Here is a 72089-nt window from a genome sequence, read left to right as displayed (position 1 = left end):
AATACAGGGAATGTATTTGACATTCAAATATAATATATACGCTTTCATTCAATTTAAAAGAGAGGCTAGGCTAATCTTTTTAAAAACCCTTTTTGTGGTCTATTGTGTTCCTCATCATGCATATTTGGAATAACATGAGGGTGAATAAACAGAATATTCACTCTTGGGTGTACTGTTCCTTTAATTACGTGCTGTCCTTTTTCTTTGAATTTCTTATGTTGTGGATATTACAGTATAATTGAGTATTTATAATATGACATTTCAGCCTTACCTGTGGGGCCTCTGGGGTATCCAGGATGAGGTCTGGTAGCTCTTTAAGCATTTTGTCAAATGCACGTGACATGTCCTTCTCAAAGAGCACTTTTCCAGACAAGTCGGAGAGGAGACGTGATGTGAGCTCCCTGTGGCTGGCCTTGCCTTCCAGAGAAAGAGACACTGCCAGAGAGGAGAACTCATATTTGTGATGGCCCAAGTTCAGCTCTTTGAGCAGCATCTACCAGACAAAGGAGAAAATGGAGATACATTTAGATCAATAGTTCCCATAAACAATAGAAAACGGTGGAAAACTGTAGCTGGGATGTGAATTCAATGCTTCCATTCTGATAATTATTTAAAACACTGTATAGAACACCAATTGTGAGGTAAGAGTGCAGTAATATAGTGGTTCACAACCTCTTTTAAAAGATTTTATTAGTTTACATGACTTTTACCTCTCTAGAAATCACACCTTAAATTAGGCTTCCTCGTATATCTTAGTTGTCCAAGATAGTATGAACCCTGGATCTTCAAAGAAGAAGAAAATAGACTGGGTGAATTAAAAATGGGAATTAACTGAGCCTGGTTTCTCCCAAGGTTTTTTTCTCCATTCTGTTACAGAGGGAGTTTTGGTACCTTGCCACTGTCGCCTCTGGCTTGCTCAGTTGGGGACACTTGATTTCTAGAGATTATCGTCAATTTGATTTCACAGATACTATTTAAACTAAACTGAGCTAGACAATGACATCACTGAATTCAATAATGAAATGCCTTTAACTGAAAATTGAGCGTTTAATATTATTATACATTACTGACACGCTATCCTCCAGTTTGATACTGTTAAGTGCTTTGACACAATCTGTATTGTTAAAAGCGCTGTATAAATAAAGGTGACGTGACTTGACTTGATTTAAAAATCACTTGTTTAAGCTTATTTTAATGCCCCCTTGTAGGCTCCAGCTTTCTGGTTGAGAACCAATACGCCAACAGTACACAATTATTAGGTATGGAATGTTTAGCACACATTGTATCCAACATTTTCTCCTCCATTACATACATTAAAACAAAGGTTCTGTTATTTGGCATCTGACTTTGTGATAAGCTACAGCTCACCTCAACCTCTTTGGTGTCTCCATGCTCAAAGTATTCCAGCACAATGGGGTTGATGGTCTTCTCGAGTTCTCTCTCGTCCAGCTCTGGTACTACTGTGGCATATACCGTGTCTCCCTGATATACAAATAAGAGTCTCACACTAGAAAAAACACCTTTACTGTACATAAGGAAAAATGAGGAAAAAACAAGTATATACTAAACAATAAAAAGAACACATTGATTTCATCATGCACCTGGCCTCACAGAGCATTCAAGGAAACAAGACGATGCTAAAGGCATTTGCTTTTTAATTTGTGCACCGATTAACATCACTGCAATATTCAAACAGCATGAATTTCAGCAAACTTGCCAAAACTACTTTTAGCTCACATCCCACTCAGCTGAAGAGAAGAAATGCTGATTATTTCAAAAAGGCCAATAGGTTTTCTAATGGACAACTCTTAAAGGAATAATTCACTCTACCTTATTTACTTACCCTCGTGTCATTCCAAACATCACACTTCAATAGTGGTTGTGTCACAATGTCATGATGCAAGAATCAGTGATGTTTAATGTTACTGACATGTCACTATATTTGATTTGGGACCTATACACATCCACGTGCATTAATCTATATCTATATCCATATACACACACACAGAATATATATATATATATATATGGTATATTATTTATTTATTTTCTATTAATGAACAAATTGTCATGTTTAAAAGTGCTAAACTGGGTGATAATGTCTGTTGCAATGTTTTTTTTTTTTTATACGTAATTTATATTATAGGTGTATTTTATCTTACACCATAATCATGACAGTTGCACTAACCACACCTGAGACTAATTAAACTCTCTAAAAACACTGGTGCCTCAAATCATTTTTACTGCATTTTAGTCAAAGTTCTTGCATGTTCACTCCCTTCGGACTCGCATCTCACTTAAAGGGGTCTTATTGTGCTTTCTCACTTATTGTGTAATGTTGCTGTTTGAGCATAAAAAAGATGTGCAATGTTACAATCCTCTCATTTATAAACATTCTCAAGAGTCTGAATCAGGCTTGAAATTCATGAAGAATGACATGAGGGTGAGTAAATTTTGACAACTTTCATTTTTAGATGAACTATCCCACTGAACTATGACCCCCAGTTCTAAATGTGTTAACTGGCATTGTTGATTTAAACAATGCATGATGTGATGTCCAGAGAAATCAGAGAACTAATGCAAATATTGTGACACTTTTCATTTGTAACCCATACACCCTATATCTACCAAGTGAGGTGTACTAGTATTCTTCATGTAATCTGTAAGACTGATATGTAGGTATACACTTACTTGTGAAGATTCATCATAGTTGGGGTCTTTAGCATCAGGTTCCTCCACCTCATATACCATACCCGCTGCTCCCCACACACCTTTACCACCCGCTCCACCTAATCATAAGAGCAATCAGTGTAAATCACAAGAGGAAAAACAAGTGCAAAAAGTAGAGACCTTGAAAAATAAAAATGTATCCAATAGACACCACAATATGAGTGGTGCCTGGTATATCAGTTATCTTATTTTTTGATTTGCATCAATTAAAATATAAAATACAATCAAATTAGAAAAGGTAACTTTCATTGGTAAATCAAACTAAAAAAAAATTAAAACAGAAGAAAAAAACATTTTTGGAATTAATTTGCAGCTAAAATAACTACATCTTGATAATAAATACCGTAGTTTTAAGATTCATATCACACAAATAACTCGAGTTACTATTAAAATTGGGCACTTGAAAAATAATTCATATTTCACAAATCTCACCTTTTTTGGGCAGTCCCCGACCTTTTCCAGCCCGTGACTTTCTGTCATTTACAGCGTTTTTGCCCTTGGGGCTGTGTGGATCGGTAGAAAGCTCTCCTGAAACTGAATCAGAGAATGATTCCCGGTTGGAATCTCGGGATGATGACTTGCGCAGGCGCCGCTTAGCCTTAGCTTTCAGTCTGGCCTCATGCAGGGCCTTCTCCTGAGGGGTCCAGTTCCCATTCACCTCCAACTCATTCAGATCTTCACTGCCATCCTCCTCACCCTGCCCTTGCTCAAGTGAGAACACACCTGTACCAGACAGAACAAACAGACAACTATTTAGATAAATGTGACCCTGGACCACAAAACCAGTCTTAAATTGCTGGGGAATATTTGTAGCAATAGCCAAAAATACACTGTATGGGTCAAAATGATTGATTTTTCTTTTATGCCAATAATCATTAGGACATTAAGTAAAGATCATGTTCCATGAATATATTTTGCAAATTTCCAATTGTAAATATATCAAAACTTAATTTTTGATTAGTAATATGCATTGCTAAGAACTTCATTTGGACAACTTTAAAGGCAATTTTCTCAATATTTTGCTTTTTTTGCACCCTCAGATTTCAGATTTTCAAATAGTTGCATCTGGGCCAAAAATTGTCCTATCATAACAAACCATACATCAATGGAAAGATTATTTATTCAGCTTTCAGATGAAGTAGAAATCTCAATTTTGAATTCCCTTATGACTGGTTGTGTGGTCCAGGGTCTCATATAATCTGAGGTTCATCCCACAATATGTTTATTAAATCACACTCTACTCAGTTTCAAAGGGACAGACCCAAAAACGACAATGCATGCAGGTTTTTAACGACGTTAGGGTGTATCTCTGCTTTCACTAGATTACAGAAGGATAAGTACAGGCAGCAGCACAGAAGGCAGAAAAGCTGACGTTGCTTATTTCAGTGCCTTGTTGGGGCTCTTGCCAAGCCTTACTACATATAGCAGTGTACAGTTTGCTTGGGTGGGGTGGAGGGGTGACACGTTCACAGGAGAAAGTAGGAGTAGGAGTGGACTACATGGTAATAAATACTCTTGTCCTAAATACTAGCTACAGTCACACGAGAAACCACACTGCAGTTACTACGGTGTTTAAATCTGCATAAGTGCCACAACATGCACACAGCAGGGCCAAAGCAGAAATGTTGCAGAAATATCCACGTTTTTAGATATTGATCATACTTCTGGAGCTCTGTACTACATAAAAAAGGTGTGTCTCAATAACAACCCTATGTTGGTTTCTTTTTGTTTTGAGTACTAAGTAAGTGGGAAAACAGGAGGTGTGGTGGGTGTGTTTAACCAGTGGTTTAACTGTCAATAATGTGATAAAAGTCTTATCTGTTTTTGTCAACTATGGCATATTCACCTCTGACATCTTCTGGGGGTGTACACTAGACCCACCTTACAACAACACATACAGTCTGTAGTGCAAATGTGTCTTGCAAGTCTGTGCATTACATATTATGCACTATGACTACATAAAAAAACAGGGATCCACAAATAGGCAGTTATTATAAGTATGGGGTAAATAATATCTCATTTGTTTGTTACATGCTAAATTAAAACCTAGCCAAATGTAATTTGAAAAATGTGTATGAAAAGTACGTCTTAAATGTGTTAAACAACTAATTTTTTTTCCCTCCCTCCAGTACTCTACGTGGTGACATGACATATTGCTAGCCCTATGCATCAAATATACACACATATGTTTTATGAGAGGTATCGTTTCACATTTATGTGGCTACTATCTGATTGCAACAGACAAAATTACTTTTACTGTTTGCTGCAAAAATCTCAAATGTATGCAAATAACAAATTTGCTTAATTTACATTTTTTTGGAAGTGTATATACATCAATCCCAATGAAAAGTGTCTGCACTGTAACGTACACCTGCTGTTCATTAAACTAATCAAACTGGATCCAATCCAGTAAAGCGAAGGACTGAATGCAAACAACATTATTAAAATGAGCTCTTGTAGCATGTGTGTAAATGTGCTGTATATTTAAATACAAAACAGAATGTAAACACAAAACAGTGACAAGGCAAAAGTTTAAATAGGCCAACTGACAAAGCACCAAAATCTGTAGGTTTTTTGTTGTTGTTAATATTGTAAGACTTCCAAAACTACTTGCTTCTGAATTTTACACATAATACTTTTGAATATAACTACACAAATATTAAAAACAGAATAAATAAACACGCAGGTCGATTATGATTCATATGCTAATGCATGACTGTAAAATTACTAGACCAGATCAATAAACAAGTCATACAGGAAGACTGCGACACCTACTTTCAATAATAGTACTTTATCATGGATTTCTGTTTGAGTTCCTTGTGCAGCGCAGCCTAAATAAGCAAATACATATCTGAATTAAAATACCTTTATTATTTTATATTTCTCTCTTTTTTATGTATATGCATTAAGATTCACGTACTGTAATGTATCTGCATGTCCGTAGCTTACGAGAAATTGCGTTTCTGATTTTCTGTATTTCACTTTTTTCCATTATCTACAACACTGATCTGGACCTCTGAACTTATGTATTTCTGCAAGGAAATCTACAAAACACTTATATCCAAACTCACATGGAAGGAAAAAAACATCCGGGTATCTCAGCAAGGGGGCGTAGTGTTAAATATAGTAGCAAATTTTTAACAAAGACATTTAATGATTTTATTGTTTACAAGATCAAATATAAATAGATTAGGTTAGAAAATTAATGTATTTAACGACACAACTTGTCATTCAATATTGGTTTGTTATTAAGCCAATCTGGCAGCAATAAATATTACCATTTTTCATGATAGCTCCTTGCGTTTAACTATCTTTTGGTACTAAAATGTAGAGTTTACATTATACATTTGTGTAAAATATACGAAATAAACAGTTTGGCCGCTTTATTAGTACAATTCTAAAAGAGAAATTAAAATAACTTCCGAAAAAAAGTTTTGCATTAAAAAGTTAGCTTGTCTTTATGCTCTCAAAGTAACAACCATTGAAATCCTGGTGTTAATGCAGTAATGCACAGTTTATATTTCTAAGAGTTTATAGCATATATGCCATATACAAGCCTTTCTGCCAGAGCACATGGTGAAACATGACTGTCGTCTGCAAAATCGACATGGTAAAAGACCAACTACAATATGCATTAATAAGCTAAATGCAAACTGAATGCAATACTGAGCCATTTCTAGTACAACCAGAGGTTTAATGTTCGTACCATCGTTTTGAGGGCCAGTGGTCCATGCTTCAATCTCAGTCGCCATTATACGCTTGTTTACCGTCCTCCTAAAGCCTGCAGATCACGGAAACAAGTAGTAACCACATCTATAGCAAACGTGCAAAATCACGTGGTTTACATAAGCAACAACAGTCCATAGTATTTGATCTGAAGAAGTGATGTGACCGTTTTAATTTACACTTTAGTCGTAAATGCATTGAGCTTAGCCTCACCTTAAATTGAAGGCTCGATTGTCACTTAAAATCTAGCAGTAGGATTTCTGGTATGTAAACAGTCCTTGAGTGAGGAATATAAGAAGAACCGTCAAAAAATATCTTGTTTAATTTTTCAAGTCAAAAAGGTCTACAAAAATATATTGTGCATTAGCAGTGCGTTTGCAGAGAGGGAGCAATAACATGGACAGTGTTTTCAACTTGAGACAGCTCATAGCTCGTCACATGCGTTGCGTGAGCCTCATGCATATTAATTAAGTAGCTTGTCCTTTGACCAGTAAGAATGTGGACCGTTCGCAGTAGACGAATGAGCGAGGCTTGTGGCTCATGAATATTAATTAGGCTACGTGATCGTCAAACGCTTCAGGAAACGTACAACGAAACGTCAGCATCACCAAATTAATATTCATGAGAGAAGCATTCGCCGTAACGCTGGACTCGTAGTTTAGCCTGACCTGTGGTCGGTGGATGAAGGGGCAGGCCGGAGTAACAGTTTGTCCAATCTCATAGCAAAAGCAAACTAGGCGGAGTTTGACGAGTTTGTTTCTTTGGTAAACACGTTTCTGATAATATCAGTGTGCGGTATGCTCATTTACTTACTTAATAGCTTAAAATATTAGGCCATAATGTAATTTAAGTTTGTATTATTTATAATATCTCTGACTGGACATCAAACAGACGGTATTCTCCTGACTGTCTCATAATGTCCTAGTTTTCTTTGTAAGCTTCCACACAGACTGCTATCTGATCAGTCACCCCTCTTTCTCTCTCTCTCTCTCTCTCTCTCTCTTTCTCTCTCTCTCTCTCTCTCTCTCTCTCTAGGCTACATTTGTTTTTCAAGTAAATACTGTTTAATACAATATCGCGTTGAAAGGGAAGATGTCTAGTCATCATTTGATTTGAGTTCTGTCTTTCACTCTACCAAAGCTGTGTTATTGTTTTGTGTGTAATATTCAGCCTTCTTTCTACTAAATACAAATAGAGTCTTTAAATTCCCCAAAATGACGCCAGACGTCGCTGTCACCATAATAATGATAGTGTTTCCAATACATGCCCACCTGATTCCTATAGACGGACAATTCCATGTCTGGTGTAAGTATCATACTTTAATTGTGTGTGTGTGTGTGTGTGTGTGTGTGTGTGTGAGAGAGAGAGAGAGAGAGAGAGTGTGTAAAACAACAATTAATTTAAATGTCTGATTATAATTCAGTAATTCAACAAACGAGTCCTCTCTTTTCAGTTGACTATAATAAGCAATTGGCCCAATTTTGAAGCAGACATTTTCATTATGTGTATTTGTATTTATATGTATTTATTTATTTAAAAAAGAAAGAATAAAGAGATGAAGCTGCATTACCACAACGTTGTGTGTAATTTTCCTTAGCATTCAATAAAAGAAACTTCACAGAAATGTCATGTAGGAAGCAGCAGAAGATGATGGTTGTCCAAGTTACTGGTGCAACAGCATGATTATATGCAGACGACTTTGCCTCTGTATTTTTTGAGTCCATTAAGTAGACCCCACCCCTGATTTGGTGATGTGCACAGCTGCACTTGTGGGCTGCAGAAATACATTCCCAAGCACGCAAAGGCTGTGGGCCTCAAACTATTTTTTTTTTTCATTCTCACTTGCTAGATAGCATTAAGTCTTTCCTCTGCCTATGCCTTGATTTTTTTCTTTTTTCCTATCTTTTTTTCTTCTTTTTTTGCTCTGTTTTCAAAATTAAGTAAATGAATATTTTGCAAGCAGTAGGACCAACATAATGCCATATTTTGGTTAATATAACTTGTAAAACTTTTCTGTAAGACAAACCATGCTACTGCGAAACCTTATAATCAGGTTCAAATTCAGGTTTATTTATTAAACAACAGACATTACAAAGTGAGGTACCATAAAGAAAATACATTAAGTACAAAATTACAGTAAATACAGAATTAAAATACAATAAGTATAATAGACTAATAAAACATAATAGATTAAGCCATCAGTCCCTTAACTGTCCCAGACTGGTTATATTATTGATACTTTGTTAAAATCTGCATCTAGATGTAACTTTAAGGGTGAATATAATTATATTTTATAATATAATGATTTTTTACCCTCTGATGACTTCAATTCTTTTTCTGGACAAAATAACACGAGACAACCAATAATGTGTGTTTGTGTGACTAGTGCAAGGTGAGGGCATGTTTGGAATTGTTGGAATATTTCTCTCTTAAATGACTTTCATGTCGTAAATCATAGTTTGAGAACCACTTGCCTTGAACTTTATCCAAAAGATCTTTTGACTCCCTGCTGTCCTGTAGAATGAATATAAAATAACCCCCTAGCTTCCTGTGCACAATTTCTGTATAATACACTTGGAGGAAGAAACATGTGAAACTTTTTAGTTGACCTGGTTTCTGCAGAAATTAGTCATAAAATTAGATCATCAAGTCACAACAACAGAAAAGCTGCTTTAAAACCACGCAAACAGTCATGTGTTTTCATGTCTTTATTGAGTACATTATGTAAACATTGATAGTATGTGGTGGAAAAAGTGTGTGATGTAAAAGCAGCCTAAAGAATTCTCCAAATTTAAATGGAATTAAAAGTCAGCTTCAGTCAGTGAGGTGAGATTCAAGGTGTTAGGCAAAGCCTCTTTCACTGTACAACACATATTTTGAGCTTGCTATTCATGAGAAGCATTATGTGAACCATACACAAGAGTTCTCAGAACACCTAAGATTAGAATTGTTTACTTGTATAAGCTTACAAAGTATTGTTAAAAGCCTTCATGTTCATCAGTCAGACTAACAGTCTATAAATAGAGAAAGTTCACTGCTGCTGCTGTTGCTCTATGAGTGGGTGTCCTGCAAATATGACTGCAAGAGCAAGAGCAAGGTTTACAATACATAAAAATAGGGGATAAACAGTTTATCTATCTCTCTCTCTCTCTCTAGGCCCTCTTGACCACCAGTTGAAGCCCAAAATAATTTGGCTGGTGTGACAGGACAGGAGTAAATCAACAACATGATGGCTTCATCAAAAGAAAATATGCCTTCTATATTGGCCAAAGTTGTGACCTCAGCCCAACTGAGATGTTTTGGCATGATCTTAATAGACATCACATCATAACTGTAGATTTATGTATTTTCAGAAAAAACTAAATTATAATTTTCCCTCATGTAGCTCTACTTCATGTCTAGTTCACCAAAAAATGTACTTACTTTCATGTTGTTTCAAACCAATGGTGTCCAAAATAACATTTTGCTCGAAATAAATAAATTATTTAAATGGTAAATTATATACACACACACACACACACACACACACACACACACACACACACACACCACTTTTTATAAATAACAACTATTTATTTTGTCTATAGATGTATATCAGTAACAGTGGTAGATTTTTATTTTGTCATCCCATTTACTTGAATAGAGGGTGTTCAGATAACAGATGAGAAATGCAGGGCCAGATTAACCATATGGTCATTTGGGCACAATGCAGGGTCGTGTAAATGTTTTCAACTAGCACAGGGAACTGTAATACTTGATGGAGTACAGTATCTAACTACCCATACTAACCATCCGACATTGACCTCTTGAGCTGAACTGAGTTCCAAAGAAAGTAAGCATTTTGATTAATTAAGTGGGTAACACTTTACAATAAGGTTCATTAACTAACATTAGTTAACATGAACTAAGAATTAACAATACTTCTACAGCATTTATTAATATTAGTTAATGTTAATTTCAGCATTTACTAATGTTTTATTAAAATCTCATGTTGTGTTTGTTAAAATTAGTTAATGCACTGTGAACTAACATGAGCTAACAATAAACGACTGTATTTTTATTAACTAACGTTAACAAAGATTAATAAATAGTGTAATAAATGTATTGTTTGTTATTGTAAAGTGTTACCATTAAGTGTAATTTAATAATTTGCTTATAACAAATAATTTGTTTGCTTTCTTAATAAATCAAATAAAGCTATTTTAAAATGTTTCATTAAAAAATCAGACAAATAATTATCTTATTTTATATTTTCAGCTCCTCCACAAATCAGTCTTCATCTTTCTTCACCTCTGTGTTGTCTCCATTTCCCCTCTCTCTTTCTCTCCTTTGCTGAGTTCAGAATCTCAAGCAGAATGTAGGTCAGCAGTCGGTACCGAGTTACCAATTAGAAACAGCTGTGTTTTTTTATTTATTTTTTATTTTTTGTCTATAGAGTGAGCGGAGGTCAGCGATTTCTGCTTTCAGTCTCATTCTTCTTGTTGTTTCTTTCTGGCTTCTTTCCCTTCTCTCAGTTCCCAGTCTAAAAAATAATGTGTCTACTATCCCCTTTCCCTGCTCCGTGATAATGATAACACCTCAGGTCAATCTTTATAGGTATACACTTTCTTCCCTAAAGGAATATAATGTTAAAAGCAATAGGCCGGTTAAGCCATAATTAATAATCTGTCATTATATGTTTAACCTGTTTTTGTTTTGTTTTTTCTCCTGAGAATCACAAAAGATGAACTAGTTTTGAACACGTTTTGCAAATTCTGCTGAATTGCAAGGACAAAACAACTAGAAAAACTTGTGATAACCATCATTATGCAGCAAGTGTTTTTATAATATTTCTAGCTGTCACGGAATTGCATTCCATAGCCGTCACATTTCCAGCTATTATTGCAAATAATTAAAAAAAATATTTATTAACATTATAAATATACACACAAAATATAAATATTTTTCTTACACTTACAAAATCAGAAAAATATATATATTTTAAAGTCTTCTAGAAAGTAGCCACTTAATAGGATAAATAGTGCACAAGGATGACCATTTCACAGTCGACCGCACCCTAGACGTCATTAGAGGATCAGCAAACTTTGATGGTTTTATTTAATGATAAATAATTAACATTTTACTTTTTAAACGTGAATAAGTGAGTTGCATTATAATTTTATGTGATTGTAGCTCGGTAAACGATCAGAATCAAGACTCTCAGAAGCATTTCCACAGACAACTTTGTCTCTGCCAGCATAGTTCACTAAACGAGGTTATAAGAAAACACGCCCAAGATGTCCCTCGGCCCAATCAGCAGCTTGTATAGTGTACGTGACACCAATGAGCGATTTAGGGGTGGAGTCACCCGTACTGTTGCTAGGGCATGGCTTCAACCTTGTTACCATCACTGACTAACCAATCATATGACATTTCGCAATGTGTCAAGATCTTTCCTGTGAACTTCTTTCTCTGAAGTCTCTGATTGGATACAAATATTTTTAAGTTCCGCCTTTCATACTTTTCTGCTGTCTGATTGGACGATGAAGCCATCAATCAATCTCCAGATTTTAGTTTACGTGCAGTCTGCATTAATTTGTCAAGAGTCTCTGCGACTCAGAATTGGACTGTTCACATCGAGCATCATCACTTTTTTTTGTTTGTTTTGTTTTGTTTCCTCCCTTTGTTTTACACCATTTGTGTACAACACGTTTTTTGTGTGATTTTATATTTCTGTAAATACACCGGAATGGAACTGAATTCTCTTCTACTTCTTCTCGAGGCAGCAGAGTATTTGGAAAGAAGAGACAGAGGTATATAATGATGTTTGTGTGGTCAACTAAAAATAGTCTTTGCATTTGTTGTTGTGCTGGTCTAATGTGACTTATAAACCTGCCGGCGGATCAAGTGTAGTTTAGTTCAAGCCCAAAAGGACGATGACATCTTTTTTACTTTGAGTTATTAAGTCTATAAATATGCAATAACCAGAATGAGATGACTTACATTCGTCCCAGCCTCTGTTAAAATGTTGAAGCTTTCATTTTCCGTCAAATGTAACCTGGGGGAGGGGTGTTTGCTTTACAGTAAGTTCATAGAAGCATAATTTGTTAAACTGCTTGACTTTAAAACATATCAAATGTCTCGTGTTTGTTCACTGAATCACGCACGTCTGTGTTTGATGCTGGTTTTGTTTACTTTCTCACTAGAAGCTGAACACGGTTATGCATCTGTTTTGCCGTACGACAGTGACTTTTCCAGAAAAAAAACTAAATCCTCTCCTGTTTTGAGAAAAACCCACAACAATAGGTAAATACAGTACAATGACATTGCTGTATTAATGAATGAATACATTCAAACGATGCTTATTCTACATGTAATCGCCATTTTTGTTGTTGGGCTTGGCTGTGTATAAACATTGCCACGCGTACAGCGTTAACTTTCTGCTCGTGCTGCTTTCTCTTTTCCACTGCTGTCATCTCCCTTCAAATCAATCATTTTCACGTAGAAACACCACACGTTTCATTAAAGTAGCTGGAAACTTCTAATCAGCAAACAAGCTGATTTCCTTACCATATACTACTTGTTAATTTAAAATTACATCACTTGTTTGCATGCATAAAATTTGCCAAACATTTTTCTTCATGCATTCTTGCATACAAACAGTAATTGTTGAAAGTTTTTTTTTTTTTTTTTTTTTTACAAGTTGCTATGCTTTACATTTTAACTTCTTGTTGAATTGAACAAATATGAGCATTAATGTGACATGTATATGTCATAGACAGTCTGCTTTTAAGTAGTGTACTTTAGGTGTGGTTAAACTCTTACTGTTGGGTGTGGTGTGAACAGACCCAAGTCAGCTGCTAGACAGCTTTGACCCCTGGATCTGTTTTGCGGCATTAGCCCTCTTTCCTTGCAATGTCAAAGCAAAACAGCAGGAGCCTAGTGTGCAGCCCTTCCCCCACAAATGCATAGAAAACACTGAAAAAAAGGAAATCTATGGAATTAGGGCTTTCCAGTAAATGTGCGATGTTTTTCTTTTACCTTTTACCAAAACTTACTTAGGAATATTTTTGAGAATTGTTTTCCAAATTGCAAAAACATCTGCTGACATTGTAGACTTTAAGTAGTGTTAAAGCTTTTTTTTCCCAACACCATAAATTCTGCACTAGCCTCAGATATTAACATTGTGTCTGTATTTTAACCTGTCTTGTGCAGCAGTTTCATTATGCGGATGAATAATAAGGGAACCATGATATCATTATTTTTGCAATCCCATATGATGACGTTAGTGTTGCAGAAACCGCACACTGCAGCTTTGAGATATGCCTAACAACTGATGCTATGACCCATATATTTTGTTTTTAACTTGCATGCATTACAGTCCCTATATTTTGTTTGTTTGTTTGGAGGAAATGTCATTGGCCTGTCATACACGCCAGCATTCATACCCTGGACTAAAATAGCAATGCGTTGTAGCATGCTGAATTTCCTCTGCGTCATTGAGTGCATGCTGTGCTTTACTTACAGTGATATCAGTCTACTGGACACAGTAAGGCCATGCAGAATTATTTTGTTTTGTGTATAATGTAGAATTCAAAGCAGAACAGCATGTAGTGTGTGAAGGGGCCAGGGAGCACCAAAAGCTTTTCATTTGTACACTCATATATTCATGCATTCATTTCAAGTAAAAATAAATTACATTTAACATTGCTCCTTTTTTGGGTTTCAAAGAAATTTGTTGATTATTTGTGCATGACAACAGGGCCGTTTTTGTTCATTCAAAATGAATAACATCTTGACCGAGTGGCAAACAAGAGTGCATATGTGGTGTTAACAACAAATGCAGCTTTTCAAGGTTCCTTTTGGACCACATTATTATATGAAGAAAATTACCATTAAATTCAACACAAGACTTATATATTATATGGATAAGACTTGTTGAATTAATGGGCTGCCTTTGTAATTTTTTTTTTTTTTTTTTTTAAGTCTTTACTGTAAAACATTTTACTAGAGTGTCCTGCTTTATATGATACTAGGAAATGTTTTTACTCAAAGTACATTAATGGGAACCATTTTTATTTTAATTTGAAAGATTCTTATTTTATTTGCCTTACAGATCAACAGCTTCATCCTGTAACATCCTGTAGCAGAGATACAGAGTTGCTTTTTTATATATTTAGTACAGAGTCGGTGTATTTTTTTTTTTTTTTTTTTAAGTAAGTAAATAGTCAGTGTTCTTCTTCTTATTTTTATTAACCAAACTCATCCATGCTTCTGTTTATTTCTTGTTCAGGTCATCACACAATGAGCTGGAAAAACACAGGTAAGAACATACCTATTGTGGATTATAATGGATTTGCATATATATTAAAAGTCATTGTTTTTGTAGTAATGATTTATTTAATTGTATAAAAATGAGCAAGTTTGAAGTTAGCATTTGCTATATATGGGTGATAATCAACTCAATAGCCAATTTGGCAGCATATGCAGTGCTGGATCAGAGTCCAGTGTCGAGTACTAGTTTTTAATCAATTGAGTTTAAGAGTGAGACATTTATTAATGTCTTTTCATTTAAATTTTATGTTGTTACTTATTTTATTTTATTTTATATTACACATGACATGGATTCATCTGTACTTTGAAAAATTTCTGCGTCCAAAATGTCCGAGTCCACCTGAGTCCACCCAAGTCCATCAAAGTTCATTCACAATTGCAGTCTGAGTCCAATTCCAAATCCCGAGTCCAATTACTACAACTCAACTAAATTATATTTGTGTCATTTTACAAATGTTTCTGAGACACTGCCGGTAAACCCACTGCATTCAATATGAATTATTTGCTGTCAATATGCTGACTCAAAAAGCATGAGAATATTATGATCCTGAAATTATATGTTGGGGTATAATCTTCAAGTCGTATTTACATGATATTTTGGAGCATGAATTTAAATGTCATCATCGGACACCTGGGTTGGCTTTTTTGAATGTACATGCTTTTGTGACGAAACAACTGATCACTTTATGATCACTGTCTGCTAATCAGTGTGCTCGACAATATTTCATTTTGGAGTGATCTGTATTTGGAGAATACATGAAACATGAACTCTGTGTCCCTGCATTGCCCTTCAAGTGCACAAAAAGGCTGTTTGAAATTTCACTCAATTTCAAATAATGATAGACTGTCATAAAAATGAAAACAATTTAGTGATTCACAACCCGATTTTATAATAAATATTTGTAAATCTAAGCTGTGACTTCGATAATCAAGTTTATTTTTTATTTTTGGACATGGTTAGTAGAAGTTCTGAATGACGTTTAAATAATTTATTAGCCAAATTAGCTGCAGAGTGAAAATGTTTGAAGTGATTTCAAACCCTGAAGAAAGAGGTGGCTGTAGTTATTAACACTGATGAAAGTTAAAGTAAACTAACTGTCAGACAATTTTGTGCTGTTTATGTTTGTGCCAGAGGTCGAGTGTGTGAGATTTGTTTCCCTTGTGCTGATTTCTTGGAGTTTGCCTGTCACATGCTTGATTTTGAGGAATTGATTACTGTTGCTCTGTGAGAAATAAGTTCAGTCATGTCCTTTGTCAGAATGGAACCTCTGAACCATTAACAACACTAGACAGAGTACCAGGAAAACCGTACAGGCAGATTTATGACAGTTTTTTGAAGAGACATAGAAATACAATGGAGAAAAACATTTCAATGTCATGTAATTTCCTGTTGTGGCGCTTCTGTGCAGGGGCGTCAAATTAGTTAACGCTGTAAAAAATAATAATAAAACAAATGTGCTATACAAAGGCTGTGCTATATTGTGAATATAGTCATGGCTAGAGGTTGTTGTTGCATAATGTACAGCCTCATTGGTTTGATAAAAAGGTTATTACACTGAATCAAAATGTTATTTTTGTATATGTACTTGTATGTACAGCTGGAACACTGTATTGACCAATTAAAAGATAGGAAAAAAACTTATCCATTTGTTGTCCTGGCTAAATTCAAGTCTCTTTCGCTGGTGTGCTGTGCTTAATTGACAAGAATTTGATGTTTTAATGATAACAGTGACATTTAAGGTCATTGCCCACTGAATTCGAAATTTTGGTATGCATTTTTTCGTATTCGTTATCCTAAAAATTCATCACGCACAGAAACCTTGCACACTGAGTCCGATGCGTATGAATTAATCCGTAGCGAAAAAAATTCCAAAACAGTACTAAATGGAGTCTTCAAGCAGTGAGGAAGATTTTGTTTTCCTCTCGCTTCTTAAAAAGTGAAAAAGAAAGGAAATATTGTGTCCATCCAATCCTGAGATATAGAGAGGAAGTAGAGTTCCCATATTAAACTACTAGAGCCACATATTAAAAAGAAGACCACCAATTTCCGTGAACTCCATGTGCAAGGATATTTACAGTGCTTTGTGCTGCGAAACGAAGTGGATGAACTTCATAATCACCATTCTGGATTTTGGTGTTCGCTTGTACGGTGGCTCTGAATTGTCCAAACTCTTTTCAAAATGCTTGCTACGGATGCGAAAAATTCAGAAAATCAAACCCGATCCGAATTTTTTTTTATGACGGACGAAAGTTTCTGAGGCAGTGTGCAATGGCCTTACCTCTCCTACCTGCTGTTTGAATGTGCTAGTTTGCACAATGGAAGTACTTGTTTTTGATAATCTAAGCATCCTGAATTTTTTTGGACACAGTCTTTTCTAATTCAAAATGCTATGTAAAGTAAAATTACAAATTAGTAATTTAGCCATTAGTAATTTAAAATGTTATTTAGTAACACATTATTAATTAAACCGTATTAGTTATTAATAATAAACACAAAGTAGACTTCCTCCTGTCAGTTTGAAAGGTTTTCTCATTTATGTTTGCATGACCGAGAATGTTGAGGCTGTCTGACCATGAGATGTTTGTATCCTTATTAGCATTTTAAAGTAACATTCAGTTATGCCACACGTTTAAGTAATGCTTGGAAGTAGCCTAAACAAAGGCAAACGTTATAATTATACTGTGAACAATAAACCCAAATAACTACATCTGAATTCAAAATGATCAAAATTATTTTTATAAAACTATTATTTGTGTATGGTATTTAAACAACATTAAACATTACAGTAAACAACCATGAAAGTCAAGTAATTAATTTATACACTCATTGTGACTCAGCTGTTCTGTACATCACACCTTTAAAATGATTTAAATACAGCATATAAAATTCAAATAACTTGCAAAATCTTTCATTATAATTCACTACAGACTTGCTTTCCGATCATTGATCTCTATATATTATTTATGTATCGATTGTCTATATTATATATCAGATGAGATCAACACACTCCTTTCAACATCACAAATTAGCAACATATGTACCATCTAGAATTCTTAGTAATTCTTATTAGGTCATTTATGTGCTAAGAACTCATAATTACAATATTTCTGGCTTGTGAATGAATCACAACACCTTAGTGAGTCAAAACATCTTAATAACAGAAGGAAACAGGGCCTCTGACATGCAACCCATTTCAGAGCGTTCCATGCTAAGTTGATCTCTGGTCATATCCACTGTGTTTGGAAAAAAAAAATGTTTGTTTTTCTTCTGATGCTTTTGGCATTTTATGTAAAGCATGCAAAATTAGATTTAACCAACAATGTTTGCCACTGAATGGCATATTATTTTTGGCAGCAGTCAGTGTCTTTTGGTGAATCACAAATAGGTCGTGCTTCTCCAATTTTTGCCCATTTTTGGCAAAATTTCTCAAGCTTAATCAAGTTGCATGGGGATTGTTTTGTGAACTGCAGTTTTTTTTTTAAGTTAATGTTCAGTTGGATTGAGATCTGTGGGGCCACTCGGACATTTAACCTTTCTTGTTTTAAGTCAGTCCAGCATTGTTTTGTTCTGCCTTTGCTGATGCTCTAGGTTATCACAAGTTTAAATAATACTTCCAAGTTACAGTGCCCTTCCTCAATTGTTGGCACCCATCATGAATTTCAAAGAAATTATGCACATAATAATTCCAATATGTTCCTTCATGAAAGATGACCGTACTGAGCCCTGACCGCAGTGCTGCTTTGCCAAGTGCATAAGCGTTTTCCTTGTCGAATGAAACAAAGAAAAGCATCCGATACCTACAGTAAAATGTGGTTTTGACAGCTTCAGAAATCATATTTTCTCTCTGTGTGCAGTTTATAAAAAAAAAAAAAAAAAAACTCTTAACCTTGCAATGCCTTATTGACAGGACAAATCTCTGATAATCAGCTGATAATGTCGAAAAGCAACAGTTTTTTGTCTCCTTTTTTGCCTTTATTTAACAGACAATAGAGTAGCAATAGAAAGTAACAGAAGCGAAGAAAGGGAATGGGTTTGGGAAAGGACATCGAGGCGGGACTTGAACTTGAGATGCTCAAAGTGCTGTTGCGGAGTGCTCCCCACAAGCCCATGACATATGTCAATTTCAGCAAAGAAATGGAGGCAGGAAAACAAAATGTCTTTTTAAAAAAAGTTTCCAAGCCACAGTTATGTTTTTTCTGAAATAGTGTGTAAGATTACCCAGTAAAATCCCCAGTGTTAAATCAACACAGAGTGTATTTGGTCCCACTCCAAATAGTGTTAAAGTAACACTGAAGCAGAGTTAAAGTTAATGAGATAATTAAGTGATTAATTAAATGATGATTGAGCATTAGTGAAGAACAGCTGCTCTTAACAAGCAGAATAACTAAAGAAAAAGAGAAACACAAGAACTACAACTGACTTCAGCCACAACCTTTGATAAAATCAACTGAAATAAGACATTAAATCTCTCAAGAACTCAGTAGAGGAGGATTAAACAACTCCACAAACAGAATCACCAGCTTCACTCATGACTGACCAGATTGACTTTATTTCTGACATCTGCAGAAGATCTTATTGAGAATTAACAGAGGATCAGATGTTGATGTTTTATTGGTCAAAAAATGATGCCACCGTCATGGAGGTCGGTGTTTGCTGTAGTTGGACTCTTGACCCTTATAGAACTTCTAAATAATTAGCTTCTAAGCAGTTGCAATTGTGTTACACTGCAAACACTTGATCATTGCTGAATCAGAAGCTTGATGTAGCAGATTACACTTTCTGCTTATAAAGCATTTGACTAATCAACACAAAGTGGTTTCTCTCTCTCTCTTTGGTTATTGACTAAAATTCATCAACTAATAAGAAGCCAAAAAAAATATTAAACATATGGCACCGTAACACTTCAATAATGAAGAGATTCAGGTCAAGCTTTTAGACATTAACACTTATCATACGATCCACAACAGTGGTGACAACAAATATTCATACTGCAGAGCATGATGGGAGTTTTTACAATGGTGTTACCCAGCATGCATTGCAGTGTGAAGCGTTTTGTTGATTGTCACCATTGTTGAGATTCATATGCTTATTCTTGATGTCTGTGTGTGTATATAATATAGTTGTTCAAAAAAAAATTATGCACATGGATTTAAAATCATTCATGATAACTGTTGGCTGCAACATTTTACTTTTATACTGTAGTGTCTATCAGAGAGTTAGTTGTGCAAACCCTAAATATATAAATGGTGGTAGAATAACAATAAAATATAGTAATCTGGCAAGTTCACAATGGTTATCTCATCACATAGAAGTATCTACTATGTGTTCAGTGTAAAGCAATGATTTCTCTGCTTTACAGCAACATATGCACTGTTGCAAAGAAACATCTAACACAGCAAGTCAAGGGTCAAGAGCCCAACCAAAATAAACACTGATCTCCATGATGGTGGCATTGTTTTTAACCAATAAAGCATCAGCATTTAAACCTCTGATAATTCTCAATAAGAGCTTCTGTAGTCATCTGACAGAAATAAAGTCAGTCATGAGTGAAGCTGGTGATTCTGTTTGTGGAGTTGTTTAATCCTCCTCTGCTGAGATCTTGAGAGATTTAATAACTTTTATTTCAGTTGATTTTATCAAAGGTTGTGGCTGAAGTCAGTTGTAGTTCTTGTGTTTCTCTTTTTCTTCAGTGATTCTGCATGTTAACAGCAGCTGTTCCTCACTAATGCTCAGTCAGCACTTAATTAATCACATAACTATCTCATTAACTTTAACACTGCTTCAGTGTTACTTTAACACTATTTGGAGTGGGACCAAATACACTCTGAGCAGTGTTGATTTAACACTGGGGATTTTACTGTGTACCTGTACATAGCTGGACATCAATCAAGTTAATATGTGACTTCAAGAGTGTTCTGGGAGGTGCCAATGGAACTGAATACATTATTATTTTATATTTATAGTTTTTATTAGTGTGTTTGCTAAGGCAAGAATCACTGCTTGACAGGTACAGTACAAGAGGCAAAACCACAGACACTAAAAGATACTATAGTTTTAATGAGTTTTTGATTTGAGGTTCGAAAAATCGAGTTTGTAGTTTTGTATTTTGGTTTTCAGGGCGTGTTTTAGGATTCATTTTGCCTTGGGAAACTCTGGTGATGATGTGGTGCTGGCGTCATGACTGAAGAACATGCCCTTTTCTTGCCTAGTCTGTTACTCAAAGAGGGAGACGGAAGACACCCTCCACACTCTTACTTCATGTCTGCTCTTTCCTTTTTTCTGCCTCATCCTTTTCTTGAGTTGCTTCACTCTGCTGACTCATCAGGAGCTTGAGAAGGAGGTGCAATAGCTTGGTATAGCATGGTTTTAAATGTTCAGTATTTGACAGTAAGTCTATAGTTTAGCAGCAACTTGTCAGTGAAAGACTCGTTTAATTGTGCAATGATACCCTATCAAAAAAGGCATTAACATGGAAGTCTACACATGGATGTGCAAAACTGTGTAGTTTGATAATTAGTTAGTGGATTGTCTGAAGCTCAGACACATTTCTTAGGGGGCATTAACACAGGACATATTCTTCTATGCAAAAAACACCAGGATGTAATGCAACAGAATGAAACACAATGCAGGAATCTCAGACATGGTTTTAAAAATTAAACAGCGAAATAATCTCTGCTGGAATGGTCAGCAAAAATCTGTGTTAACACGGCAATCCAGATCACTGAAGATGTGCCTGAACCTGCAACTTTACTGTATGTGTTTATAGTGTAATTCATGCTGTGCCTGTTCGTTGCAGGCTACCCAACATTCCTGTGTTCACAGATCTGCAGGTAGAACTTTGTACAGTTGTACACTAACTGATTATGCATCTAGTAAAATTAGTTTAGCCCACAAGAATTCCTTTGTGAATTTTCAGCCATTAAAATTCAAATTTAAATCAAGGGCATTTATTTATTGTTTTGACTGAATTGACCCCAACTGAGTCTAGTTTCCTCGAAATTTTATTTCTTATCCTACCTAACATCTTAGGGAATTTTTCCTTGCCACAGTCAAATTATGCTTTCTCAGTGGGGGGTTTTAAGACCCCATGTTCTGTAAAGCTGCTTTAGAACATTATGTATCATGAATCCTGCTATACAAATAAAATTGACTTGACCGTTTGACCCAGATATCAGATCACTGCACTTTTGGTGGGATCACATTTTCAGGAGTTGAAACCTTATGGGCTATTTCAACAAGTATTTGCATGGAATTTCTTGCTACATTATTGATTGATATTAAACGTGCACTATTTTTGTGAAAAGCAGACAGTGAAGGACCAGAAAGGGAAGCTCAGGATACAATGTCCTGTTATTTTAGCTCATGTTGTTAATCATTCACAGAGTTATGATGATGTGAAGCCTGGCCTATTTCAAATAGCCTCTGTGTTAGTAGGTACACTGTATTATAATTTACTCTCCTGGCTTTCTTTAAATGCTGTTGTAATTTTATTTTGATCCATACAACAGCATGGTCGCTAATAAGACTGGACCCAATCTGTTGGTTGTAGCAGCTTATGTGGTACCAGTTGATTGAATAAAACTGATTGAGATGAACCACAAAAAGTAAGTTAACTTGGCAAGTTTATAAATTTTTCCCCAACGCTTTTACCTTGAGTTACTTCCATCACGGTATTTTAAGAAATATGGCCAACAAAATGTGGGCAAATAATATTGCCTTTATTGTAAATAAATGTTATTTTTTAACACTTTATTTTTTAGTTACATAGTTGTGGCCTTGATTAATTTTTGTTCCACAAACAGTGCAAAGCTCTTTATGGTCGCTTTGACAATGAAGAGGAGGCACAGTAAAAACATATAAGTGTAACTTTGTTAGGTGTGCATGTAGGGCTGGGCGATATATCTAATGCGATTGTCATGCGCATCTCGTCAGTAAAGCCAGTTTCGTGAGTAGCAGTAAATCTCCATCGCCTGCTTTCAGATGGAGCGGTATTTAATGCACAGAGGCTTCACAGGTTAGGTATAGCTCAAAAAGGCCACAGAGATACATTTCCATCCACTTCCATTTCACTTTTGTAAGCAAGTAATGATGTGTTGCAGATAAAGATGTTTTTGTCCGTTTGAGAACTGGCTATAAAGTTGTGTGTGGATCTTCACATGAGAGTCAGTCATATACAGTATGAACATTTTTCTGTCTTTTGAGAGGTGTAAAATGGCTGGCCTTGCCCACACCAGCTGAACACACTACAGTCAATGGTCTCTTTCTCCAAAAAGGGTCACTTCCTCCAGATTAGAGCCCCAGTCTGAGTCGCCTCATTCTGGTGGACTCTGGCAAAGTCTATTTCTGGAAAGTCAGTTTGTTCTGCAATCGCCTTGGTAACTCGATCTACAGATATTTTTATCTACTTAAAGTTGGAAAGATGGGAAAGTCTTACCATATCAATAACATGTCAAATCAACGATAAAAATTAAGAACAATTAATAAAATAAATTTTCTTCTTTAGCATAAATCAATCAATCAATCAATCAATCAATCAATCAATCAAAAAAAAAAAAGTTTCCAGAAAAGCTGTTGCCTCTTTTAGATGAAATGTGGGACTTCCTTTACTATAGCCACTATGTTGAGGTTACTGCCACAGTCCTCAAATTTAAATAAGGGCTACGATTGGTAAGATTAGACCAATGGTTTGTTTCACTTTTGGTTTGGTGTGAAAGAGCCTTTATACTGAACGATTTTGTCCCCCTTAAAGTTTTGGTGGATTTTATTTTTTAAATGAATCACAGGAACAGTCCTCTTACATAAAGGTGCAATCACATCTCATTAATCTAGTTCCTCCGTCATGCCTGCATGGCTTCAAACCGGCTGACTTTTTGTTAGCAGCCCACAGCAGCATCCTGAGTCAGTTCTAAATTCATCCCAGGGTAATACTTCACTCCAACCTGTTCTTTATTGCAGACGTGCCAAACTGCGATTGTACCTGGAGCAGTTGAAACAGCTTGTGCCTTTGGGTCCTGATAGCACCCGTCACACCACACTGAGCCTGCTCAAACGCGCCAAAATGCACATCAAGGTACAAGCAAAATCAGCATCTTTCTGAGAGTATCTCTGTTTGCACAGCAGTAAAGAGGTTAGAGCAGCTTAAAGCAGTTACAGTCAGAAGGGAAGTTAATCAGGAACTGTCTACAGGAAGTTTGTCACTCTCCATGTTGCAATTCAGATGACCCACAGTTACTGACATGATTGAGATGGTAATTTATTCCAGGCTTAAAATCATTGAATCATTGCAGCAGTATATGAGGCAACTGCTGAATTAAGATTCACATTGATATTTTTGTGTCGTACTATGAAGACAACATTTTAGGTTGATACAACTGTCCTGATATCATCAAGGGAAAGAAAATATTAAAAGAATGAAATTCTGGAAAAGAAACCGTTTCACTGCTTATTATTATTTAAAAACAACATCTGCCAAATCAAAGTTATGTAGTGTGACCAACATAGTCATGTGGTCAACAACACATGACAACACAAGCAAAACAGCAAATTATACCATAATTTCAAGGTCAAAATCTCTCTTAAAATGTAAGATTTCACTTTTTTAAGACAAGGAAAGCTAAGTTTAGGTTGTAAAATGCGCCGCAAAAACGTAATGATATTGGTGAATGAATAGCCTAATTCATGATATTTGTAAAATAATTAAAATTATATAAATAAATAACTTGATATAAGATCTTTTTTTAACATACTAATTAAGTTGTGTACAATAACATGCTTTCAAGGTTACTTTTTACTTGGTTATACCACATAACGTCTTGAAAGTCATTAAACTCGTGGACACTTTTTTTATGTCACCGACTTTGTCTTTTATCTCTGTCTAATGAAAAGGGGTGTAAGCCTCAGTGGAATGGAAAGTGTTCAGCAAACTGTCACTTAAAGTGTATGAAAGAGACAAGACAAAGAAACCCCAGTACCATGTGTCTGCTGACCCTTTTGTTTCTTTCCTGTTTGTTACACAGTATTTCATCTCAACCTGCCTGGTTTCCTGTCATGCAGCATAGTCTTTCTGTTAATGTGATTGTTTCCCGTTTTTAGCTCACAAAATTGTGGATTTCTTGCACTGTGCATGCTCTAGGCAATGGTAGATGATACATGCAGTCATGCAGTGTGGTGTCTCTGTGCTCTGTGGTTTGATCAGTGGAAACATATGCTCTGCAGAAGCTGGAGGAACAGGACAGGAAGGCTCTAAACATGAAGGAGCAACTGCAGAGAGAACATCGCTACCTCAAACGGCGCCTGGAGCAGCTCTCTGTACAGGGCTTAGAGCGCATTCGCACTGACAGCATGGGCTCCACCATCTCCACTGACTCTGAGCAAGGTACAGCACATCTGAAATAATCTTATATGCTGATATTCACTTACATACAATAAAACCTTAAAAAAACTAAATTAAGCACTATACTTTCAGCAGTTACACACATACTGTATATACCATGCACTACATAGACTGTATGACCATAGATGAATGCAGAACAATCGCATCTATCTATCTATCTATCTATCTATCTATCTATCTATCTATCTATCTATCTATCTATCTATCTATCTATCTATCTATCTATCTATCTATCTATCTATCTATCTATCTATCTATCTATCTATCTATCTATCTATCTATCTATCTATCTATCTATCGCCATAAATTTGGAGATATTTTTTGTTGCATTAATCCAGATAAATAGATTATAATCCACAAATAATTGTAAAGATATTTAAAAAAATCAATAAATGGAATGAGATCCACAAATAAATCTTAGTTTCACAAACATAAATTAAATTCACAAATAAATAAAATGTGATATTCACCTTTTTATGTCACAAACACAACTTTGCCTGACATTCATTTGTGAATCGCATCCTCTGCATTTTTAGATCATTGCAAGTATTTGTGGATTGTGAATGGCTTTCTGTTCATTTGTGGGCTTCTGTGATTTTGAAACACTTCTATCATTAAAACGAGCTGATAAATACATCCTCAAATATGTGGACCCCACCCACTATCTACTCAAGCCAATCAGATAACAGCCACACTTTGCTGACCAATTGTAGCATGTTCTCGCTATAGCCAATCACGTCTAGCTTTGCAATCAGGGCAGGAACAGATTAATTTATTTGCACTCCTGTAAGGAAAAAAGAGGTTTGGTTTCTTTATATTTTCAATGAGAATAAACTCAGGTTTACACACACATTATGATCGTTCACAGATCTGAGCATGATCAGGAACACCCTCGCGTCATGTCCAAAGGAAACAGAAATCATTATAATCAGAGATACGGTCTATACTGGATGAGGCGCAACACGATGAAGGACAAATATTTGCACATTCGCTTTGTTGCGTTCAGCACAACAGCAAATAATATTTATATTATTATAATTAAAAACTGAGTTTGGCAATTAAGCAAGTGGGCAGAAAGTCAGATTTGTATTGCATTTAGCTGCAGTATGAACAGCTACAGCTGAATGCATTAGCACTGATAATTCAGCTCCTCACCCCTCAATATGTACAAACAAACAGGAACCTGTCTCATAGTATATACATGTACAGTGAAAAAACAGTAGGTAAGTGGGCAGCGCTGCAAAAAAAACTAAATTAAATAAGCACACATTTTCATAATCATAACCGTACCACTTGTGTTGCCCATTCATTTATACAAGTCAAAATCAGTCTGTGGTAACTGACAGTATCTCCGAGTTACCATCCATAGAAATTAGATTTAACATAGCCTAGAATATTCCTTTATTCTTGAGATCATTGGTTGAGGTGTAAAAATGACTAATAATGAGTTTTTATTTCTGTGTATACAGAAGTGGACGTTGACATAGAGGGCATGGAGTTCACACCAGGTGAGGGTGATAGCGTGGACAGTGTTAGCGATGGTGAGGACCACTACAGCCTGCAGAGCAGCTCCAGCGATGGAGGCCACCATTCACATTCCCACAGATTACAGGCTCACATCTGCTAGGCCGTGTCAGACCGCAACAGTGTGTCACCTCCAACATACCCATCAGCCACTCCCAGCTGGCAGGAAGCACCTGGCTGATTTCCACTCCTCAGAAAACTCTCTCCCCTCTCAACCCTTGCAACGCTTTATATCAAACCCTCCCTAACCCCACAAATATACACAGACAAGCAATATGTGGTTTTAGTAAGAACATGTGGTGTGGTAATGCAGTTTTAACTTGTCTGTTCTGCTGTGTATGTATGAGAAACTGTGGCTCTGTTCCAAAACCTAGTAACTGCCTAGCTGTCTGTCGCCTACATAAATGCAGTATCCTAACTGAAAAGGAAAAAAAAACTCTACTTAGCTTGGTTATGTGTATGTCACAAGGCAGCATGGTTTTCCTGTGTACTTTTTGGCTGCGTTTACACTTGCACAAAATCCGATATTTTTTTTTTTTTTACATAGATCAGATATTGTCGCACAAAAATCTGCATCCATTCTGAGCCACTTCCAAATGTAGTTTTAAAGTAGATATATATTGGATATCTGGAAATCTGATCTATGTCTAAACATGTAAACTCCAAGCCACTACTGGTGAGGGCGACGCATTTACCCACAATTGAACTATTCTTAATGTTATATTATGAAGCACACATGCTTGTATGCACTTGCACAAATCACTTTAGATTAGGAAACTTTATATTAGTCGATTATGCACACACAGAACATTCAGGAGCATAGAAACCTGCTCAATGAATTTTATGAATAAAATAGATTCTCTACTGAACGCTAGAGGTGAATGTAATCTCACAGCGCTACATTTTTCACTTCAGAATTCTAGATCTAATGGAAACTACCATTAATTTATCTGTTCAGTCTAATTTTGTGTCACAAACCTCAATGACAGTTTTAAATTTTATATACGGACATCCAAAACCAGAAGGTGAACTGTGTTGCTGAAAGTGATCACCAAAGTAATTGTTCTAGTTTGGAAGAGAATTAATTTAGACGCACATATCGTATACGAGTTGTGTCTTATATAAATATAAACAGACGGGACAAAAAATCAGATATGATCAAAAGATCAGATCTGTGCATTTATGTAAACGCAGCCTATGGCTATTCCAAAATAGGGGCGCAAGTCTATAATACCCAAAATGCTATCTAGGCAGGCAGGTCACTAGGTCTGTGAATAGAGCTTGCTTGTGTGTCAGTTCATTTTGCATAATGGGTTTACACAGGATTCTTGTTTGGTTCTTGAAAGTGCAAATCATAGCATTAGGGACACTAATAGACTAATGGAAAGGGAGCAAAAGGACAAAACTTCAGGGCACTTCTAGGAATGAATGTATTCTATTTCAGTATTCACCCCATGCAGTTAAAGTGGCCATGAAGATTCATTAATTGGCTACTTTTTTTGTGAAAGAAAAGAGAATATATCTAACGCTTGATTCATAGCAAAGCAATGGTGCTGTACTAATGCATCAGTGTAGTAGTCTTTATGTAAAACTTTCAGTAGTAAATGATGTAGCAATAAACTTGGAAAGCTATGGCTTTCTTATGCAGTGAACTGATTCTGGACCAAGCCTGAGAGACTTGAGAAGCTGAGTAGCTCTGTTTTGTTTAGATTGTGTGTATGTATGGCAGCACTCAAACTGACAAGTCAAAACTGTATGACCGTCCCTCGAAAAAGCTCTTTGTTGTTGAGGTGTTGGTACTATCAGAATATTATATTGATGTTTTTAGTTCATTCATTGTCTTTCCTTGAAGCCTTTATTCTTCAGCAGTATATATGCAGTGCAGTGTGCAATATTCAGTATATGAAACAAAGTTCTTTGTGCTGGGAATTCCAACTCTTCACAGACAGTCCCAGTCTTCAAAGCAGGTTAGACCAAAATAAATAACGAAAAGAAACAAAAACAAAAAAGTATATTTAAAAAAAAAAGAAGCCAAAAATATTATTGGTCACTGAAAGTGATATTATATTTTCTGTAGTTGCTTTTGTATTATATTTTCCTAAATAGTCCTTGATTAAAAGACAAATAGAGGAGTTTATGAAAATGACAGAAAATGAGGCCAGGCTAATTTAGTTTGAGAGAACTCTGGCATTTGTCCCTAACTGTCATGCTGTGCCTTGTCGTATCCCTGTTCTTTTCCCAATCTCTTTCATACATCCATCCCTCCAACCTTGCTCAAAACCACAACCTGCCAGCCACCCACAGCTTCCATCCTCAGAATAGACTCTTCCTTGTCCTTTTGATGAGAAATTTGGGTTAGTCACCTCTGACCTCCATCTTTTTTTTTTTTAATTCCTCAAAAACGTGCTTTCCATTCTGCCATGCAACATCATCCACTGCAGCACTGGTCATCTTCTCTTGTGGCAGCTCGTCTCACCCCATTGAAAAACGTTATCTAATCAACTCTGCCTATGAGGCTCTTTTCATAGTCTTGTTATAGTCCTTATGCCTATGATGTGTTTTGTATTTCAAACTATGAAGTGGAAGACCTTGGGAGAAGAGCATTGGAATCAATCATTAATGGCAGCTCGAGTCCTCCCCACACTCTCCCAGTGGTAGTTCCTGTTTAGTCTTAAAGTGTGCTTAAGGTGATCATACTATTTGATCCTCTGCCCATAAGAGAAAAGATACAGCAATATGATTCTTTTGTTTGTAAAGGGGTGGGGGGGAATTAGAAAGCAGCACTGTTTCAATATTATGGTGCATATTGTGACCAATACATTGACCTTTTTTTGTTTTTTTAATCTCTCCATTCTCTGCAAACACTGAAAGGAGTATGGAAGCCAGTTTTCTGCCATGGAATAATACATAATAATAAACAAATGGGAAAAAAAAAATAGAAAACAAAGATAATTGTGACTTTTTATCTCGAAGTTCAGACTTTGTTTCTCTGTAGATATAAACTCAGAATTCTGACTTTTACACAGTTATCAGTGTAAACTGAATTTTGAGTTTTTCCCCCTGGCTACAGAATAAAAAATAATAATAATATTTTATCTCACAATTCGGATGTTTTTTCTCACAATTATGACATTTCTTTGTGGAGTTTTATATATTACTTTATAATATATTAAAACATATTAAAATGAGATATAAACTCAGAATTGCATTATAATTTTTATTTTCGTGGCAGAAACGAGCTTCCAGAGGAGGGAGAAAATGGTTTATTATATTTGTTTTTTTTTTATATATTATTTTTAGTTTTGTTTTATAACTTTTTTAAAGCTACATTTTTAAGAGGAGTTTACATTTATGTCATGGATATGCCTGACTGTTGTAGCAAAACTATTATTTTTGAGTGCGTTTCAGTATGTTGACTTGTTAAATCAAAAAACCTCTCGCACAGAACCTCCCATTAACATGCTTTGATTGAAAGTTCAGAGAATTGGGCATGAGATTTTATAACATCTCTAAGAGATTGTAGCTTTCATTGGCATTATCTAAGAAATACTTTGGGACAGAGACAGGGCTATTCAGTGGCTGCAGGCTTTTCTTTCTTGTTATTTTTGTTTTAGTTTTTTGGAAAAGCTTTAAAACACTAAAATGAGGGTATGTCAGCAGACAGGCACAGATATAATTATATGGAAAGTGCCAGGTGTCCAAGGATTTTAAATGTGTGTTCCATCACTCAGAGGAGAAAAAAAAACAGACCAGAAAGAAACAAGTGATACTTTGTGTTTTTCTGCAGAGCATGTATGATTGAGAATACTTAAAAGTCAGTGCAGCAGGAAAGCTAGATGGGATAAAGACAGGCAGTGAAGGCTACTAAAAAAGACCAGAGTGACCAAGAAAAATATATAGCTGTATAAAAATTCCTTTTACGTTTGTTATTCACATAAAAGCACTAGAAGAGAGAAAGAAAAAAAATCCTGCCGTATAGATTCTTTTAGATATAGACTTTTATTTTTCTAACCCCTCCCAGTTTGTAATATCAGATTTCTATCTTTATATGACTATAGATTTGTGACCCATATTTTCTGCCCACTTTTCCCCTCCCCTGCTTTTATTTGTTTTGTGTTTATGGAGCAGTTTGTTGACAGGTCAGCGTGTGTGTTGCGTTTTAGCATGAGGAAAACCGTTGTGGAAAAGAGGAGACTGCGAAAGGGAGGGTTCTGTGCCAGAGACCTGTGAACAGATTTCCTTTTAGAAAACAAGTAATATGCATTCAGATGTTGTATAATATTGTAAAGGTGTTATTTTTTCTTTGTGTGTGTGTCTGTGTGTACGTACACACATTTACCTGGTGCTGGCTATGTTTGAGCCCACACTGTAAGGTATTATGCATTCTTGTATTGTAATATAAATAATTAAAATGTTTTATACATACTGGCTCTGCAGAGTCATTATTTGTATCAATCTTTGTAAAAAAAAGAAATGTACATTGTTTTTCTAGCCCAGTACTGTCAATCTCCATATGTGGAAAAAATATATTTTGTAAAACTATAAATAAAATGGTAATTTTACAAGAAAATACTATTTTAAATATACTTCACTAGAAATTTCTGAGTAAATCCTACACCAACCTATTTTTTCAGTGTGTTTGGGTCTGGGGTATTTTTATACCCCAGATAACTTAAGTTGTTCCACATTTTACTTAAGAAGAGTTCACCCCAAAATTAAAATTTGCTCACTCTCAGGTCATATGTAGATTAGTTTGTGTCTTCATCAGAAGAACTCCAGTCCATCCATAATGTCTTGTGAATTGAAAATCTTGTGTTTGTGAGAAACAAATCTATCATTAAGGCAATTCCATAACCCATAATAACATTTCCTCCAGCGCAAAAAAGTCCATCCCCTGTTGTCCTCTCACATTAAAATCCACAAACATATTTATTTGGACTGTTCATATTTATTTGATCTGTGCATATCGCTCTCCAGATTCAGACAAGATTACTTTTTCACTGGAGGAAGGAACATTTGAAGTTGATGAATTTGTTTATCCAAACATGCAGCTTTTCACTTCACAAGTTAAATAAATGACCGGATTTGTGTAGATTACTAGATTTGTGTATTATTATGATGTTATTATCAGCTGTTATTCTGAGGGCACCTATTCACTGCAGTGGATCCACTGGTGAGCAAGTGATGGAATGCTAAAATTATCCAAATCTATATATATAGTGAGTGAGATTGTCTGCTATCAATTGAAATTAGTTGAAAGTGCCTATACCAAGTTTCTAAATTATAAATTAATTAAAAATAAAAAAAACTTGTGGGCAGTGCTCCCATTGCACAGCTGCATCTTGTGATGCTTGACAGATCTTGTTCCCCTTTTTCTTTTGTTTCCTTTCTTTCTGCTGTTCTGTCAAAATAAAGGCAAAAAAGCCCATAAATATAAACAACTAAGAGATGCAGCATGCTCCATATTAGCGTTAATTTGCATTTTAAATAGGAAAATTAACGAGTTGTTTCATATGTATTTCAAATATGCATAATGCCATTCCAGAGACTTTTTCAGCACATTATTCACAGTTTCTTAAAGACACCCATAAACCAGCCATAAAGAGGTTTGATATTCAGAATATTATAGAGCAGTAAATTCATTTTGGTTTCCAGTATTCTAACTTACTGAGGTGTGTGACCTGAAAGGCAGCATACAGTGAAAAATATAGACTAATTGCCAGTTGGGCACTGGTAAAAAAAAAATGTTTTATAATTAAATATTTGCAATTTATAATTCAGCAAATAATTACTAGGCCTACTTTTGAACCATAAATGACGAAATATACTTTTTGCACCCAGATGATCTACCAGTAGGGCCTAGCATAGCTATGATAAAGTAAAGAAAAAAATCTTGAGCTCTTCTGTCGAAGAAAGTGCACAGGCAGTTTTTTGAATAACGCACGACCTCGTGTGGTGCGAATCGTCGCAAGTGATTTGACTCCAGATCAGCAGGTGTCGATATTTATATTGATATTCCTGAATTCGCGTTGCACTCTGGGAGGTTTGTCCTCTTTAGATGTCATTGTAAATTCGGCTTTATTTGAGGAATAAGAGAAAATCAATATGGCTGGGCACTTAGCGGATGAAAAACTCCGCTTTGAGCAGTTAACAAAGCTTCGACGGCAGTGGCTCAAAGATCAGGAGCTGAGTCCTCGAGAACCCGTCGTTGCACCTAAAACACCCGGCCGCATCGAGCGACTCTGGGCTGGGTTTCTGCAGCCCAAGACACTCTGGAGACTATACGTGAGTTTATGATCTATATAGCGGATTAAACACAAGTAAAGTATAAACGTATATTGTGTTTAGGTATTTGCAATGCTCTGAATTATCTGAGCATTTTACCAGCACTATACTAATATAACATGCAATGTCTTATCTTCTTGTTATGTGGATGAACCAGACATTTAAAGCCTATAATGCCAGTGTTTTTGCTGTCACGCGGATTCTGATCCCAGCCTGGATCGTGCATTACTACGTGAAGTACCACGTCAGTGTAAGTTCATGCTGCTTTTATACTGTTTCATTTACAGATGCACTGCTTCCATTGAACAGAACTGCAATTTGTGCTCTGTCCTAAAATGACTGTAGAGGTTATAATTATAAGACTTAGATGCGATTTAATTATTTTCTGAATACTCCTACATTAGATGCATATATTAAAAAGAAATGCAATTTACACACAAATGTAATTATTACAATAAAAATAAATAGGCCTATTACAGTTACAATAAAATTATTGCAGTATGTATAATTTTACATTATTGCAATATATATAATTTATTTAATAGAAGAATTTTTAGGGAGAACTCACTGTCCAGAGCGGTACCGAATGATTGGTTCCAGTTGAGGATGCACATTCTTTTATTAAATAAAATGTAATTAATGTAGTATTTTTCCTACTTGGTATAATGGAGATAACAATTATAAAGCTTATTGTTGTTGTTATTATTATTATTATTATTATTATTATTATTATCATCGCAACATAATCTTAGCCTTTATGACCTTATTTCAAGGAATGTCGAATGTATTCATCATTTTATTACATTTAATAAATGTAATCTAAATATTTTCATAAAGGCTTGTATTATGTGTACATAGGTTGCAGATAAAATGTAACACCAAATATCTTTGTGCTTTGGCTGATCGATGTCATGCCTAATTTAAAGTTCAAATAGATATTTCTTGTTTCCACAGAAAATGCCATATGGAATTGTTGTTCTTAAACCCAGACTGTTTCCTGTAAGTATATTTGGTCCAAACCGTATTATTGCACTAATAATCAAAAGAAGTTTTGTAAGTTACCTTCAAATAATCATTCATTTTAATGTTTATGTATGTTCTTTGTGTGTGTATGTTTTTCAGGGAGACACCATTTTGGAAACAGGAGAAGTTGTCCCAGATCTTCCTGAAGCAGACAGTCATGGTCATCACTGAAAAAGCCAGTTTATATTCAGTATAGACATACCTGTCAGCACTGGTTGTAAAAACATGTTTGTGTGTATACTATGTCAATAAAATGTATTATACAGATTCTGAATGCCTATTCTGTGCCTTTGAATGACAGTATCACACCCCTTTGTGTACATTCTGAGATCCATAAAATTGAGCTAATTCAATCCCTTTTTTTTTCTTTTTTTTTTTTACTCCACACATCTCATGAAAGAAGAGTCTTGAATTATTTGAATGAAAAGCACAATGAAGAGCCAAGAGCGACATTCTTGGCAACAATAGTGTCTTTGACCTTGTTATTGCATGATTTTGAAAAAACGTATCGCAATTCAGTGCTTTAAATGTCAAATAAGACAATGACAAATAATAAGGGGAGTAAACTATTAAAGTCTTTGTTTGAATATTAGATTATTAAATTAAAATATTTTCTTAAATGCTCCTCGAGCTTTGTCGTTGCTATGTAGTCAACAGTTCTCAGAATTGTCTGAATGTTTAAGTATTTTGAAATTATGAAATGAAAAGCATAAACCACAACTAGAAGGAGCTACTTTCCTGGTACATCATCACCGCTTCAAAATTTAAACTCGATTTTTGATGTTTGTTTCGCACAAGGTTGATGGACCTTTATTTTGAAGTGAAAAACAGGACGTTCTGAAAGTTTGATAGGATTCACTTCCGCTATGCTCTTGTTTTGTTACGTCATGATGACCAACATTGCTTATGTAGACCGACAGAGTTGTATCTTTTTTTGGTCGTTATTAAGCGCTTTTATGCTTGAAGCTGTAAAGGTGTACGTTAGCAATAATCCGTAAGATATAATGCGTTACAGGCTTCTTAGATATCGTGCATTGATCTTTAAAACGGCGCTGGTTTATTAGGCAGTAAGTTACATTATCTTCAGGTCAACATGTTTTTGTGGATTCTGTAAAACATTATTATCATCATCATCATTATTGTTGTTGTTGTTGTTGTTAAACAGTGCAAGTCATAATGCTCTTTTATTTGTTTCGGATATTTAAGCGAGATGCTCCCAGAAGAATTCAGAGGATATAAGTAATTTACTTCGAAAGTTTCAACAAATGCGTTACACAAAAGAGTAAGTTTAAAACAGCATTTTGAAAGAGATGTTTTTTTTCTTCGTTTTTAAATAAAAATGTATTTATTGCGCTTAAATAGGCATTTATTTACATTTTGTAAACATGGTCAAAACCAATATTATGTTATTTCTGTCATAAATTAGTTTATTAATAATAAGAAATAAGATGAGTAAATAGGATCACATAATTGCTATTTATGTGACCGTATTTAATCATATAGTAATGATTTGGGCGGGCAAAATGTTTTTAAATATTAATAAACAGTGAAGCTGATTTGTTAAAATAATACTTTTTGTCCCTAAGAAATAATAAAAAATTATGCTATACTGCCGAATATGGTTTTATTTTAACGAAAACGTTTTCTTTATTATCATGTCAGGACAGTTGGATCACCTTGACAGTTTTGACTTGATCCCCCTTAAATAATAATAATAATTTTTAGTTCATTCTTATTCTTTTCGTTTATAATTTCAATTAAATTTAAACACTTTATCACTTTTACACACAAATGTAGCAAATGCGAGTACCCTAATAATTCAAATATTTCTTCCATCAGATTATGGCATCACCACAGATGAAGGAGCGCCTGTCAGGAGTTGTGTTAAACACTGTATCAAAAGGAGCATCTCCAGAATCAAAATGCCCAATATGCTTGGATCATTTCAAAAACATATCATATCTGGATGTGTGCTTGCATAAGTTTTGCTTCTGCTGCATCCACGAGTGGTCGAAGAACAAAGCAGAATGCCCTTTGTGCAAACAGCCATTTAATTCAGTTTATCACACCATTAAGTCTGAAGATAACTACAAGAGGTTTGACCTGCGACCAACTGAAAATGGCTCGTTTGGCAACATGGGAGGGCAAAGATTCAGGTATCGCACCACGCTTACAGGCGACCGCAGGCCAGCACCGAGGAGAACGTCTCCTCCTCCTGACCATGGGGTCATATTTGAGGGCCTGAGGGGATCTCTTTCACAGCGGCACAACAGAGATCTCCATAGCATGTTAAGGAGGTTGGCAGTAAGACGAAGAGAGAGGGAGGGAAGATCTGTGCAAAGTCTTCATGAACAAGAAATGGTTAAATTCAGACGAGCCTTGTACAGAAGAGGTGTGCGAGTCCAGGGCGTGCAGGATGGCGGTCGTAGCAGGGAGACTTCTGCAGAGTTCTTCAAAAGAAATCCTGCTTGTCTCCACAGGCTCGTGCCTTGGTTGAGACGAGAGCTGACTGTTCTGTATGGTACTCACGGTTCCCTTGTGAACATAGTGCAGCACATAATCATGACTTTGATCACTCGACATAACTTGGACGACCAGGCTGTTGTACACGAGATTCGACCCTTCTTGCTATCCCATACAGAGCACTTCCTGCATGAGTTTCTTCGTTTTGCTCAATCCCCGTTCAACATGGAGGCATATGACCAGCGTGCTGTTTATGACTTGCCTCGGCCCTCCGGAGAGGGTAGCAGTTCGGAAACCTCTGTGATCGCCATCTCTGAAGATGAAAGTGATTCTTTAGTATCAGGATCCCAGGATTATGCCACTCCTAGTCTGACTTTAAGTCAAACAGCATGGGATGATGAGACCCCAGGGCCATCCTACTCCTCAGAGCCATCTCAGGTATTACCTTTCCCTGTGAGGGACTCGGATTCTGATAGTAGTGTAGGGGAAGCAGTAGTGTCTGTTGCTGCTGTGCCACATCAAGACCGTCCAGCAAATACTGGCATTATTGCAGTGGAAGAGGAGCATTCCGCTGGCAGTGATGATGACTGTGTTATTATCAGCTATGTTAAGCCAGTGTCAGAAAGGACTCCAGAACTGGTCCAGCTTTCATCTGATTCAGAACATTCTGAGCAGAATGCAGAGCTACAAAGCCCTCGGGCACCCCAGCACATTCGATTTACTTCAGAGTCTGATTTGTCTCCCACTGACACTCAGAGAACCTCGAGGATGCCAACGAGATGCTCTCGCTCACCTGAGAATACCTCTAGTCACCCAAGAAAAGAAGATAAATATGGCAAAGGGTATCATGAAAGGGAGTTGTTGGGATCTAGAGAAGGATCCTCACGCAGCAGCAGGACACACTCCTCCTCTCGTAGCAGGAAATACCCATTGTCAAAAGAGCGCAAGCATAAGGGGAGACGAGAAAAAGAGACAAGTCACCACACCTCATCTTATTGGCATTCATATAGCCATTACCGTCAAAGAGACAGCAGCAGGAGATGTTATACAGAGACACGCTCATCCTACACCAGCTATTACAGAAGTGTACATGATCGCTCTTGTTCTCGATCGCATAGTAGAAGACGAAGCAGGGACCGTCAGGACAGAAGTCACTCAAGGAGCAATTCTAGAATTAAGTCCAGCTCCTCCAACCGTCAGCACAGGAGACGCTCAAGGAGCAGTTCTAGAGTCAACTCTTCCAACCGTCAGCACAGGAGACGCTCAAGGAGCAGTTCTAGAGTCAACTCTTCCAACCGTCAGCACAGGAGACGCTCAAGGAGCAGTTCTAGAGTCAACTCTTCCAATCGTCAGAACAGAAGTCGCTCAAGGAGCAATTCTAGAGTCAACTCTTCCAATCGTCAGAACAGGAGACGCTCAAGGAGCAGTTCTAGAGTCAACTCTTCCAATCGTCAGAACAGAAGTCGCTCAAGGAGCAATTCTAGAATCAACTCCAGCTCCTCACATCAGACATCACGGCATGATGAACATGGCAGGAAAAAGAAACACAAAACAAAGCATCATGAGGAACCCTCTAGCACATTGTTTACTGATTCTGTTAAAGATGATGCAAAAAAGAAATACAAGAAGCATCACAAAAAGTTCAAGAGGAAAAGCAGGAGTCCAAGCAGAGATGACAAATCTGAGGGTCACAGTCGGAAACATCACAAGAAGAAACACAAGAGGAAGAGTAGGAGACATAATAGTGAGGAGAGGGTGGGAAAAAGCAGCCCTGTTCTCATTACAATTGCTAGTGACAGCGACAGTGACAGTGCTGACCCCAGTGAACCCTCAACCAGTAATATCTGTGAACCCTCAACCAGTAATATCTGTGCAGCTGACTCCACTGTCACAATAGCAAACAGTGCTACAGAAACTCAGATTCCTGGACATGGAGCAAGAGTCAACTGCTGGAACTGGATGTAGTTCTGTGGGTGATGCAGGGAACCATCCCAGACAGATTAACACAATGCCTTTGTGAGTTAGTATGTTCAGTTTAACTGAACTCCTCAATTTGTGGCAAATAATGATTGGCAAAGGACTATTGCTGTAATGCCCACATGTATTTTCAGTGTTTTATAAATACAAAATGGATGGGTTTTAAATGTGATTTTGATTTGGGGTTTCATTTAAGGTATATGTACATTTGCATTTGTGATTTAATGGAAAATGTATTTCATTTCAAACTCCCCTATGCAAGCAAATTAACAGTCACCAATTTTCAAAGGTTAGTGTTAAATAATGATATGTCAAATAATTCAATAATATGTCAAATAAATTGAAAAGGATCATAAATGTGTCTTTACTGAATGTATTCTTTTATAATGTGTTCTTTTACACATTGTATTTGTATGTTTGCTTAAAATAGTCTGGAAACAGTTTCATGCACAGGCATTCATTATTCATTTTTGTCATTTACATTCAGATTTCTAAAACTTTCAGAAAATACACTGAACATTTTTAAAGGTAAAACAATGTAAACCGCTATAAGAAAAAAGTATATGTTATCTATGTTGAAAATTCATTATGTTTTATTAGCCAACACATGATATTTTACTGCAAAATATGCACAAAAATGTGATTTTTTTTTTTTGCAAGGATTATTCCCAACTCATTATGTAATATTTCTTATACATTTCTATAAATCCTGGTAAACGTTTTCTCTTAGTTCATGTTAATTATATTCTTTTATTGACGTGTTGTCATGATGGTGTTTAGTGGGCTAAATCATGCACCATACTTTTCTTTTTCTTTTATTTTTTTAGACTATTGTTGATCTGGGATCCACTCAGTAGGTGGCGCTAATGCGCATCTTTCTATTCAGTTTCCTAGTTCCTTCACAAGAAAAAAAAATAGCTGATGTGTTTTACACGTGAAAGAAAATGGCATCGAACAGTCACATAAAGGTAAATCTAATAGTATTGAACCATTATTATCATGAAATATATGGGCGTACACATGGAGAATATGTAACGTTATGCAAGAAAATAGAGATGGACCACTGCAGTGATTTCACATCAACACGCCACTAAAATGTTGCATTAATTAAGTTCTTAAATGAAGATTACATTTATAACAATATCGCTGTATTATATTTGGCAGTATACAGCACTTTTCTTTACATCCAATGTCAGCAGCCCGTTTCGCACTTTATTATAGAGCATGAAAATATGCTTTACCGCTTCTTCCTGGAGCCGCTAGCTAACTTGGGCTTATGCATATAAGACTACCGTATGTTAATATTTCTGTGGGCGTGAAATAACTATTACGTAATTGTATAATTACATGTAACGTTGTTTGGTCGGTACAGTCGATGTTATTAGACTTTAGACTGTTTTGTATACTCGATGCTCTTTTTCTCTTTGGTAGGAAAGGAGTTTCGGTTGTTACAGTTATAATGTAAAATATAGTCTAAAACGTACAAAACATACGACTACTATCCTACATTTCGGTTTGCTGGCACGTTGAAAGCATTAAACCATTATGAAGTGACTGTCTTAACAGCACCCCGATTGAAACTTAGCCCCAAAACTTATAAATGAAGCATTAAAAGAATAGTTCACCCCAAAAAGAAAATTCTGCCATTATTTACTCACCCTCTGTTTGTTCCAAACCTGTCTGAGTTTCTTCTGTTGAACACAAAAGATGATGTTGCTTAGGCTGATGAATCACGGGGCAACTTTTTGAGCAAGTTTGCTGAGCAACTTTTTTGGAGCAATGTTTCTTGGGCACTTTCCCACTGAGAATTGGTAGCCGATTTCTATCTGGATACTTTAGATCGGTCATGGGCCCCTGTGTCTCAATTGGTTGGCCGTTGCGTTGACAGTAACATTAACCAAAGTTGCCCCATGTATCATCAGCCTAAGAATGTTAACCAGACAGTTGATGGTATAGTATTTTCCCCCCATACTTTGAAAGTCAATGACTACTATCAGCTGTTGGTTACTAACATTCTTCAAAATATCTTTTTTTTTTTTTGTGGATCCAAAGAGTACATTTTCTGAAAAGCCAATGTTTAGGTTATTTCTTTCTTTTCACATTCAATATGTAACACTAGTCAGTAATATTCATCATTGATCCTAACCGCCACAAAAAAAAAAAAAAAAAATTCTAGTTTTTATTGTTTGGGAACTATTAAGTATAACTGCAACATTCACAATCATATTTATATATTCAATTAATTAAAATTAGATAGTTTAATCAACTAAATATATTTCCATCATTCTCATGTCATTAGATACACTATATTGCCAAAAGTATTGGGTCACCCCCTTCTAATGAACATGTTTGACTACTTTAGTCATTTCTATGAGTACAAATCTTAATGTTTAAGCATATAATGATATTCTACAGAATTGTATGCTTCTAATTTTATAGCAACAGTTTGGACAGGACCCTTTTCTATTCTAACATGACAGTGCCTCTGTGTATAAGACACGGTTCAAAAAGACATGATTGATTCAGTCAGTGTGGAAGAACTTGACTGGTCTGCAGAAAGCCAAGTCCTGATCCCAGCTGAACACCTCTGGTGTGACTTTAAATGTAGACCTTGAGCCAAAAACTCATCACCAGACACCAATGACTTGTATAGACACTATTAGGACAAAAGTGTTGGGACACCCCATCTTTAGAACAGAAAAAGGCACTAACAAAACTGTGGCAACAAAGATGGAAACATAATTCATGTATTTAAAAATTGCATTTCCATCTCTGTTGCAACAGTTTTGGACGTGTCAAATTACAGTACCCTTATGTACGAGTCATTGGTGTTTGGTGTTCATTAGAAGTCGAAGTCATGTTCATTAGAAGGGGGTGACCCAATACTTTTGGCAATATAGTGTATGCTTGTTTTGACTTCTGGCTGCAACATACCTCAACTATTATGTTTATAATGCAAAAAATTGAGATGCAAAAAGGAATGAACAGCTGAAAACAAAAAACAAAAAAACAAGTTGTTATATGAATAAATTCTAATATATATTTATTTATTTAATTGACAAAAGTACAAAGAAAAGATTTCTAAAGTTGTCACTGACCAATGTAAATGTGTTTTGTAAATATGAACAAATTTTGATTTTGATGGCTGCAACACACTCCAAAAAAGTTAAGACAGAGGCATGTTTAACACTGACGTCAACGATCCTTTTAATTGCAATGTTTAACTGTTTAGGAATTGAGGATACTAATTGTTAAAGTTCTGCAACAAAAAATGTTGTCCTCGCATGATACAAGACTTCAGATGCTCAGCAGTCTGTGATTGTTGTTTTCTGATTCTCCTTTTCATGATGAGCCATACATTTTCAATAGGAGACAGATCTGCTGGCCAGTCTAGCACATTCACTTATCTCTACGAAACCACACTGTCACATGCAGAATGAGACCTGGCATTGTCTTGATATAATGACCATGGACTTCTCATGAAAGACATCAAATTGATGGCAGTATATGTCTCTGTACAATCCCAGTGTATGCCTCCATGTCAATGGTACTTTCGCACATATGCCAGTCACCCATGCCGTTTGATTTTCTGCACCCTTATACCATGACAGACATTTGCCTCTGCTTCTGTCGCTAATGAAAGTCTGGATGGCCCCTTTGGTCTTTGGGACTGAGAACGCAAAATCCATTTTTCCCAGAAACAAGTTGAAATGTGGACTCATCTGAGTATAGCACACATTTTCACTATCTTTGGCCTAAAGACATCTATAGCTCTGTCTTTAGGTTCATTGAACCATGCAGAGTAAAACAATATCAACGGTTGACCAAACTGCTGCTCTGCTATTTTTGTATCTGAGATGAGCTCTGGCTCAGAGAACCCAGCAGCATCACTGCATAGAATTGATGTATAGCTTTCTCCTAGAGTAACAGATGTTCAAGTTGCATTTCTTGATGCAGCAGCAGACTGTGCTAATTGACAGCAGTTTTCTGAAGTACTCCTGAGCCCATGTGGCTATACGATGCTCCTTTTATACCTAAACATGATACCTTGACCTATTACCAGTTCACCTGCTTACTGTGAACTATTTCAAAACAGTTTAATGTGGGCATTCTATAACCTTTTCACTTTTATTTTGCCTCTGTAACAAATTTTTGGAATGTGTTGAAAACAAAATTTGTTCATATTTACAAAATATATTTACGTTGGTCAGTGAAAACTTTGGAAATCTTTTCTTTTACTTTTGTCAATTAGGCCTAAATAAAAGTTAAAGAGAATTAACAATTCATATATATAAAATATTATATATATATATATATATATATATATATATATATACATGAAGAGTTCATTTGCAAAAACCGATAAATGCCAATTTAAAAAAAAAAGTGCATTATGCTCCACATTTAACGCGATCTGAATCCTACACACGTTTTACTACCATTCTAGCGAATCAGCACGCTGTATTCAGGTCAGGTGACAAAGTGCTAATTTCACTTTGAAAAGACGTGCTAGCTGAGAGGAGTTTCGTCAAAGCTTACTAATAAGTTGATCGAGGATGGATCATTTCGACGAACTTGATGAACCTGTGATATCTTCTTCAGGTCGAAAAAGGAAAATAAAAGCTGAAACGTTTTCAAGGAGCCTTGCAAAAGCAGTGTGTTACAATGGTGAGGGAAAAGCTCTGTGTATTGCATGTAATCACATCCATAAATCTATAATCACAACACCAACAACATTTGTCAGGCATCTACATTGTCATCTAAAGAGATTACAAAGATTAAACGAGTGTTTTTTTTTTAAACTCTAAAACATGAAATGTGGAATTATCTGGTTTTGCCAAAAAACGACTGTTGGAGTTATCTGCTTTTGCTATAAAACAAACTTTTAATATGTAAAAAAAACATACTTTCAATGAACTTTAATTTAGTAAATTACCTGTATTTGTGTCAGTTATTATTACTTAATCAAAACAACCCAACTGCAGTTTGACTGATATTACTTGGGATTGGGATGCGCAATAAAAAAATATGTAAAAAACATGATTTCTGAGTTATCGTTTTTTGCAAATGAACTCTTCATATACAAAATAAAATATTGCACCCTCCTATTGTGCAAAACTAGTATTATACTAAAGTGACTCCTCTGGAGCCAAAGAATGAGAAGCAGAATGAAATAAACCTATTTTTCAGCTGCATTCTGGATTCTTCTATTCTGATGGTGTTTAGCAAACTGTCTAGGAAATCATTCAGGTTAAGTGACTTGGCTGTCCTCAACTTCAGTGCTTAAGACTACTGTCTTCTGGAATACTTGATTCTGTTTGTTCAGTAATGGCATTTAGTGGTTGGATATCTATGGCAACACTGTAAATCAGAATGTTCATCTGGGTAACTGAAACAGGCACTTCATGGCTCATGCAGTAAAGTACATACAGTATCACAGACTTGCTCTCGCTTGTTGCATACAAAAGCAAATGGTACCATCTTGCATCTATATATTGTGAAAATTGCCTCAGAGTATGAATATCATTTAAATATATATATTTTTAATGAACCACGTCCTATATGTTTTGTCAATATAAAATATTTGCGAGTGTTGGAATACCCACATTCAGATATGTCTATAAAACATCATGTTCTCATAGATAGGAATAATTGGTGGATCTGGTCTTGATGATCCAGATATCCTGGAGGGAAGGACAGAACGGTATGTAGTCACGCCATTTGGAAAGGTGAGTGTCTCTGCATTGTGTCTACGTTCTTGCATGCATAATTATGGGAGAGTGCATTTGGAAATGAATATATGCATTTGCTTTAATTAAACTCAGTAGTTGAAATAATAGCTAATCATGGTTTTCTTCTAAATCATGTGCGCTCAATAATATATAACAGTTGTATTGATAGGCAGAGCCAGTAGTGTATTCATCCATACTCATTTCTTCCTCTCTATTGACAGCCATCTGATGCTCTAATTTTGGGCAAAATAAAGAATGTCGAATGTGTACTTCTTGCAAGGTAATTACACTGCAGGATATATACGATACGATATACAATCTGACTTATATTTGTCTTCTGGTTTTATATTCATCAAGGACAGAAGTCTAATCTATAACTTTTCCCCCTCTACAAGGCATGGGAGACAACACACCATAATGCCCACCAATGTAAATTACCAGGCCAATATTTGGGCCCTGAAGGAAGAGGGCTGTACTCACCTGTTAGTCACCACAGCATGTGGTTCCCTCAGAGAGGACATCCAGCCTGGGGACATTGTTTTGATTGACCAGTTTATTGATAGGTTAGTGTTAATTTCTCTATAATCATTTGTCATCACATTTTCAATTTCACACTTACAACAAAAAATGATTGATGGAAACAATCAACCCTGTAAACTTGGGGCCCTGGAATCTTAGAACTCTTTGAACACAAAACCCTGGGAACATAGGAATGACCTTCCCAAAGCTTTGTTTTACCATCAGCAAGTATCATAGGAGTTCCTCCATTTATTTTATTCACTTCTTGATTAAAGTGCACTCAATGATAGACACTAGGGCTATTTGGAGTCGAGGAATCGACACCCCATCACTAACATCTAGCATCCAGACACTATATCAATAACTATATCAATATCATTAAAAAAAATACAGACATTTTAGATCTTTCTAGTGTTGTTGTTTTTTTCCTCTTGTTCTTGTTTTCCAAACAGTAATACTCTACATTAATGTTCAGGGAAGACAAATAGTTACATTTTATTTTATTTTGAGCAATTTGGCCTAAAGACATCTATAGCTCTGTCTTTAGGTTCATTGAACCATGCAGAGTAAAACAATATCAATGGTTGACCAAACTGTTGCTCTGCTATTTTTGTATCTGAAATGTTGTATCTTTAAACCATATTGCCCACGACGGCCAAAACCTGATTGTTTAAAAAAAAAAAACTTGCATTGACCAGGTTTGTGTTTTGAACTCGATATGGAATGACTGCAACCATGCAATTTCAATGTACATTGTAGTACCTCAGTTCTGGAGCTTTTGCCAATAAACCCCAGTAAAATCCAAATCCACCTTCTTGAGATTGAAAAACCACAGTATGCTCAACCCAAACTTAAAATTACTTGGGCAGCCACCGAAACCAGCTTCCTGCGACAGGCTTCCTGTCTTAAGCATCTCTTATCTCCATTTAATATTATTTTGCTAGAGAGAAATGTTTCTTGAGGAACGTAAAGTTTAGCTGAATGTCACAAAACTTTGAGAGAAGTCCAAATTCAGAAGGTCACACACCAGATACGTCTGTCGAACGACACAAACTGTCATAAAATTTAAACACATTCTTTTCACACAAGTATATAAATACAGTAATGGTGCTAGCAATCAGCATCTGTCGCCAGTGCTAAGATAGAACTTTAGAGGCTGCTCAAAATCCTGCCTTTGGTGGGGTTTTTTTTTTCACACTTCAAACTCATTGACAACACTTATTCATTGTTGAAGTGAACATTTGCCTGTATGATGATTTGAACCACCTTGAATTTGAGGACACAGTTTGGTTTATATTCATATTTCATTTTAACTTTAATTTCCACGCAAAAATGTCACACACCGCCCTAAATTCAAGAACAACAAAACGTGTCCAGACATTCTATGATGGGCAGCCCACCAGCCCCCCAGGTGTGTGCCACATCCCTATGGCTGAACCTTTCTGCAACAGGACTAGAGAGGTCAGTGACATTTCTCAGCTCTCTGTCTGTCTCATGGTCCATCTTACTATTCTCATTCTTATTATTTTTTCTTGTTCTCATTCCTTCTTCTTACCTCCTCTTGTAGGTGCTCGTGGAGGTTGCCCAGGGACTCGGTGTGAAGTGTCACACCCGAGGGACAATGGTGACCATAGAGGGTCCTCGTTTCTCCTCTCGGGCAGAGAGCCTCATGTTTAGACAATGGGGCGCTGATGTCATCAACATGACCACAGTACCGGAGGTGGTTCTTGCCAAGGAGGCCGGGTTGTGTTATGCTAGTATTGCAATGGCAACTGATTATGACTGCTGGAAAGAGCACGAAGAGGCGGTGAGCAGATAGAAACTTCTGTTTATGTGTTTGTACAGTGTGTGTGTATTTACTTATCCATATATTATAGACTATTCTGTTTTGGCAGAAGTGAGATAAATATGACAGAACCTTTTTTTCAGGACATACAAGGACATTCGCATTTGTAATTTTTTTATATATAGATATGTATATATATATATATATATATATATATATATATATATATATATATATTTAAAGGGGTTGGACAAAATAATGTGAACACCTGGGAAATAGGCAATATTTCTAAATGTTTTACTACCATTTGCCTTTAATATAACTTTCAACCTCAAATGTTGATGTTGAAGTTCATTCTGGTGCTCCCTCCAACTGTCCTGGTTTTATGATCATGACATCATATTTTTAGTATTGGTGTCTGTGATTAAATTTTTAGCAGTTGCAGCTCTTTCATAGATGCTGGCTTTGTGAAGCTCTCTGCTGTCGGTTTTTGTGGAAACAGGGGTTTCAAGGTGAAGGTTGAGGTTTTCTGTCACTTCATTTTTCTTAGTGTTTGATGGCCCCTTTCATTCACCTTGGGTATTTTGCTCAATTTTCTTCTTCGCTGATGGGTTCTTGCTTTGTGTATGCATTCATAATCATAAAGGCCGTTGATCTTAAAACACCAAACAATTGGACTGTTAAGGTTACAGATGCTCCTGGTGAACAGACTTCTGTGATTTGTACTTTTTTGAAGTCTGAGAAGTTAACGATTTCACACATGGCTTGTACTACACACTATTGAATATTACTACTGTCATATACAAACTAGACGATGAAAAGTTAATAAATAAAAGAAAATAAAAGATAATCACATTTGTATTTCAGAATAGTGTACATAATGATATTAACCCAATTGAATTTTTTTTTTTTGTATTTATTGTATTTTAAAGTTGTTGTTTTTTTTTTTTTTATATATATAGTTTTCTTTCAGGGTAGGGATTTGGGTTAGGTTATGGTATTTATAATTAGATTACCTTACAGATAACCTTACATGAACCTTACTTTTTCTTTTGTGTGTGTTTGGGTATGTCTGTATGTCTCTTTAAGTCAGTAGAGTTCATGCCAATAGTCTTTCTAAGCTGTGCACATGTACAGCTTTGATGTTACTCCCACACAGGCCAAAAAAACTTTTGTGCAGGAGACAGACTCATAAATGTGTGCGTGAAAAAAAGCATAAGATTTCCTTAATCAGTGCTAAGTGAATGGACAGGGTTTCAACTGGAGTCAAAAAAAAATTTCAGCATGGAACTGAAACTGTGCCAAAATACACAGATTCACAAAGATTGCATGCTAGAACAGTATAGAGGTTTTAAATGCATCCCTAGGTCAAATGAGACCATCAATACTTTTTTCCATCTTGTTTTATCTCAAAAACATGATTACATTTTCTGAGTTAAAAAAACAATACTGAATGTGTCTTGCGATGGATGCCCTTTCAAGTAAAGATAATGATTTTCATTAGACAAAAACAAGATTTTTTTTTTTTTTTCTGTTTAGTAATTCAAAAGCAAATACTCATTTTGGCAGCAGAATTCATTAATATCTACAACATTGGGTCCATATAAGCCCAGCTATTCCTTTGGTCCTTATATCTGTGGCAAATGCTCACTTAAAAAAGACCCCCCCCCCATAAATGGAAGTATTTGTCTCTTGGTTACACATGCCACATAAAAGCCTTTTGTTATGTAGTGAAGTGTTTTTTTCACTCTTTTCATTTTAAGTAGGCAGTACGTGTTTTGACAGTGAAACTGTACATAATATTTTGATGCCATTTCAAAGAAAGGACATAAGAAAAAACGGAAACATGTTCAAAGTTGTTTATATCTTCTGAGTAAGAAGGATTTTTTTTATAGGATATTCATTTTTAAGTCAGTGAACTCTCTGCAGATTATTGTTTCCGATAGCCGGACGACCGGTTCGGCTGGTAGTTTTCGGCAATGTTTACTTCCCCTCACAGTTCAGAGTCCTCCTTCCGAGTTCCTGCTGCTGACCTCTAGTTTTCACTCCCCACTTCACCACATCCTTCCGTCCCTGTCCTGTATTCTCATTCTCTCTCTGACTCATGCACAGACAATCACACATATTTTGCTGCCAACCAATTAGTCAGTTCCTCTAAAGGAAAACTTTGGTGATAAAAAAACTAGACTGTAGTTCAGTTTTCTTTCTCAATCACGCATGATTTTTCTTGTTGCTGTCTTGATTCAGTAGGTTAACTGTAGATCCTGACATTGTCCTCTATAAATGTGAATGCACAATGTAACTGTAGACAGCTAAATGGCTGACAAAGTCTGGTATTAATTAGAGACAATAGTCCATCTGTTGCTTGAGCATAAATGTTTCCATTTTCAGTTTTAACTTGTGACAGGTTATTCATGACTCATGGCAACCTTATCTGTCTTATCTGAGTGGCTACAGGCAAATGTGAGACTCGGAGACTTAACAGCCTGATATCTGTTTTGAGGATGTTGTTTGTTTTTAGAGGTAAAGTTTAATTTTAAAAATAAATGTGATCATTTTAAGTTCAAACTGAATTTCTGCATTTACTGCCCAGTCATAAATTAATGGTTGATCTCTTGCTTGCTGGTCCATTAATTTTAATTTGTCTTTTTTTTTCTCATGTAATTTTTTTTGTAAACCTGCATATATCAAACTTAGCTACTTTTTTTTAATTCTAGGTGTGTGTGGACAATGTTCTGAAAACCATGAAAGAGAATGCAAATAAAGCTAGCAGCATCCTGCTCACAGCAATCCCACAGATCTGTCAGATGGACTGGGAGAGCACAATAAATGCACAAAAAGTGAGTTTAAATCTCTTTAATGTAAATTACTGATTTTAAAAAAAATATATATATGTAATTATGTAACAGATGTTTTTTTTTCTAAATATGACATCTATAATGAGTTTTCCTTTCTGTTGTTGCCCAGCTGATGTCACAGTCATCAGTAATGTTGCCCAAACATTAAAGTATCCGGTCATTGAGGAGCCATCCAAGATGTGGTGTCCACAGCTACAATCTTGTATCTGTAAACAAGCCTGACATTTCTACCATTATTAACCTAAATAAAAAAGAAAAAGGGGTTTGTCTTCCTTCTTGACATGGCTGTTATTTTTCTTTTCAAAATGGTGTTTGTTTAAAATGTAATGCATGGTAGCATTGCCAGAGGACAGGATCTATTGATTATCACATTGTTTTCCAGTGCCTTTTAATAGTAGCAGTATAGTGTTGTTACACCTTGAAGTACCTTGGATAAATCACAATATAAGTTTTGGTTGGATATAAAACTAAATGCATGTATTTCATAACCACAAATAAATATATGCTGTTTTTCCCTATGAAAATTGTGTTGGATATTATTCGCTGTGCCACATTTTAGTGCATTGTTGAAACCCCTCCATTTTGAGTCAGCAGCACATTGCTTTTCCAGAGGTTTGTGAAGAACAGATGCATATTTGTAAGAAAAATTGAAAAACTTTGGTTGTCAGAAATAAATACTGTTTTCTCTTCAGTGTTTTTGCCTAGAGGAATGGTAACAGATCTCCGTGTATCATGTTTTATAATGTTTCTGCTTCCAAAATGGAGGACATCTAACTTTGATTTCTGATCTAATTATTTTCTGTTCCTTTCATGAGATTCGATCAGCCAACCTTACTGTCCCCTTGTTGTATTCGGTGTAATGTAGCAATCTCTTCAGAGACAACCCCTCAATAATAACCATTTGTCTTTTGCACTTTGGTAAATGTAACTGTCTCTAGGCTATATCAAGCTTTAAATAATTAGCTACATTTTTTCTTTCTTTCTTTTAGCTGTCTTTCATAGATTTCACAGGTTATTTGCTATATGCAGGAGGTAAACTGTGTAAATAAATAAAAATAAGCATTAGTTCCGCTCAATATCACTATTTCTTTGCACTCAAAGCTGGCGAGGCGATGATATAGGCTAAAGAACCCAAATTATGCGTTACAAAAACAAAAAACAAAACTTCACGGTGGCATATAGAGGGTTGCATTTATTTAGCCTAGCGTAAAACATCATAAACTTATCGAAAATATCTTATTTTCTCAGAACTGAGAAATATAAGCCACATATTAATAGGTTATTTGGTTTGAGCGCATACCCAATAAACGGACGACTTCGTTATCTTTCCTCGATTTAACTCCATTTAGCCATATCATTCACCAAGTAAAGAACAAATATTATATGTTAAAAATTTAAATTTTATATATTAGCCGTAATGCTGCGTCCAGATACTTTTAGCCTACTAGGGTTATCATTAATGTTTCAGACGGAAAGTTTTTTTTTCTTTTCTCTTTCTCTGCCTAGTTTTTGATAGTGATCGCATGAAGGCCTGTTAAAAATTAACAACTGTGAACCATGAATTCTCATAGGAATAAAAATACTTCAAATGTTTAATAGCTACTCCAAACAGCATAAAAATCGACAAACAGTATTGTAAATTGTTATTAGCCTACAAACATATCCTAAACAATTAAAGTGCATAACTCCAGCGCTCATTATTTTACTTGTTAAACCTGTCATAGCCTATTATTTGATGTGTAGTTAGACTACAAAAAAAGAAAAAACTTTAGCGTTTAAAAACGACTGAGAAATTCAACCACGTCCATATGGCCAGCCTGCCGTGCCACATCCACAGGTCGTAAATTGCTGTGATCTGTTGCATTGGGATCAGCGTTAAAGCGAATTAAAAGCCGCACGGTGTCTATGAATCCGGTTCTGGCAGCATCGTGCAAAGGAGTGCTTCCTGTCCCGGGATCAGGCACATTAGGATCTGCTCCATATTCCAGCAGCAGGTGAGCCAACGGTGTGTTACCCATCATCATCACCTGCAGGGGTAAACAACAACAACAAAAAACACGTGCAATGTTGTCAACAATGTTTTTGGTACAAAGAATTGTTCATTTCTATTTAAAAAATAAATAGGCAAGATAAATCAAAATAAAAACATGCTGACTGCAATTCCTACTTTAAATGTCATTATTTGGAGTCACTGAGAAAGATTTTCTTTCGATCGGTAAGAACAAAGCAGGCTATTAGGACAACAGCTAATAGGCTAACTGTTCAACAACATTAATAATTTAACTGCTCATGTTGTAATATTTGTTTTTATTAGGCCTATTGCTTAATATTGTTTTTAGACAAGTATGTAAGTATGTCCACTTTGTGATAGGCCTAATTATAAACATAGGCCTATTTCGTTAAGATTAAAATGTTTCACTTATGGCAGATTCGGACGGGATTAAAGTCTCAAAGTACGTCTGTGAAACAGAAATTTCTCTGACGTCCGCCTGTAAAACTAGTCCCGTCAGAATAGGGCTTCTGTGTAGCCTAGGCTCCTTTTAAGCTTGCTAAACTGTTACATCGTCTTCGCAGGCACTTTATTTTACCTCTCCATTTTATAAATCCTGCACAGAATGGGGAGCATCGCAACAGTTGTAACACCATCATTAGATGGTGACAACAGACTAGATATTACATGACCACCACCCTCTTGAAGTGACAGCAGGACAAAAAGTTTGAGTTTTAGGCTAATCTGGTTTATAATATTTGCTACCTCACTGAGACAGGGTGGTGAACGTTGATGTGGAATAGCCTAATTTTTAATAATAATAGCCTACAATAAATACATGCCAAAATATTAAACGGTTGTTTTCTATTACTTACTACCGTTCTGATAATACAGAACTCTTTTGACATTCATTTACGCAGTTTAGGAATAGGATAAACTAATAGAGTTTTATGAAATAGCCTAGCTACTAAAATGCGACGATGAAATACTCCACAGTCCATGAAACTCACATAGGACCTACTTTTAAAGTAGCCTACAATTAACAGAATTAATTTCTTATTTTGAAGTAGCTACATGATTGTAGATCTTTATTTGTGTGTGTGAGAATGTGCTGTCCTTTGGTTAAAACGTCACAACTATAATTATACATTACATTTAAGACCAATAAAACAAAGATATACGGTTTTTTTTTTTTTTTGTAAAACAAGATAAATGTTTTAGCCTTAAATACCTCCAGATAACTACACCTATAGGATAAATACTTTACTGAAACATTAATAATGTTCTAATACATTATGGGAATTAATAATAGGCTATTAAACTGATTTTTTTCATAGTTATTAGAATTGCATTATAGTCTAAATATGCCGAAAATGTTTCCAATTAGTCTCACTACTCTGTAAAGACAACGTAAATATGAAATCAAAGTAAATAAATAAAAAAATATATAAATAGAAATTAAATCATATTAAGCCCAGTGTAAGAAAGAATTGAACAAAATTCTAAAGGTAGGCTATATGTTATTAAGTTATAGGCCTATTACCATATTATAAAATAACTTGAACTTTCGTGCAATGTTTCCTTTAAGTGCCTTTGTATTTATATATTTAATATTTGTACATCTCCAGTCCGGCTTATGTTTGCATTTTTACTTTTTTATATATTGTCAAGACGTGTCTTAAACCTACCTGTATAGGTGTTCTTCCGAATTTGTTAACGCCGTTCACATTCACTCCGTTAGATAGTAAAAACTGAACATGGTAAGTGTTTCCAGTCGCGGCTGCTTTGGTCAGTTCATCCTCGGCATGCATCATTTTCATCATCAGTCCACTGAAGGATTTCTCTTTGACAGGTACAAGAAATAAGAAATCATCTACTGGTTACTCCGAAAATAACCAGAGTTCACACTGCATTTAAAATTTCTCTGTCTCCAGACGAAAAAGGATCCTCTGAGCTGGGCGAATACGTTAAATCGACTTCTTTATGAGGCTGCTGAGTCTTATAATTATTATACGTAGGGAGATATTTGTTCGGACTTGCCTCTGTTATGAACGTCATGACAAGCCGTGCTGCAGTAGCGTATGAACTGCGCATGCGCACTCAAACAGCTGATCCAGGAAGACTTGGAGCTACAATGACACAGTAAGGCAGTAATGAGAGAGTCTGTCAGTGTTTTAAAAATTGTCAATAAAGATATTAAAATCTCAGTCGCGAGAGCGAGTTTTCTTTGTCGGTGTCCACGATCGGAATTACTGTAGGCTACAGATTGAGCAAATCAGACAGATGCAGTTGGTGCCATTTTGGATAGGCTCTTTGTGAAGAATGGTTATCCTACCCAGAAAAAAAATCATTATTTTTCAGAGTATGTACCTTTTTTATATATATATATATATAAATAGAAACGCAATGCTATAGCTAATAATGATGACTCGCTCAGCATCCCACATAACTGAATTTAAAAATTAGTTGTTCTATAAACAGAGTATTGATTACACTGCTATTTCAATATAGCATTTCTTCTTTTAGTCATTATTACGTCCGTCCAGTATAGGACGCCTACTTTGAGCAACATCACTCATAATAAAACATACAATTAGGTTACATTTACATACAGGGTCAACTTTTTATCTCAAGTTATTTATTTATCACAATCTATTACATCTGAACGGTATAAAGGACGGGGAATTCCAGGGATGTACTGCATCTATTCTGACCATTATTTTGTCCTGCTTTTAGTTTTACTGCTACACCCCCCACCCCCCCACCCGCATTGTACACAACCCGCATTGTACACTATAAAAACAAGGCCTTAAAACGTCAAGACTGCAGCAAGTAGTTCTAAAGTTTTTTTATTTTTTTTTATTTACAGTGTTGTGCTTCCTTTGGTTGTATGTTCTTTTATGTCAGTGAGAGTAGTAAAACCAGTACAAAATTTATTACAAACTGAAATAGGCCTACATGATCACTTACTAGACCATTAGATAGAGGGGACGCTATCCAATCTGATCAGGAAGTTCCTACCTAAAATAGAAGCTTTACATAACTGCAGATGTTTAAAATCATAGGGAAGATGCCTTAAGAACAATGTGCATTTACTTTTTAATTGTAAGTTCTTTATAAGTTTATCATGCACAGGATGATGATCCATTAGCCAATGTGTTACTGAGAGAAATATGTTAATTTAATTGTCATAGCACAAAATGTAAAAATAAAGGGGTGCACTAAAACTTTACAGAATGTATAAGTGACTTTTAATATCACTTATTACTTTTGTGTAACCTACTGACAATTTAGTAACTTTAGTAAATTTATTCTGTTATTTATTCGACTTGTGCATGAATTGTTTAACATGTTTAACTTCACTTTAAGTGACAATGTGAATTCAATTTGAATGATTTCACCCAGTAAGCCTATGTTTTGATTTGTGTAATGTATGAAACCTATGGAATTAGTGAACAGCAACACCCATGGATTAAAAGAATTATTAAAGCATTTAGTTTTACAGTTAAATAAAATTAAACTAAATAATATAAAATGAAATAATAATAAAAATAACACTAGTAACAACATGCCACTCAGGACCTTCTGGGCCACAAATCTAAAAACATTAAATGTATCCAAAAATCTCTCACTGACAAATAGACACCAAAAACTTAGATTTTCAACATCATACAATGCCACAGATCCCAATTTCTTAGAGACAACAAATTAGATAAATTGTCCTCAAAACTGTTTTGATTAACTAAAACAAATATTGATATTCAGATGAAATGACAAAATTAAGAGCAAAGCCATTCATCAAATCTGTTGAGATGAGATTTTGTGCACGGTCAAGAGAAAAAAGTTAGGTGGGTGGCTGTCTTACTCAGTAGCACCGTTTTGTATTATATTGGGGCAAGCATGGTGTGAGCTTTTTTTTTTTAATAGAACCAACCAGAAGAAGATTGTTTTGTTCATGAGTATGTTTCTGACATTTCAGGTAACTCCCAGTTTAAGTTTGTAAGACATCCAGCATTTATTTCATTGTGATTTTCCCACTTAAGGTCTCCTTCCTGGTTCAAAGATGTACACGTCACTGCCTAAAAGTTTGAAAAGTTTCTCTGTCATGTCAATGTAATGGTATTTCTTGCATTTGGTGGTAAATAAGTCTGAGCTGTCTGAATGAATTTTGTTCTCAAAGTTCTCATACACCAAAATGAAAGAAAGAAATATCACTCTCTTTTAAACTGCTGTGTGTGTGTGTGTGTGTGTGTGTACGCTCACACACACACACACACACACACACACACACACACACACACACACATATATATACAGTATATAAAAAAAAACAGTATTTTGACTAAGCAGTTTTTGCAAGCAACATTTAAGATTTTACAGTTCATTATATTATAGTGCCAGATTCTTTCTTGAAAGTGTGTAATTGATTTTTTTTTCACTGCTTACTGCTTCTGTTCATGTCACAGTTGGGGAGAGTTGCTAGTGAAGGACTTGAGGAAGTGCACATACATGATGCCTTCGGTCAGTCTCCATTTTGATGACATTGATTTTCTTGGTGGGTGATCTGGCACAGGCCAGTCTTTCCACACCGATCATTTTTTTAAATCTGCCACCATTTACAGCCTCGTTCTGAACTCGATCTGACCAACAAATAAACATGATTTTGCTTGGGAACAATGGGGTCTCTGTGAGCAGTTGTGAAGCAGCACTAGGCCATCTGCAGCAGTAGTGTAGCCCGGGCCCACCCACTTTCATCTGTGGCCCACCCAATAAGAAGTTGGTAATTTTCCAAATGGATGTAATTTATTAAACGATAATAATACATGTCTTAGTTCACTGTAACTTTATTTATTAAAAATATTAAAAGCTTGTTTTCATGGTCAATTACAGGTCCTTTCTTAATTTTCCCTCTTCATGCTTGTCAAAATGATGATTCGTCTGCTCCTGTTAGTCCCACCCATAATGTTATGTTTACCACTTAAGGATGTAATAGTAAAATGCGCGCATTTGTTAAGTTAAATTTGAAAATAGCCTAGTGAAGCAAACATAAATCAGATAAATTCTTTAAAAAGCTAAATTCTTTAATCCGGACAGTCCACCTGCGGGTGCTGGATTTATCGATCGGAAACTTCTGAACAAAGCTTGTTTAAAGCATCATATTAGCATAGGTACAGTGTTTGATCCGCTAAACTGATGCATCCTTTGTGGAAAGAAACACATAAAGTTGTGCTCCTGGTCGCCACAACAAACTGCATAATGCGGCGCATTTCTGCGGTCCTCGATGTGCGTGAACTGACAGAGATGCTTGATTATGAAATCATCAGCGAAGTAATGCTTTACAATAAACTTCCTTTTTTTTATCGTTAGTTAGTGCATTAACTAAAATTAGCAATACATTTGTTACCGTGTTTATTCATCTTTGTTAACCAGCTCAGGCAAATGTTAACAGATAGGCTATAACTTAGTTATTAAATTAGTATTAGGCCTATTAGTAGGTTTCGAAATGAACATTAACATAAATGACTAATGTTAATGCTTGATTTAGAAGTACTGTGTAATGAACCTTGGTGCTGTATCTTTTTTTTTTTTTAAGCAATTTGTCATGCAGTTTTCATATGCTACACACTTGGCCTACCCAGTTTTTTGTAGGCCCACCCACTTAAACATTTCTGGCTACTCTAGTGATCTGCAGTGAGAATTACTGAATTAGAGAAAGACAGAAAGTGATTCGGTCACATGCACACTGCTTAATGGTCTGTGAACTGAGTGTTCAGACACAGCCCTCCTTTTAACCCTATAAAGCCTATCGTATTTGATATACTGTACAAATTTCTAAGGCCTCTAAATAAAAACAATCAAAACTTTTCTGAACAGAAAATCAAATCAAAACCCTGTTGTACACAGTCTACATACTGTATCCTCTGTCCTCTGATCGATAGTTTCTACTTTTTTAGCAAGTTAAAGGCCTTTTAGTATAATTCTAAAAACATTTCCCTTCAGGTTGAGATGCACGTCTTCTTGCTTTGAAAACTAATTACAGTAACATTTACATTAACTATTTATTTTATTTTATTTTATTTTATTTTAAATGTTATTTAGCAAAAATGAATGAACCTAAATACATTCCTTTATACCAATAAAACAAATTATTGTGTTAAATTATGTAAAATGCAAAAGCAACAACAGCAGGTTACCACTTATTACAGTGTAGGTTTATTATAATTGTAGTGTAGTGTAGGATATAGTGTATCTATACATTGTTTTTTACAAAAATCAAGTTAAAGTGTTAGTATCAAACATCAGGCTTTTGAGGTTTTTTGCGTTTTTGTAAATCTATCAGTCATCGTTGTATTGCATTGCAATATGTTTTGCCACCACAATAAAAAAAAAATAGCTCTGATCATAAAAAGCATTTAAATAGATATTTGTTTTGGACATAATTTATCTAAGTTGATCTTTGAGTTTAACACAGGTTTATGTTTTACGTTTCATGTTTCACAGTTTTATGTTATGTTTAAGTTTAACACAGAGACACCTGAGATGGCGCAGCGGATGGCTGCTGTGGTGTGGAACGCTTCCATTCTTTTGTTGTTTTTGTTTGTTTGTTCTGTGTTTAGTCATTCTCTTTGTAGCTCTCCCTTCAAGCAAGGGTGACCACAAAAAAGCTATAAAAACAAAAATAAATGTATTAATACAAATAAACCAATATAACAAAATGAATACAAACATAAGCTAACTATAAGAGGTAACTATAGACTTGAGCTCTTGTTTCTGAAAGTTTGGGCTTTTAATGCCATCTTATGCGTAGATAAGCGTTTTTATATAAAGGTTTTGCTGGCAATTTGTCAATGGATGAATGGAAGTAAGTAATTCAACCTAAAAGTATGCACTGTACAGTTAATCGGATACATCACTTACACAGAGCGTGAAAATGGGCTGAAACTTAAAACAAGTTTTAATTTTTCATGGTAAACACATATTGATACTTGTTCTGTGATTTCAAAAGTATCAGAAAGAAACCCTCTACGACATAGAAGTTCCTGATTTTAACATTTCTGAAGGGAGATGCTGACAGAGAAATAGAAAACACAGGTGATCTGAGAAAGCTTAAATAACTTTATATGCATCTTTCACAACATATTTTGCCTATATCACCATGCATCTGTAATTTTCTTTTGCCAAATTGTGTGTGTGTTTGCTTGTTAGTTATTTTAAAAGGTCTTTGATGTCCAAACATAAGTAACTCTGTAAGAGCATTACTAAATAATTAAACCTAAAAAATGTACATTCTGTTATTAAACTGTATATTTTGTAAATTATTATTTTTCTTTTCTGCATTTCACCTCTGCTATAGTTTAAATAAACCTGGCATTGTATAATAAATATTGTTGGCTCTGTGACAGATTGTTTATGTTCCTAGATTCTTCCACGCTGATGGCTGTGCTCTAGAGTTGGAGCGTAACTCCTGTTGAAGAACATCTCTAGACATTATGAGCCATATGACTTGTAAGTAATACCTCAAACATACACTACCTACAGTTTAAGGGTCAGATTTGTCATGTATTTGAAATAAGTCTTTTATGCTCACCACTGCTGCATTTATTTGATTAAAATACAGTAAAACAGTAATATTGTGAAATTACAATTTTTTTATAACTATTTTCTATTTCAGTATATTTTAAAAAGTGATCAAAGCTGAATTTTCAGCATCATTATGCCCGTCTTCAGTGTCACATGATCCTTCAGAAATCATGCTTTGCGAAAACAAGAATAAATTACATTTTACAATATATTCACATAGAAAAAAAGTTGTTTTAAATAATAATATTTCACAATATTGCTGTTTTTATTTATGATAAATGCAGTTTTCCTGGTGAACACAAAGAGACTTATTTCAAAAACATAAATAACTGACCACAAACTTTAATAACACAGGGGTTTTGAATACTCATTCATTTATTCTAATAAAATGCAAGAAGCTCTTAACGTAAATAGTAATTTGTTCCTCTGGTGATTTGTATTGTATACCCAGAAAGCAATGCACAATGACGTAGATTCCCATTCTCTATACCCAAGCTAGACACTCTCACACCATGTCTACACTGGACGCGGCCAATGGACCATTGAAAACTTTGTGTCAGTACGTCATAAATAGAACGAGGCATCAGTTTACGGTCAGGGATTTGTTGTGTCACGCCGCGCCGCATCCAGTGTAGACATACACTCACCTAAAGGATTATTAGGAACACCTGTTCAATTTCTCATTAATGCAATTATCTAATCAACCAATCACATGGCAGTTGCTTCAATGCATTTAGGGGTGTGGTCCTGGTCAAGACAATCTCCTGAACTCCAAACTGAATGTCAGAATGGGAAAGAAAGGTGATTTTGTTACGGGGCTGACGAGACGTGAGACGTGCGGATCCATATGCAAAGCTTTATTACTAAACATGGTCAGAAAACAGGCAGGGTCAGACAGGGGCAAACAGGTATGGCAAGGGCAAGACAGAGCAATCCGGGGCGCAAGCGTGGGTCGATGATCGGCGAACAGTATCCAAAGGGGCAAGGCAGAGAGATAATCCAGAGTCGACAGCAATAATCCAAACGGGGAGCAAACACAGTCCAAACGGCAAGGCAAGGGGTAAATCCAATAAACACGGGCAGGGTCAGACACGGCAGGAAAACAAGGCAAGACTAAAACAATGGCTCTGTAAAGTTGCTATCGCTGGGTTAGTGATAAACGCTAACAATACTCGGCCCTGATGCTGAGGAAGTCCATGGCTTAAATAGTGTGTGTGATTGTGAAATGAGCATCAGGTGTGTGTGATGAGTGAATGGTGACAGCTGTGATCTGTGCAATGCATAGTGGGAAATGGAGTCCAGTGTGCTGTGTAGTGTGAGAGTCAATGTGGTGAACGGGTGACCTCTGGTGGTGGTAAACCAGGAGATCATGGACCAGATTCGTGACAGATTTAAGCAATTTTGAGCGTGGCATGGTTGTTGGTGCCAGACGGGCCGGTCTGAGTATTTCACAATCTGCTCAGTTACTGGGATTTTCACGCACAACCATTTCTAGGGTTTACAAAGAATGGTGTGAAAAGGGAAAAACATCCAGTATGTGGCAGTCCTGTGGGCGAAAATGCCTTGTTGATGCTAGAGCTCAGAGGAGAATGGGCCGACTGATTCAAGCTGATAGAAGAGCAACTTTGACTGAAATAACCACTCGTTACAACCGAGGTATGCAGCAAAGCATTTGTGAAGCCACAACATGCACAACCTTGAGGCGGATGGGCTACAACAGCAGAAGACCCCACCGGGTACCACTCATCTCCACTACAAATAGGAAAAAGAGGCTACAATTTGCACGAGCTCACCAAAATTGGACAGTTGAAGACTGGAAAAATGTTGCCTGGTCTGATGAGTCTCGATTTCTGTTGAGACATTCAGATGGTAGAGTCAGAATTTGGCGTAAACAGAATGAGAACATGGATCCATCATGCCTTGTTACCACTGTGCAGGCTGGTGGTGGTGGTGTAATGGTGTGGGGGATGTTTTCTTGGCACACTTTAGGCCCCTTAGTGCCAATTGGGCATCGTTTAAATGCCACGGCCTACCTGAGCATTGTTTCTGACCATGTCCATCCCTTTATGACCACCATGTACCCATCCTCTGATGGCTACTTCCAGCAGGATAATGCACCATGTCACAAAGCTCGAATCATTTCAAATTGGTTTCTTGAACATGACAATGAGTTCACTGTACTAAAATGGCCCCCACAGTCACCAGATCTCAACCCAATAGAGCATCTTTGGGATGTGGTGGAACGGGAGCTTCGTGCCCTGGATGTGAATCCCACAAATCTCCATCAACTGCAAGATGCTATCCTATCAATATGGGCCAACATTTCTAAAGAATGCTTTCAGCACCTTGTTGAATCAATGCCACGTAGAATTAAGGCAGTTCTGAAGGCGAAAGGGGGTCAAACACAGTATTAGTATGATGTTCCTAATAATCCTTTAGGTGAGTGTATAATAATAGGTTCTATTGTATTTTGTTGCGCCGTCCGGTGTAGACATGGTGTTAGAACTCCTATTAAATATAGTTACATATGATGTATGTATGATGCCATCCATAATTGATAGAACGTTTCTATTTCAGAGACTGAAAAACATCAATAAACCAAATGGTAATAACTTATTTGAAGAATAATAATAAGAATAACAGGAATAAATAAAAATGCATCCGTTACTTACTATTGCTTCTTATTTTTCAGTGGGTTGAAAGTTCTCATTAAACACACTGCTTTCTTCTCATCTTTGTGCATTTTCAGATGTTGTGCATATTTATGAATCATAATTTTTTACTTTATCTTGTCTTCTTTCTCTTTTTTTAGTTTGGTTTAGCTCCAACCCCAATTAAGCAGACCTGAGCAATTGATCAAGTATCACCAGAAACTCTGCAGAACGTTGGTCCTCCATGCCCAGGGATGGACACCAGTGTTGTAAGTCATCAAACTAGAAGTCATCCTGCCTCTCTGAATTGTCATGTTCAGAATATATTGCAGGAGATCTCAACATTGTCTCTCAAGGTCCACTTACATGCAGAGTTTTGCTCCAAACTAGTGCACTGCACATGAACAAACTAATCAAGTTCTTCAGTTTTACTAACTATAAAGTCACAAATAAAGGTGAGCGTGATCAGGTGTGGACCTAAACTCTGAGTGTGAATCACTCAGGTCCCTTGCTCAGTAGTCAGTGGTTAAGGGCTGTCTCAATCACAAAATTTAGTTTGCTCCCTAATAAAGCTGTGAAAACCAGGAAGCATCAATGCTCACTATGTTCCCTTATAGGAAGTTCTGAAGCTCAAAACTTAAGAGATAATTCGCTACAAAACAACACTTGATCAATATATTTCAGCATAAACATACATCACTAGACAGGTAATGTCTAATCTAGCAAATATTTATGACTGAAATCTTGCGCATACATGTAACAAATTATTTATCATAATGTGCTGAAAATAGCATTAAAAAAATATCAGTTTTACTGTTGTGCTTAAATGTCAGTAGTGATGTTGTACAATGAGGACGGAAATAGTCACCAGTGTGTAGTGAGCCACTGTCCTTACCAGTCCCTGAATTTGTGTACACAGTATATTCATTCACAACCTAACGAACTATGAAGCTGATTGAGACGCAACTTCTGTATGACAGTGGACCTTGAGGGCCAGAGTTGAGAACCCCTGACATACTGATTAGTTAATAATCACTCATTAAGAACGAGTACACTTTAATTTGTAGAGATATATGCAATATTTGACTCATATTCAGCGACGCTATTATCTTTTTTCCCCTTTTGTTTGTGTGTCAATCACAGCTACATAAAACCAAAGGCCATTCAGCCACAGGTCACTGCATCTTTTACTGTGTAAGTTATTTTTTTTGAATGTCAAACACATTCTCAGTATTTATATTTGGTTTTGTTTTTATAACCATTTTAGAGTCACCGTTTTGTTACAGTTCTTATCCTTTTAACATTTCAGCATCTGACTTTTTTTTTTTGTACTTGCATAGTAATTTTAATTGTACCACATTTGCAATGCATATATAGCAGTGCTCCAGACTAACTTTTGAGAGCAGCGGCACCAGAAGCAGATTTGGTAGCGCTTGGGGTGGTGTGTGGGGGGTATTAAAAATAAAGATAATTAAATCATAAAATTATTATAGTTTTGCATTAATAAGTGTAGTTACTAGTAATATTACACATTTATTTCTTGGTAATACACATGTGACAGTAAAGCACTGAGCTTGAGTTAGGAAGCACAACATTTTTTATACTTTTAAATACTTTTATTAACAACAGTAACATGTGCAAAATGTAAGTTTTATATAGAAAATTTACATATTCTACTCATATTAAATGTACCATTATTCTTCTGTAGTATTATATGGAACTGACCAACAACTTCAGTGATTATAAAAGGAGCTCTCTTGTTTTGTGATTCAGTCAGAGAAGTTTGTTTTTCAAGGCACTTTGTGACTTTTCTTACTTAATGCACAAAAAAGAGCAAACGTTTACAAAATTAGTTTTCTTGATTATTTAAAATTTTATAATAGAGATTTTATAATTTCAAAATGTAAAGTAAAAAGTAGAAATGAATGACTAATAAGCCTATAAGTGTTCCTCTGCTGCCATCTACTGTTTATATTGGTAAATTGATGCCCCCTTTTTTTAATTTTACATATTTTAATTTTAAGTATATTTTGGTCATCCCTTTAAAAAAAACATTTCAATCGTATGCTTTTTAGAGTTTTAAAGTGCTGTAAATAGTTGTGTGAAATACTTAAATGTGCTTGAATTTCTCTCTCAAAAGTTTGTACAAACCCTGAAATGCATAATGTAATGGAATTCAACTATTTCTGCCACAACACCATGGTTATAGTTAGCGTTACTTCTGGTTATATGTCAGCACTTTTTGACCTGTTTATAACAGATTTTTGTGCAGAATTTGAATGCTTCTCATTAGAGCTCACAGAAACTTTATTCATTCTGTAGCGAATTCAAGTGCTTCTCACTGGATCTCTGAGCACTGTACAGTAACACGAAATCAACACTGGTTCCTGAGTAAACCTGTTCTGAGCTCGGAGAAGTTTGTTTGCGCTGCACTGATCTGAACTGATAAACAGTCCACGCTGCACAGCTCAAACGAGTAGCGCGGTTTCACTAGCTTTTGTTTCGCTTGCTGTTTGATGTTTCTCATATGCAACAGAAATATCAGCGTTTATGAGGTGGGGCAATGTGGTGGTCGTGCTAGTGCAATTGCTTACAAAATTTACTCGCACCGGCAGAAAAATCGGTCACAAAACAGTCTGGAACCCTGTATAGGAAGTGGAAAAAAACTGTGCTGAAAATTCTAGAAAACTGTTCTTATCCTGTAAATCCCCACTCTTTTGTGCCCTGAGGTAGAAATGCCCTAACAGTAGGGAAAACTCAAGTATATACTTTACATTTTGGAAAACCATTGTTTTTTTTTTTTATAATTATTTTTACATTTACATTTGGGTTATTGTTTTCATTCTCACTTTAGATGCTGGTGAAAAAACCACCAGGCTAAAGCATTCAAAGTGGAAACTTCTGTCGTGGCTCAATAATCCAGGATTGGGATGGTGGAAGGAGCAGAAGAACCAGAAGAACAGAGATCTGGCAGAAAGCTACTGGTGTGCCTGAGGGAACCGATTTACCTAATGTCCTAGTTAAACCAAAAATTTTCATCACTCACCTTCATGTCGTTCCAAACTTTTAAGACTTTTGTTCATCTTTGAAACATAAATGTAGATCTTTTTAATGAAATCTGAGAAATCCCCCCCCCCCCCCCCCCCATTTCACAGATTATGCAACTACCACTTTCAGGTCTCAGAAAGGTAGTAAAGACCTCATTAAAGTAATCGATGTGACTCCAGGGGCCTGTACCATGAAGCCGGTTTAGCTGGCTTGCCAGGTAAGTTTCAGTTTAGTTTGCGCCAACTCTGGGTTTTAGGTACCATGAAAGTGGTTTGGCTTTTAGCAGTGTTCATCGCCACAGCTAACCTGCTCCGGCGCAGGTTATGTTCTGGTTTAGAGATCTCAAGCCGAAATTTGACCAATCAGTTTCAAGCAAAGTGACACATCTCTGACGCAATAAAGCCACTCCAGCCACTTTCTCCAGTCTTTACTACCTTTCTGAGACCTGAAAGTGGTAGTTGCATAATCTGTGAAATGGGGGGGGGGGGGGATTTCTCAGATTTCATTAAAAGATTCAAGAGTTTTATTTGTCCCATACACAATTATACAGAGTATAACCAGCAGTGAAATGTAGGTCAGGTCCGCTCCAAGGACAGTGCAATTATAAAGTATACAAATATTAAGAGAAGAAAAGTAGAAAAAAATAAAAAAAATAAAATAAAAGAATAAAATAAAAAGATAGATAAAAAATATAAATATAAATGTGCAGGTCAGTATGTTGTTGACTTAAATAGTACTAAGAGGAATGTGCAAAATAATGTGCAAAAAAGTTGTACAGGGTATATAATAGCAGCAATATGAGGTAGAGAAAAATTATGAATAGCTTATTGATATGGTGATATTTACATGGAGTCAAGTGATGTTATGACACAGAGTTAGAGTTTAGGAGCCTGATGGCCTGGGGGAAGAAGCTCCTCCTAAGTCTCTCAGTTTTTGCCATCAGGCTACGGAAGCGCTTACCAGATGGTAGTAGAGTGAATAGACGGTTACCAGGGTGATTTGAGTCCTTGATTATTTTGACAGCTCTATTTTTGCAGCGTTTGAGGTAGATGTCCTGCAGAGAGCAGACCCTGAGATGCGCTCAGCTAAGCGCACAACTCTCTGTAGTGCTTTGCAGTCCTGATTGGAGCTGTTTCCATACCACACTGAGATGCACTGAGTCAATACACTTTCTATGGTCCCTGAATAGAAAGTTTTCAGGATTGCTGGTGAGACCCTGAATTTCCTCAGCTGTCGCAGATGGTACAGTCTTTGCCTGGCTTTCTTTACCTGTGTTTGGATGTGTGTAGTCCAAGTCAGGTTCTCGGAGATGTTTACACCGAGGTACTTGAAGCTGCTCACCCTCTCCACAGGGGTCCCACTGATCATAAGAGGAGTGTAGGGCTGCTGCTGTCTCTTCCTGAAGTCCATGATCAGCTCTTTAGTTTTGCTCACATTCAGAGAGAGACAGTTGTCCTGGCACCATGATGTGAGTCTCTCTACCTCGTCCAAGTATGCGGTCTCATCGTTGTTGGAGATGAGGCCCAGAAACACAGTATCATCAGCGAATTTGACAATAGATGTGGAGCTGTGAGAGGACACGCAGTCATGCGTGTAGAGAGAGTAGAGCAGGGGACTCAGGACACAGCCCTGTGGGGCTCCTATGTTCAGAGTGATGGAGTTTGAGGTGAACTGGCCAACTTTCACCACTTGAGGTCTGCCGGTGAGGAAGTCTTGAATCCAGTCACAGAGTGAGGAGTTTAGGCCGAGGTCTGTGAGTTTAGATGCCAGCTTGATGGGGACTATAGTGTTGAAAGCTGAGCTATAGTCAATGAATAGCAGCCTTACATAATTTCCATTGTTGCTATCCAAGTGTGTGAGGGAAGAGTGGAGAACGTGAGAAATGGCATCGTCCGTGGATCTGTTTGGGCGATAGGCAAACTGAAGAGGGTCCAGAGTATCAGGGATGGAGGAGCAAATGTGGCTCTTTACAAGTCTCTCAAAAACCTTCATGACTATAGATGTGAGGGCAACTGGGCGATAGTCATTCAGGCAAGAGGGTTTATTGTTCTTTGGCACAGGGATAATGATGGATTTTTTGAATGAGGTGGGAACCACGGCGGTAGCAAGGGACTCATTAAAGATAGAAGTGAGCAAACCAGCGAGCTGATTGGCGCAGGACCTCAGAACACGGCCGGTTATCCCATCAGGTCCGGCTGCTTTCCTGACGTTCACTTTCTTTAGCGCCCTCCGAACCTCATCCTCCGACACGGTGATTACAGGATCATCGCTGCTCTGCCTGTTGCTTCCAGACGTGCTGGTCGGCAGAAACGCGCCGCCGCCGTTGCCATTGAAGCGGCCGTAGAAGATGTTTAACTCGTCGGCCAGCAACGGATCTGCTCTCACCTCCGCGGAGTATTTGTTTCCGAAGTCACAGATGGTCCTCAGTCCCTGCCACATCCGTCGAGAGTCGTTGAGCTGGAAATGAGACTCAATTCTCTCTCTGTATCTGTGTTTGGCGGCTCTTACTGCGCGTCGGAGAGCATAGCACGATGCTTTGTACTCGCTCGTATTCCCAGACAGAAGAGCCTCATTGTAAGCGGCGGTGCGTGCGTTAACCGCGGCACGGATTGTTCTGTCCACCCACGGTTTCTGATTGGAGAATGTCCTTGTCGTTATTGTTTCTGTAGCTTGCTCGGTTAGCGTGTTTACGAAGCTTAATGCTACATCCGTGAACTCGCTGACGTCAGAAGAACTCGCCCGGAACATGTCCCAGTCGACGTCATCAAGCACCGCCTGCAGCATAGTCTCTGAGTGGGAGGACCAGCGCGTCACTACTCTCTGCACCGGAGGTTCCTGAACGAGCCTTTGTTTGTATCTCGGTGTTAGAAAGATGGCGGCATGGTCCGATTTGCCAAAAGCCGGTAGTGAGCGGGCTTTGTAGGCATCCTTGAACTGAGTGTAGCAATGATCCAGTGTGTTTGGTCCTCTAGTTGGACAGGATACATGTTGATAAAAGTTCGGCATGACCTGCTTGAGGTTGGCTTTGTTAAAGTCCCCCGCGATGATGAAGGCAGCGTCAGGATGTTTGTTAATGTGGCCGCTGAGCACATCGTGAAGCTTAGACAAAGCCAAGCCAGTGTCCGCCTGTGGTGGAATGTACACAGCAGTAACAATGATCGATGAAAACTCCCGGGGCAGATAAAATGGGCGGCAGATAATGGAAAGATGTTCCAGATGAGGCGAGCAGGAACGCGACAGAATGGAGATATTCCTGGGGTCACACCATTTCTTGTTGATCATGAAACATACTCCTCCACCCCTGGATTTACCGGCCTCTTCTGTTCTGTCCGTCCGAAAGACCGAGAAGTTATCACTCGGCATTACAGCAGTGTCCGGGACCGAGGACGAAAGCCACGTTTCTGACAAACAAAGGATGTTACAGTCCCTAATGTCCCGTTGGAAACTAATCCTGGCTCTAAGATCGTCCATCTTATTCTCCAAGGATTGGACATTAGCGAGAAGAATGCTTGGGAGAGGAGGAATGTGAGCCCTTTTCCTGAGTCTGACTCGAATTCCAGCGCGCTTCCCGCGGTGTTTCTTGATCCGTCGCCTCGGGGGGGTGTTGTTTATCTCCGCGTTCCGAAGAATCTCCAGAGGCCAAGCAGGATTCGTGGATAAAGTGTCCTGAAACAGGTTGGTGTAGCGGTTTCCAATGTCCAAAAGTGTTTCTATGTTGTAGGTGATCAGTGCCGACGTGAGATGTGTAAAAAGAGAAAGTAAAACTAAGTAAAAAAGAAGGTAGAAGCAAATTCTCAGTGGAGCGAACCTAACGGCGTCCGAACACAGCGGCGCCATCTTGGAGTATCACCTACATTTGAGTTTCAATGATTAACACCTACATTTATGTTTCAATGATTAACAAAAGTCTTAAAGGACACTTCATAATAAAAAATTTTTAAAGATAAAATCATCTGATTTTTAGATATGATAATTTTTTATTATTTATATAATTATTATACCCTTAATCCATTACACAAGTTAGTTTAATTTAATAGCAATTATTAAGCTTTTATTTTAAATTAATATAAACGTATAGATAATATGCAATATAAATATGTTTTAGAATCAATAGCTGTAAACATGACTACATATGAGTTTAGATTTTTAAGTGTTGTTATATCTATGAATATTATAAACTTTACAAATGTTACTTGCACTTATATGGTAAAATAAGTTTTCCTCTTTCATGGATTGATCGTTTCATCTTGCTGTGTAAATGTGTTTAAACTCTTCATATTGTTCAATCTTTTAATCTTTAGTAGTGAATCGCACTGACTCTCTCACAAGAAGTGAATCACAGTTTCAAGGCATGTGATTGGCTGCTCATTACTGATGTCACACATTCATGTGCACGCGCTCCATTAACTCAGGATCAAGCCTGAGTTGACAGAGAAAGTTGATGATCAGCTTCATGGTACTAACAAAGCCGGATTGGACTGGTTTGGTTTTGTCAACTCAAAGCTAATCCTGTAACCCTAAGGTTGTTTAGCCACCATCATGGTACAGGCCCCAGTTGTTTAACCTCAATTTATGAAGAGATGTGACTGTTTTGTGTGCACAAAAAACATTGCATTTTTATTTACAAAATAACGTGTTCACGAGAGCAGCATGATGCATCAGTGTTGCATTGGCTGAGGACTGGCCAGCTCATGCTGCTTTTGTGAAAAAGCGTTTGGATATACATAATTTGTGAATAAAGACATCATATCTTTGTTGTTGCTGTTTTTTGCGTACACAAGACATCTGTTAAATATCTTAATTTGTGTTATGCACAAAAGGGTCTTATGGGTTTGGAGTAGAGCCCTGTGTGGGACTGTTTTCTTAAACCCGCACCCGCCCGCTTCCGCAACCTGCGTGTTCCACTCCCGCCCGCCCGCGCCCGCAATGTTTGTGTGTCCACTCCCGCCAGCTCCCGCGGACTTTCTCTCAGAGGTTGTGAAAATGTCGGCTACACAAATACTCAAATATTCGCTCAATTTAACATCCAGAATAGCAGGCTTTAAATATGATTGCGTTTAAATAAGATTACCAAATGCTAAACCAAAGGACCACGTGACAAAAACAATGGGTATTGTTTTATTAGCGTTATAATTTAAAACATTAACCGTTAAAACAAAAGCACAAATAGCAGCAAAAGGAGCCTAACTTTACTGCTTGATACACAAGCACCAAAACGATTTACTAAACAAACAGTTTAAAGTTCATTGCACACCCAGTCCGAAATTTTCGCACGTATCACGTTTACACACTGCCTTCGACACTTTCGTCCATCATAAAAAAAAAATTCGCATCAGGTTTGATTTCTGCGTTTTCGCATCCGTAGCATGCATTTTGATCGAATGCGGAATACAAAGAAAAAAAAAACCGAAAAACGCACACGAAAATTTTGGACTCTGTGTGCAATGACCAACTGTTAACAAACAGTTTAAGTAAGCTAAATAAGCCAAAGCAAAATAATAAATAACTTTAACTTATTTACATAGAACTTAGAAAATAGATGTGCCATCTCAGGGCAGAGGTGCCAGATTTATGTCCTTGTGCACACAACTTAAGTTTAACGCTTTCCCATTTTTTTAGTGACAATTGAGAATTGTTTCCATCTGTCTGACTTGCCTTGCTTTGCTTTTGTCAAGTAAACTGCCGCTTTAATTTTCTTCTCAATTTAATGTGTTGACTCCTTTTCTATTACACACCAAATCTCACCGTTCCATGCGGGTCTCCCGCAAAAATTTTTGACCGCCCACTCCTGCCCACAGCAAAGGTAAAACCGCCCGCACCCGCGAGATTTGCGTTGGGTCCCGCGGGAACCCAAACCCAATGCAGTCCTCTGACATGAGGGTAAGTAATTAATTACATAATTTACATTTTTGTGTGAAATATGTTCATATGTGGTTATAATTGGTCATTGTTCTGTTTTATAAACATTTTCAATATTTTAAAGATTTATTATTTTGAAAAATTATTTTATAAATAAGTATGTTTATACAGTCTACTTTAAGTACTTTTGTTAATATTTATATCATAAATTTGTTAATATATATATTTATATTATGGTATCTTTCCTTAATTATCTGAAATGTCTGCTAGCAAATACAAACCCGATTCCAAAAAAGTTGGGACACTGTACAAATTGTGAATAAAACAATGCAATGATGTGGAAGTTTCAAATTTCAATATTTTATTCAGAATACAACATAGATGACATATCAAATGTTTAAACTGAGAAAATGTATAATTTTAAGGGAAAAATAAGTTTATTTTAAATTTCATGGCATCAACACATCTCAAAAAAGTTGGGACAAGGCCGGGTTTACCACTGTGTGGCATCCCCTCTTCTTTTTATAACAGTCTGCAAACGTCTGGGGACTGAGGAGACAAGTTGCTCAAGTTAAGGAATAGGAATGTTGTCCCATTCTTGTCTAATACAGGCTTCTAGTTGCTCAACTGTCTTAGGTCTTCTTTGTCGCATCTTCCTCTGTATGATGCGCCAAATGTTTTCTATGGGTGAAAGATCTGGACTGCAGGCTGGCCATTTCAGTACCCGGATCCTCCTTCTACGCAGCCATGATGTTGTAATTGATGCAGTATGTGGTCTGGCATTGTCATGTTGGAAAATGCAAGGTCTTCCCTGAAAGAGACAACGTCTGGATGGACGCATATGTTGTTCTAGAACTTGGATATACCTTTCAGCATTGATGGTGCCTTTCCAGATGTGTAAGCTGCCCATGCCACACGCACTCATGCAACCCCATACCATCAGAGATGCAGGCTTCTGAACTGAGCGCTGTTAACAACTTGGGTTGTCCTTGTCCTCTTTAGTCCGGATGACATGGCGTCCCAATTTTCCAAAAAGAACTTCAAATTTTGATTCGTCTGACCACAGAACAGTTTTCCACTTTGCCACAGTCCATTTTAAATAAGCCTTGGCCCAGAGAAAACGCCTGCGCTTCTGGATCATGTTTAGATATGGCTTCTTTTTTGACCTATAGAGTTGATGATGGCACGGTAGATTGTGTTCACCGACAATGTTTTCTGGAAGTATTCCTGAGCCCATGTTGTGATTTCCATTACAGTAGCATTCCTGTATGTGATGCAGTGCCGTCTAAGGGCCCGAAGATCACAGGCATCCAGTATGGTTTTCTGGCCTTGACCCTTACACACAGAGATTGTTCCAGATTCTCTGAATCTTTGGATGATATTATGCACTGTAGATGATGATAACTTCAAACTCTTTGCCATTTTTCTCTGAGAAACTCCTTTCTGATATTGCTCCACTATTTTTCGGGGAAATTTTTGAGTTGCTGAAATCGCGTTTGGTCTCGCACTGTATCGTGTATCTTGTCAGTGTGTGCACTTGCTTGGCCATTTGTAGTTGATAAACAGGAAAGTGGGTTCAAGCGCCAGCAGAAGGCAGTGTAATGGAAGTGGTCTTTAAGAGAAGCAGTCT

The 72089-nt window shown here is 36.5% G+C and overlaps 5 protein-coding genes across 6 annotated transcripts in view; 3 read left to right on the top strand and 2 right to left on the bottom strand.

Moving 5' to 3' along the window:
- The window catches only part of LOC306873065 (programmed cell death protein 4-like), a 16862-nt gene extending 9962 nt beyond the window's left edge, over positions 1-6900 (bottom strand). Inside the window, exons 1-6 of one of the 2 annotated variants that reach the window (XM_079422074.1) lie at positions 6670-6900; positions 6437-6511; positions 3163-3453; positions 2692-2789; positions 1369-1482; positions 272-493 (exon numbers count right to left, since the gene is read on the bottom strand). In XM_079422074.1, the coding sequence (XP_079278200.1) occupies positions 272-493; positions 1369-1482; positions 2692-2789; positions 3163-3453; positions 6437-6482 (771 nt within the window). In that variant the 5' untranslated portion in view covers positions 6483-6511; positions 6670-6900. Of the gene's footprint in view, positions 1-271; positions 494-1368; positions 1483-2691; positions 2790-3162; positions 3454-6436; positions 6544-6669 lie in introns of both variants that reach the window. The other variant, XM_079422075.1, reaches the window with a different exon arrangement.
- A 5124-nt stretch (positions 6901-12024) lies between these two features.
- mxd4 (MAX dimerization protein 4) lies at positions 12025-29596 on the top strand. The gene is made up of 6 exons (XM_079422089.1): positions 12025-12248; positions 12642-12741; positions 14729-14758; positions 23726-23840; positions 24986-25145; positions 26633-29596. Exons 1-6 carry the CDS (start codon positions 12185-12187, stop codon positions 26788-26790), a joined length of 627 nt encoding a protein of 208 aa, XP_079278215.1. The 5' UTR covers positions 12025-12184; the 3' UTR covers positions 26791-29596.
- A 3050-nt stretch (positions 29597-32646) lies between these two features.
- On the top strand, positions 32647-34265 carry ndufb6 (NADH:ubiquinone oxidoreductase subunit B). Its single transcript, XM_079422091.1, has 4 exons — positions 32647-32972; positions 33130-33222; positions 33927-33971; positions 34095-34265. The coding sequence occupies exons 1-4, from the start codon at positions 32793-32795 to the stop codon at positions 34164-34166; spliced, it is 390 nt and encodes a 129-aa protein (XP_079278217.1). The 5' UTR covers positions 32647-32792; the 3' UTR covers positions 34167-34265.
- Positions 34266-34863: 598 nt separating this feature from the next.
- toporsa (topoisomerase I binding, arginine/serine-rich a) lies at positions 34864-50477 on the top strand. The gene is made up of 11 exons (XM_079421466.1): positions 34864-35062; positions 35202-35277; positions 35835-38419; positions 39867-39879; positions 44078-44164; positions 44389-44447; positions 44563-44730; positions 46045-46147; positions 46254-46493; positions 49190-49312; positions 49440-50477. Exons 3-11 carry the CDS (start codon positions 35838-35840, stop codon positions 49476-49478), a joined length of 3414 nt encoding a protein of 1137 aa, XP_079277592.1. The 5' UTR covers positions 34864-35062; positions 35202-35277; positions 35835-35837; the 3' UTR covers positions 49479-50477.
- A 628-nt stretch (positions 50478-51105) lies between these two features.
- Positions 51106-53134, bottom strand: cdkn2a/b (cyclin-dependent kinase inhibitor 2A/B (p15, inhibits CDK4); the record flags this gene model as incomplete). The annotated part of the gene is made up of 2 exons (XM_079422092.1): positions 51106-51357; positions 53009-53134. The coding sequence occupies 2 exons, from the start codon at positions 53132-53134 to the stop codon at positions 51106-51108; spliced, it is 378 nt and encodes a 125-aa protein (XP_079278218.1).
- Between the last annotated feature and the right edge of the window lie 18955 nt (positions 53135-72089).

The sequence above is a fragment of the Barbus barbus genome (genome assembly GCF_936440315.1).
Source record: "Barbus barbus genome assembly, chromosome: 7".
Classification (NCBI taxonomy): domain Eukaryota; kingdom Metazoa; phylum Chordata; class Actinopteri; order Cypriniformes; family Cyprinidae; genus Barbus; species Barbus barbus.
This window is presented reverse-complemented; position numbering and strand designations above follow the sequence as displayed.

Bases quoted from the DNA above. Each gene is read 5' to 3' on its own strand.
- ndufb6 (XM_079422091.1), top strand. From the start codon at position 32,793: ATGGCTGGGCACTTAGCGGATGAAAAACTCCGCTTTGAGCAGTTAACA. The intron at 32,973-33,129 runs GTGAGTTTATGA...TGGATGAACCAG, and splicing joins AGACACTCTGGAGACTATAC to ACATTTAAAGCCTATAATGC. The intron at 33,223-33,926 runs GTAAGTTCATGC...TTGTTTCCACAG, and splicing joins ACGTGAAGTACCACGTCAGT to AAAATGCCATATGGAATTGT.
- toporsa (XM_079421466.1), top strand. From the start codon at position 35,838: ATGGCATCACCACAGATGAAGGAGCGCCTGTCAGGAGTTGTGTTAAAC. The intron at 44,731-46,044 runs GTTAGTGTTAAT...CCTAAATTCAAG, and splicing joins ATTGACCAGTTTATTGATAG to AACAACAAAACGTGTCCAGA. The intron at 46,148-46,253 runs GTCAGTGACATT...CTCCTCTTGTAG, and splicing joins TCTGCAACAGGACTAGAGAG to GTGCTCGTGGAGGTTGCCCA.
- mxd4 (XM_079422089.1), top strand. From the start codon at position 12,185: ATGGAACTGAATTCTCTTCTACTTCTTCTCGAGGCAGCAGAGTATTTG. The intron at 12,249-12,641 runs GTATATAATGAT...CTTTCTCACTAG, and splicing joins TTTGGAAAGAAGAGACAGAG to AAGCTGAACACGGTTATGCA. The intron at 23,841-24,985 runs GTACAAGCAAAA...TATGCTCTGCAG, and splicing joins GCGCCAAAATGCACATCAAG to AAGCTGGAGGAACAGGACAG.